This window comes from the organism of the source record quoted next, unplaced genomic scaffold (assembly GCF_019419815.1).
Source record: "Pyrus x bretschneideri cultivar Hongxiangsu unplaced genomic scaffold, Pyrus_bretschneideri_v1 Contig39, whole genome shotgun sequence".
NCBI classification, from domain to species: Eukaryota; Viridiplantae; Streptophyta; class Magnoliopsida; order Rosales; family Rosaceae; genus Pyrus; species Pyrus x bretschneideri.
In genome coordinates, this window is record NW_025999712.1 from 3,215,342 (window position 1) to 3,286,729 (window position 71,388).

At 37.5% G+C, this 71,388-nt stretch overlaps 9 protein-coding genes across 10 annotated transcripts; all 9 read right to left on the reverse strand.

Moving 5' to 3' along the window:
- Nucleotides 1–550: 550 nt before the first annotated feature.
- On the reverse strand, nucleotides 551–3,111 carry LOC103964678 (scarecrow-like protein 11). The gene has a single exon (XM_009377635.3). It carries the CDS (start codon nucleotides 2,896–2,898, stop codon nucleotides 868–870), a length of 2,031 nt encoding a protein of 676 aa, XP_009375910.2. The 5' UTR covers nucleotides 2,899–3,111; the 3' UTR covers nucleotides 551–867.
- A 6,491-nt stretch (nucleotides 3,112–9,602) lies between these two features.
- LOC103964677 (scarecrow-like protein 14) lies at nucleotides 9,603–12,177 on the reverse strand. The gene has a single exon (XM_018651750.2). The coding sequence runs from the start codon at nucleotides 11,796–11,798 to the stop codon at nucleotides 9,759–9,761; it is 2,040 nt and encodes a 679-aa protein (XP_018507266.2). The 5' UTR covers nucleotides 11,799–12,177; the 3' UTR covers nucleotides 9,603–9,758.
- A 449-nt stretch (nucleotides 12,178–12,626) lies between these two features.
- On the reverse strand, nucleotides 12,627–15,207 carry LOC103964674 (scarecrow-like protein 30). 2 transcript variants are annotated; one of them, XM_009377631.3, is made up of 2 exons: nucleotides 14,963–15,207; nucleotides 12,627–14,826 (listed from the first exon to the last, which is right to left on the reverse strand). In XM_009377631.3, the coding sequence occupies exon 2, from the start codon at nucleotides 14,715–14,717 to the stop codon at nucleotides 12,699–12,701; it is 2,019 nt and encodes a 672-aa protein (XP_009375906.1). In that variant the 5' UTR covers nucleotides 14,718–14,826; nucleotides 14,963–15,207; the 3' UTR covers nucleotides 12,627–12,698. The 2 variants fall into 2 exon arrangements, with proteins under 2 accessions (XP_009375906.1, XP_009375905.1); XM_009377630.3 differs by having other exon boundaries at nucleotides 12,627–14,832.
- A 704-nt stretch (nucleotides 15,208–15,911) lies between these two features.
- On the reverse strand, nucleotides 15,912–18,476 carry LOC103964676 (scarecrow-like protein 30). Its single transcript, XM_009377632.2, has one exon. The coding sequence runs from the start codon at nucleotides 18,206–18,208 to the stop codon at nucleotides 16,070–16,072; it is 2,139 nt and encodes a 712-aa protein (XP_009375907.1). The 5' UTR covers nucleotides 18,209–18,476; the 3' UTR covers nucleotides 15,912–16,069.
- Nucleotides 18,477–19,499: 1,023 nt separating this feature from the next.
- Nucleotides 19,500–22,240, reverse strand: LOC108868494 (scarecrow-like protein 14). Its single transcript, XM_018651749.2, has one exon. The coding sequence runs from the start codon at nucleotides 21,780–21,782 to the stop codon at nucleotides 19,704–19,706; it is 2,079 nt and encodes a 692-aa protein (XP_018507265.1). The 5' UTR covers nucleotides 21,783–22,240; the 3' UTR covers nucleotides 19,500–19,703.
- Nucleotides 22,241–32,811: 10,571 nt separating this feature from the next.
- Nucleotides 32,812–35,662, reverse strand: LOC125468524. The gene is made up of 3 exons (XM_048564351.1): nucleotides 33,639–35,662; nucleotides 33,156–33,516; nucleotides 32,812–33,051 (listed from the first exon to the last, which is right to left on the reverse strand). The coding sequence occupies exons 1-3, from the start codon at nucleotides 35,660–35,662 to the stop codon at nucleotides 32,812–32,814; spliced, it is 2,625 nt and encodes an 874-aa protein (XP_048420308.1).
- Nucleotides 35,663–40,824: 5,162 nt separating this feature from the next.
- On the reverse strand, nucleotides 40,825–44,478 carry LOC103964673 (scarecrow-like protein 33). The gene is made up of 2 exons (XM_009377629.3): nucleotides 41,529–44,478; nucleotides 40,825–41,371 (listed from the first exon to the last, which is right to left on the reverse strand). The coding sequence occupies exon 1, from the start codon at nucleotides 44,020–44,022 to the stop codon at nucleotides 41,605–41,607; it is 2,418 nt and encodes an 805-aa protein (XP_009375904.1). The 5' UTR covers nucleotides 44,023–44,478; the 3' UTR covers nucleotides 40,825–41,371; nucleotides 41,529–41,604.
- Nucleotides 44,479–53,207: 8,729 nt separating this feature from the next.
- On the reverse strand, nucleotides 53,208–56,419 carry LOC103964672 (scarecrow-like protein 33). Its single transcript, XM_048564762.1, has 2 exons — nucleotides 53,574–56,419; nucleotides 53,208–53,445 (listed from the first exon to the last, which is right to left on the reverse strand). Exon 1 carries the CDS (start codon nucleotides 56,082–56,084, stop codon nucleotides 53,649–53,651), a length of 2,436 nt encoding a protein of 811 aa, XP_048420719.1. The 5' UTR covers nucleotides 56,085–56,419; the 3' UTR covers nucleotides 53,208–53,445; nucleotides 53,574–53,648.
- Nucleotides 56,420–60,252: 3,833 nt separating this feature from the next.
- LOC103964671 (scarecrow-like protein 14) lies at nucleotides 60,253–63,161 on the reverse strand. The gene has a single exon (XM_009377627.3). The coding sequence runs from the start codon at nucleotides 62,724–62,726 to the stop codon at nucleotides 60,519–60,521; it is 2,208 nt and encodes a 735-aa protein (XP_009375902.1). The 5' UTR covers nucleotides 62,727–63,161; the 3' UTR covers nucleotides 60,253–60,518.
- Nucleotides 63,162–71,388: the final 8,227 nt, after the last annotated feature.

Sequence of the window (71,388 nt, forward strand, 5' to 3'; positions counted from 1 at the left end):
TTTGTAAATTTACGGATGAAAGTTTTCACCCTTTTTATTCTTCACTGTCCCGTGGCTTTGCAGTATATGTTTACATTTTCCTGAAGGCTATTTTTGTGGAGTTGTCATGTGTGGACAATTTTTTGGGTTGCTCGGTAGGAGAGAATGGTAGCATTTTCTTAGGGCAAATGTAGGAAGTGAATATTTTGCGGGTTAGGGTTGAATATTGGGCATCCGATTGGACTTCAGTCTTTAATTTTGTTAGAGACGTTTCGTTCTGTATTCGGCGCTGATTAAAGGGGTGCCATCTATTTCAATTTTTAATGATGATTCTGATCAGCTGGTTATTCGGTTCCAGTGCTGGTTACATGTTTAGTTTTCGAACAAAAACGTAGAGTTTATAGCTTTGCGTTTTTGTTACTTCTTGTTTGTGGTTCAACGATCAGGTTACCGGCGTTACGATAAGATGCAACGGAGAATTGTGGTGAAGATACTGTGGTTCCTAGGTTTATCAGCAGGTTTAGCACCCAGGAGAATACGTATGGTTCTCTGATGCATTTATCGATCGGTCTTCAAGACATAAAGATAGAACTTTCATTAAACTGGACTATTAGTACACCCAAATCAGATTGTAAGAGAGGGGATAGCTAACCTTAGCCACTCTACTAACTAGCACATAAGTTATAACTACATATCATGCTCATAAGTTCTAAGCAGCACTACCTAATCTAACCCCATAAAACTACTCTCCGGAAGTCCGAAAACCAGCAGAAATCGAGCTGACTGCTAGTGCGAAACACATTTCCGGCATTGCCTTCCATTTGATGCACAAGAAGCCAAACAGGTGCCCTTGTTACATCGAGGTTGCCGTAGCGCCTTTTGTAACTCTCAAACAGGTTTCCAGTACGAAATGGCATGGACTATCCTGCCCTTCCATCCCTGCAACACCCACATGCCATCTTCGTCGACGATGAAATCCTTATGGTAATCTCTCTTCACCATACTCCTGACTAACTTCAAGATCTCCTGGTCCGACGGTAACTGCCTGAACCCAGCTCTCTTGTTTCTAATCTGCCACTGCTTGTAAGTCTCCGGCCTTTCGACCCTCCTTGAACCCTCACATGCTATCACATTGATAGCATTTCTACCATACACTTCTCTCTCATAGAGCAGCCTATGTTGATCTTCTCGTGGCAAAGTCTCGTCAAACATGTCGAACAGGGAAGAGAAATGGAAGAGCGCCTCCTTGAAGCGTGTGTCGAAGAAGGGTGCATTGTAGGATCCATTGACTACCCCATGGATGAATATATCCGGGTTAATTTCCCGGATCAGCTTAAGAACTGTATCCCTCGGACAGTCTGTCACTGTTTCATCGGGTAGGTTCTTTAGCCGGTACAAGCAATTGACTACAGTTAACTCATCTCCGTTGATTTTGATATCCTCATACCGAATTGTTTCCCAATTCTTTGCTATGGCAGTGTACTCGAACTGGACATTGAACCTCTTGCAGTAATTCTCTAGGCGGCGCCCTGTCTGTTCAACCCTTTCTGAAGGCCGAAAACCTGGTTGGGGAAACTCAACTCCAGTAATACGAAGCATGGGAGGTCCGCCATGTCTCTTGGAGAGGCCCTTGATGAGGCAAGGCCATTGGTAGCCATAGAGGACACCGAAATCAATGATGTGAAGCCTCGTCGCTTTCTCCGCTAGTTTCAGAATCGTTTTGTTAGCATAAAAATTCGACATCTTGTGGAAAGGGCAAGCCCTGATGTAAGTCTGGTAAGCTTTTAAGAGATCCGCAGCTGACATCTGACTGTTGGGAAGGGAATTGTACGAGGGAACGCCAGAACCCAAGCGCAGTTCGAGGCCATCTGCCAAGTAATGAGCTAATCTCTGCGTGCCATCGCCGTAGGGAGAGGAGTTCAGCCTTATCTGCTGGAGTAGTTCATTTGCATTCCTTCTGTCATAGCTTGCAACAGCTTGTGCACATTGAGTCAGCATCGACCATAAATCAACCATCCCTGCATTGTCGTCTGGCTTTTTCTTGCGTGTTTTCTTGCCCTTCGATCCTCTCGACTTCCCGTTGAGCTGCAACTTCTCGCTTTCCTGGGGAGAACATGAGTTGGACTCTTGTTTGTCAATCTCACAGAGCAGTACCTTATCAAGCAGCTCCGGTAGTTCAATTTCATCAGCATAAACCGCTGAAAGCTTGTTGCTCCTCCCGTCATCTACAGAATCCTCGTCTTCCCTCTGGCGATTCTTCTTGCTCCTTGATCCGTTCTCCGAATTAAAACTCACATCCTTACCCAGCAGCTCCCTCGGCGCCATAACAAACGATGAGTTGTGTTCCAGATGCGCGATTTCACCGTCACCGCTCGAAACCAAAGGGTTTGGAATTTGGGCAGGAGAGGACTTGGAAACATCTTGAACCCAATCCCAATCCGATCCAACCCAGTTTCCAGCAGCAACAGAGCCAGAACTGCTGTGATTACTGCCCTGGTTCGGGCTCTCAACATATCGATACACGGAATCAACAAGTGGATCAGTTGAGAAGGGATTCTGCTCCTGAACAAGCACATCATGCAGTGATTTTTCAGCAGCTTGGAGGGCCAAACATTCGTGCAGCATGCACGGCTTGTTCTCCAAGTATTCCTCTTCCTCCATAAGCATCTGACTTATGTACCTGAGAATTTCATTGGATGTGTCACCGCTGTCCGGAGAATCCACCTCCGAGCTCACGCCCGGCGACGAAGATGAATCACTAACAGGGTCTGGATTGACAAGGAAGAAACTGGGATCGGTGAAATCATGGTTGGCTTCAAACTCATGAACAAGATTGGGATTCGAGTAGGCCGGAATGGGGGCTTGCTCGAACACGAATTTTTTCATGGGACTTGGAAGTTCATCCAGAAAGGTATCCATGACCTAACAGGATTCAGAAGCAAATGAGAAATCTGATTGAATGGAGACTAGGAAGAGTATGGACACATTGATATACATACATATATATACATACATATATATATTAAAATAGCCGCCAACTTGGAATATTTAAGGGCTTCAACGAACAATGATGGATGTTCTATGATATCTTTAAAATAATAAAATAGGAACGGTGATGATTCTTATGAACAAAATATCTTGACCTGCTGCCAAAAGTTTTATCTGATCATACCTTCCAGGAAATGAGAAAGCTCACTTTTTTAAGTTTGGCTCATATCACTTTGTACAATGGTCTAATAATATTAATTTTCATTTGTAAATAAATGATCTTAGATTCGATTCTCGTATAAAGGTGAATTTGAACCATATTATTGTTAGCCCATTGTAAGTCATAGCTCACTCCCTCATCCCATTAACGTAGATAATATTGTTTGTTCAAAAATAAAAAATCTAGCTTGGATTAATAGATTAATATGTCATCAAAATGGATTGATTTTGTTGGGAGAAAATTAGAAAATTTTATATGAACCCATTAACCTTTTCGTACACCAAATTTAAATGTTAAATGTGCATTGGTTTTTACCTAATTACATAATTACCATCAAGTACAAAATGAAATTAACAATAAAACTAAAATTTATCAATAAATCCAAATTCAATAATAAAACTCTACTATCACGCAAATTTTATGTTATGTTTACTCTAGCTAAAAACCTAAGATGCTCTGACCAAAAAAATAAAAATAAAAAAAAAACAAATAAGAAGCTCGTTTTGATCTATACATGGTGATTTTAAAATTTTGAATCCGCTAGCTAAGATATTAATTGATTTATGCAAGTTTTTTTTTTTTCATTTGGTTTCAATTTTTTAAGAATCCGGATGCCTGCAAAAATGACTTTAGCCAGGTAAAAGGAATACCAATCAAGTCGTTGTCTTTTTTTTTTTTTTTTTTCGTTTTCTTTCGAGTTTTTTTAGGGTCTAGGAGTGAAGGGTTTCAGCCATATGCGACTTTCCATGGACTGCGCATGCATGCTTTTCTGCAAGGTAGCCATGCGATTTTCCATAGTTGCAATAAGTGTCAGATCCAGAATTTTAGTATTGGATGGTCCCAATTTTATAGCAAAAAATAAAAAATAAACAGACCAAAATAACATTGAAAAAATAAACGACAAAGTCATTACCATCTATATGTCTACCAAAATGAGAATGAGTACAACTACATAATGTATAACTCTGATCGTGAATGCAAGACTATCAAAACTTCTACGATTAACATATAGATAAACATTGTGTTGAACACTTGAGTGACAAGTCCTTACAACATGCACTAATAAATACTGGTTGGAAGAGTTGAGGAATCCCAAAGTATCCTTGCCAGCGAATGAGGATCCTTGCTAGATCCTCTTTTTGAGAATTTTGATAATTTTTCAATCATATTCGTACATCCTATATCGTGCAGTCAATTTTTATCTAGTACTGTTTATATTCAATTTAAAAAAGAAATTAAAATAATTTTTAACCACACAATATATAATAAATGAATGTGATTAGAAAATCTTTAGAATCCACACAAAAAAAAAAATCCCACCAGAATCCTCCCTTCCTGCCAGCAACCAAATGGGAAAGGTGCATAGGAAAAGGCAAAAGGGTCAAAGGTAAAACGAAATGTTTACTTGAATGAGAGTGGGCCCACTTAATTTACTTTTGTCTTTTTATTAAAACCTCTAAATTATTTTTTACCTGGGAATGATTAAAGACCCAATCACGTGGAGTCTAGAAAATGTCCAATCACAATAAGAAGAGCAGTCGGCAGTGCTTTTAAAACTTCTGTTATTGGCTTGGCTTGAAACGGTGCGTTTGGCCAAGTCATTTTAAAACAGAGTCCTCCTCTTTCTCCTTCTGTAACAGAAGGATCAGTGCATCGGCAGCCATGGCTGCTGTTCTCCACCGTTACAGCCCAGACTTGGGTGGTGCTCGGTGGTTTCAATGGGCCTTTATCTGAGCTTGCGGATGGTCCTGGTCCCTTAATAGATCCGCCTCTGGTTGCAACCGTGCATTTTTGTATCTGCATAATTTGTTTTCCTGTGAATTATCTTAATATTTGTTGTTAAGACGATTTCTTTTGTTTTCCTGATAATAAGCAATTATGAATGCACCTGCACTATTTTTCTTTTTGTTAAATTTTGATTATTATTAAAGAAAATTAGAGAGTTCGAAACTATTACAATAACTTGGTAGATGAGAGAGTTTTAAACCTAAGATACGTGTGGAGAAACTCAACACTATATTCACTAAGATATTCGACCACATGCCAATGCACCTGCACTAATATCTGGTAATATGTTCATAATGTTAGCTCTGTAGGAGTATGATAGTTTAGCTTATAAGCCGTGAATCATTATGAATTTATACCAACACAAGGCGATTAATTAGTGCTTTTTTTTAGAAAAAAGTTTTGTTTTTGTCTTATGAAACTGTTCACTGTTGACATGGAATTTCGCGTAGTTTCTAGTTTTGTTCTTTAATTCATTGTGCAGATGAATTTTACATATTGTAAGCCCGATAAGTTTAAATGTTTAACGAATTTATGTGGTTTTTTTTCCATATTTTTGAATGAGTGTAAAGATAAATTTAAATATTGAATTGAGTTTGTGAGAGTAGCTTAGGTAGTAAATTTAAATTTAAAGAGATATCGATAGTTTAATTAAAAATAATATAAGTGTCGAGGATGTAAAGAGAGGTTATGGGTGCAAATCAAATTTCCCAAGAATTTATTGGGCATATTTGAAAGTTCTTTTAAAATAACTAAAAGCGTTTTTGGATCACCAAAAGTGCTTCCAATAGTGTTTGGCGGAAAAAGTTAAACATGCTTCTGGGTTGAAAAACGCACTTGAAGTGCTTTCTGAAATAAGCACTTGTTGTGCGCTTCCTTCATATTGGTGTTTTTCCATAAAACGCTTGCATTTTTCCTAATTTTTTTTTAATTTTTAAAAGAAGCACATAGAACCGAGTTACAAACATTTAATACAAACTAGAATTTGGAAGGTCATTAAACATGTAATAACCTATATTATATAAATCACCAATTCGTATTCTTCATTGTTTGTGCTTCGATTATGCTTGCGATAAACATGTGCCCCGTTTTGCTTGTGTCGATAATTATACAATAAGTTGTATACAACTCACGGTTTAGTGTGTCCGTTTTTTATTTTATGCGCTACGGTTCTCTATTTGATTAAAAATATATAATCGGTTCTGTTTGCAAGTGTAATACAATCTATTTAGTATATATAAACACAAAAGCATCATGCTTTCTTTACAAGGTTGAATAATTCTTTATTTATGAGTATAATACCAGTTCATGATCAGATTATGTGAATCTGCATCAGAACTCAGGTGACTTAATTAGTGCGGTGGCTAATGAGTGATAACCCTAAAATAAATGGATTAGGTTAATAACAAAATGATTTGCATGTATTTTATGGTAAGAGTGGAATATTATTACAGTTCCTTTTAGCTTTTGCTTTCACTAGGTTATTAATTTAAGCTTTGATTGGCATCAGCAGAGACAAAGGGTTAAACTTGATTGGACAAAGCTCTCATTGTTTAGTACTAATCAGATCAATAATGTTGTGTATTATGATGATTAATTAACAATAAAACATTAGTGATTATCTTTATACTTTTGTTGTTTGGGTTGGATAACCAGATACATCGGTATGTAAATGTGAGTAGGGTGGGGGGACCAAAGAATCCACGAGATGAATTGATTTTGTTTTGTTTTCTTCTTCTTTTTTAATATTCATTGGGAGAAACATCGTTGTAACATGATGAAAGTTTGTTGTCTAGTTATATGAAACGTGATACAAATCGTTTTCATCGGAAGAATTTTTAATTTCAAACAGGATATAGTCTTTAACGCTACAGTATGAGACCACCAGCACAATTTGGAATACCATTATTTAAAGTAATGCTCCCTTGTTGAGTTTGCGTTCTCAAACAAATGTTTATATTGTCGTATTATGAGCTTAAATATACTGTCTTGTTATGTATTTATGGCAAATGTGTTATAAGCAACTGTTTATGGCCAAAAGCTCTTTCAAACATGCCCTAAGTTCTCGTGAAGAGACGGACAAGGTATCAACTTTTGGATTTTTTGTGTGTGCATTTTGACATAGACACCTTGTTTTAGAATGTCATAGACTAAACATCTCTTCCTTTTAAAAATTTGATTAAATATTTTTCCTACAATTTTTGGGACAAAATTTTATTTTATTTGAAGTTTATTATTCTTCACGTTTCTTTTTGTCAACCGTTCTTTCTTTGTTAACCATTTTATACTCCTATTATTATTGCATTTATTATTCATCTCTTTATGGTGATATCAATTTTTTTATTGTTTATCATTATATTTGTTTTAATAAATTAATTATAATGTTCCAAAATTGGTTATCAGGTACATAAACATAATATAGGTACGTTCGATTGTATGGTTGTTTGATTATATAAGGACGTTTGGTTACCAATAACATGTATACATTTGGTTTATGGTACATTTGAAACATAAACGAACCAAAAGTCGATACGTTTGTTATCAACGAATCATATATTTTAATTGCTTTTTTTTTTACTATTAATGAGGAATTACTTTAATTAATTTTTATAGAAAAAGTAGGCAGTTTTAATAAAACACTTATTATATTGTTCACTTTTAACGTTAAAGACATTTTAAGCCTAAAAAGTCATTCATTGTACAATTCACTTTCACCTTTATTTTATCATTTTAATTAAAACTAAAGTTTTTGAGAAATTTTGGTTAGTTTTCCTATAATAGTAAGCATCGGAATTCAAGAGATTGGGGAAATAAGATACTTTTACACTAATTACATGTAATTTGAAAATAGGAAAATAGTGATGTGGGAAGTGGTGAAAGCTTCTTAATCAAATCTTAAATAGGAACTAATTCAATACTAAATATTGTGTGACTTAACTAAACTCCATTTTCCTCAAATGTAAAAATATCAATGTACTAAAAAAATGAAAGAAAATCTAATTTCTCCTATTTTTCGCACTAGAGTCTAGAGGCTATGGGACACATGACACGCTAGGAGATCCAATATATAAGGCCTCTTTCTAGACTTATAGTCAGACAAATATTTATATTATTATATACTGAATACAAATGACACATTCAAACAAAAATCAACCTAATCAATAGATCAAATTCACAGTCTAATAACATAAGTATTTTTTTTAATACCAAACAGTCTAGCAAGGCAATGTTTCTCCTACCATATGATCATGCATAAACTATGTGCTGTACTAAAGCCAAAGATGGCTTCTTCTAAACCATGTGCGTTATCCATGATATGGTGCAGTGGGCGGCTACCTTTAAGATAGGGTCTTGGCCTTTTTTATTGTTTTTATAGATCGCCTACTAAGAGAAATCGTTGGTAGCGGAATTCAAATTTAGACTTTAACTTAGTGAGGAAAGAAAAAAAAACATCTTTACCAACTCAACCATCCCTAGTTGGCAATTTATCTTTACATTTTACTAGAATGGGCCAGATTCATCCAATTTGATGTGTATCTATCTATACCTAAAGACAAAAGATATGGTTGGTTGTTTTCCAACCAGAACAGTCTCTTGAATTTTCAGAGAAGGGCCTTGACTTTTGATATATATGGTTTGACTCATATGCATGGAGATTAGAATATTTCTCATCGCTATTTTTATTTCTTTGTTTGCCCGACAAGGAAACAATACGAGGAACAAAATAGCAGAAGCAAACCCGGATAAGAATCTTGAAGTTTGACTCAGTCCTCTACACCTTGTTTCTCAAGCGTTTAGTCTAAACTCTCTCTCTCTCTCTCTCTCTCTCTCTCTCACTCTCACTCGAATGGTAAGCATTGTACATTAGGTTGAAAGACTGTCAATGATGCATAGCAGTTATCGCGACAGTCCTATTCGGCTAGCTTCTTGAAGGTTACAAGTTGAATGTGTGTATGTAGTAAAATCATGATTTTGACTGCATAATATTTAGTTTTGAGTTCATCACTTCTTGCTTTGATTCGTTGGTTCAAGTTCTTAAATATGTTGAGCTGTATTAAAAGTTTTCGTCATGTTTAATCTTTGATTCTTACGTAACTAGTGAGTTAGAAGTTACATGGTGCCCATTGTTGAATTATAAGCAGCGAGTTGATTAGTATTAGTGAATAAGCCATGTGTTTAATTGTGTATTCACTTGTGCTTAATATTGCCAAGTATAAAATTCAAATATGTAAGACCATGAGTGCCATGTGTAATGATCCTAGTTATTAACTAAATGAGTGGCTGAGATCTGTTTCTAGCGAGAGAGAGAGAGAGAGAGATCCAGCTTAAGTGTTTCTAACGGTATTATTCCCTTTTTACACAACTTGTGTGGGAGCGAGAGAAGCAATCACTGAGAATAATATTTCCTCAGTAATTTGCAGAGACAGAAGCAACCATTTCCTCTCCCTTGTGCATTCATCTCTCTTCGATTCCTTCTTCCAAAATATCAATCAACTGAGCTATATTTCAATCAACACTTACACCCATAATCTGCAATTAGGTTGCGCAGCCAAGTAGCCGCGCTTAGGGTTTTCCGACTAAATTCTTATAAGCAGCATTTTGATCAGAGTAGTTTGTCAAGAAGCTGAAATGAATAAAGGAAACTTAACAAATGAACTCATAAACCATGACTGCACGCAGTGCACATAATATAGACAACTCGAAAACTCGAGAACAAAAAGATTACAGATTTTATTACTCATCCACGACTGTAAAAAAATGTAGCCTAGATAACATGATCCAGCAACTAAGCAGGTTTCCAGAAAGCAAGACCGAAGATGATTCTGCCTTTCCATCCCTGAAGCATCCAATCGCCATCTTCATCTATTCGAAAATCATCATGATAATGCATTGCCTTGAGCATAATCTTCACTCTTTTCAAGAGCTCCTGGTCTAATGGCACCTGCTTGAACCCAGCCCGATGATATCTAACCTGCCACTGCTTGTACGTCTCGGGCCTTTCAACTCGTTCCAGTCCTTCACACGCGACGACATTCATTATGTCTTTGCCATATATTGCCTTTTCAAACATCATCCGCTGCTCATCTTCGCGAGGAATAGTGGCCTCAAACATATCAAACATAGCAGAGAAGTGGTAGAGTGCCTCTTTGAACCGTGTGACAAAGAAGGGTGAATTGTATGTCCCGTTGACAACTCCGTGAATGAAAAGGTCCGGATTAATTCTTCTGATCAACTTTAGGACAAGGTCCCTCGGACTGCTCACCACCACGGTTTCATCAGGTATGTGCTTTAACCGATGCATGCAGTTAACCACAGTTAGCTCATTTCTGTCAATTTTAAGATCCTCAAGTTGGATAGTCTCCCATTTCTGTGCAAAGACCTTGTACTCAAACTGGACATTAAATCTTGCAGCATATTTTTTCAAGCGACGCCCCGTCTCCTCAACTCTTTCTGTAGGTCTAAAACCTGGTTGGGGAAGCTCAATTGCTGTCAAACGTATACTAGGAGGTCCACCATTTCTCTCCGAGAGGCGTTGGATAAGGCAAGGCCATTGGAAACCATACGAAATACCGAAATCAACAATGTGAAGCCTTGTTGCTTTTTCAGCTAGTTTAATAATTGTCCTGTTGGAAAAGAAGTGTAACATATACTTGAAAGGGCAATAATTAACATACATCTGGTGGGCTTTTAGGATTTCAGCGGCTGGTGTCTGTATACTCAGAAGAGGTGAATATGATGGGGTTCTGGCTCCCACCAAGCGCGCCTCTAGGCCATCAGCAAAGTAATGAGCTAATCTCTCGGTTGCATCACCAGAGGGGGAAGAGTGCTTCCTTATCTGCTTCAGTACTTCACTCGCACTTCGTTGGTCATAGCTTGCTGTGGCCTGTGCACATTGAGTTAGCAGGGTGCTAATATCCACAACTTCCTGGTAGTTATTCTGTTTCTTCAAGCGTGTTGTTTTAGACCCTTTTGACTGTTTTTTAGGCTGCAACTTCTCACTTCCCTCACTGCTCAAAGGTTTGTCACGAATACAAGACGCATGCGTATGATTCACATGACAGAGTAATACCCTATCAAACATTTCTTGTGGCTCAGTGTCGTCGCCTAAAGCAGCTGACTGCTTGTTGCTTCTCCCTCCATCTGCATAATCACCATCCTCCCTTTGATGATTCTTCTTTCCCTTCAATCTGTTTGCTGAGATGTAGCCATCATTCTCTGGCTCTGGTGCGGAATTCCTCCCCAGTGTGTTATCGCCCGGGGGAACTAATTGGTACCTCTCCAAGTCAATGATTCCATGTTTCAGGTTTGGAACGAGATTTCCTGCCTCCCCAACTCCTCCAAAATTCCCAGAAGTTGAGTTTGAAACCAAAAGGGTTTCTGAAGAATCGAAAACCGAGTCTGCCTTAGCAGCCATAGAATCATTACTGCTATAACTCTGTGAGGAATCATCATCTGAGTGCTCAAAGCTTTGGTACACCGGATGAGGCGGTTGGTCAGGCGAAGGAGGATCCTTCGGATTAAGGACATCATAGAAAGATTTCTCAGCAGCTTGGAGGGCCAAACAGTTCTGCAACATGCAAGGCTTATCCTCCAAATCTTCTTCCAGAAGAATATCACTTATGTACTTGATCACAGAAGGATTATAGTCACTCATGTCAAAAGAATCTCCATCTGATCCCGGGTTCGAAAACCCGGAATCAGTTGGATGCTCTGGGGTTGTTGGAAGGAAAAGTGGATTGGTGGGTTCATGATTCACTTGGAATTGAGTAGAACCAAATTGGAAGTTTTTCATGGGACTTGAGAATCTTTCAAAAAGGGTATCCATAAAAACAACCAATTTAGCAGAAACTGGTCAGATTTATCAGGTTTTTCCAGAAAACCCAATTGAGATATTGGAATCTTGAAACCGATGGCCAAGAAAAGTTGGGGAAAACAAGAAAGTGATATAATTTCAATCTTATATTATGCAATTCACTCACAAAATAAGATATCAATCCAATTGGGTAAGTGAGAAATACTCAGAAATATATACAGATTTGTGGTTGTGGAACATCATCCAACAGGTTATGAACAGAATCAAGATTTGAACAAACAAAATTGACAATTCTCAGAGTACCTCTTGGTCTTTTGAGCTGCAGAATACTTCACACCTGAGAAAAAAGCAACAGGTCTAATTTGATTGCAGGTATGTACAAAAATTATATACATACATATATATATATATATAGATATACGTAGTGATTATCCTTTGTTTCAGTCTTTATTCTTTAACTCTTAAAGTCAGTCAAAGTCAACAGCCACCCACCCGCCTTTGTGTCTGTATGTGGAATTTATGGGATTTGCGTTGGATGCTTGCTCTATACATCAACACTTTCTTTCAAGCCAATTCGCATTTTTTGTTCTAACTGGTCGTATCGTTTGTCAAATAAACTACAATTCTTACCATAAGTGGTAAGTCATACTTATTATCAAACTTATTTGTCATATGTGTGCTACACCAATATTATGGCGTAACTAGTGCATCGAATATACACGTAGTAAATTATACGAAATTGGTATACAAATGATACGAAATTGATATACAAATTATAGGCAATTGATAAGAAATTTGATCAAGCTCCATAGGCAGAGATGGATAAGAGAAAATTAAGAGTGAACAAGAAGCTATAAGATATATTAATAATTCAAAGAGAATACAAATCTTGGGCACCACATTGTGAAACTCCTAAGCAGGTTTCAAAGCACAAAGAGCCATGACAATTCTTCCTTTCCATCCCTGCAGCATCCAGTGGCCATCTTCATATATTCGAAAATCGTCGTGATAACGCATCAACTTCAGCATAGCTTTCACTTTCCTCATGAGCTCCTGGTCTAGCGGCACCTGCTTGAACCCTGCCCGCTGATACCTAACCTGCCAATGCTTGTATGTCTCCGGCCTTTCAACTCGTTCGAGCCCCTCGCATGCTACAACATTCATTATGTCTCTACCATATATTGCTCCTTCAAACATCAGCCGGTGTTCATCTTCGCGAGGAATAGTGGCCTCAAACATATCAAACAGCGAAGAGTAATGGAAGAGTGCTTCTCTGAACCGCTTGACAAAGAAGGGCGAATTATATGTCCCATTGACAAGTCCGTGAAGGAAAAGGTCTGGATTTATTTTCTTGATCAAGTTAAGGACAGTGTCTCTCGGACTGCTCATCACGACTGTTTCATCAGGTATGTGCCTTAATCGGCGCATACAGTTAACAACAGTCAGCTCACTCCTGTCAACTTTAAGATCCTCAAATCGGATAGTTTCCCATTTCTGAGCAATGACATTATACTCAAATGGGACAACGAATCTCTTAGCATATTTTTCTAAGCGACGCATTGTCTCTTCAACCCTTTCAGTAGGTCGAAAACCTGGTTGGGGGAGCTCAATTGCTGTGATACGAAGATTAGGAGGTCCACCACATCTCTCGGAGAGGCGTTGGATCAGGCATGGCCATTGGAAACCATAAGAAATACCAAAATCAATAATGTGAAGCCTCGTAGCATTTTCCGCCAGTTTCATTATTGTTCTATTGGCGAAGAAGTACAACATCTTCGTGAAGGGGCATGAAGTAATATACACCTGGTGAGCTTTTAAGATTTCGGTAGCTGGTGTCTGCGGGCTTAAAAGAGGAGAATATGAGGGGGTTCTGGAGCCAGCCAACCGCGCCTCTAGGGCGTTAGCAAAGTAATAAGCTAATCTCTCGGTTGCCTCACCACAGGGAGAAGTGTGCTGCCTTATCTTCTTGATTAGTTCACTCGCAGTTCGCTGGTCATAGCTTGCCACAGCTTGTGCGCATTGAGTCAGCATTGTGCACAAATCTACTAATTCCCTGTTCTTATTCTTTGTCTTCGATCGTGCTGCTTTAGAAACTTTTGGTTGCTTGTTGCACTTCAACTTCCCACTTCCATCAGTTTTGACAGACTGATCATCAGAACAAGACTCAAACGCATGCCTCGCATCCTTATAGAGCAAAACCTCATCAAACATTTCTTGTGGCTCGGGGCCATCAGCAGAAGCAGCGGACTGTTTGTTGCTTCTCCCTTCTTCCGTATAATCGCCATCCTCCCTCAGGTGATTTTTCTTTGACTTCAATCTATATGTTGAGTTGTAGGCATCCGATGAAGACTCAACCGGACAAGATTGGACATGAGAGGTTTCTGAACCCGAAACCGAGTCTGTCCTAGCAGCAACACAGCCAATACTACTATGGCAACACTCTGTGAAATCATCATCTGAGTTCTCAAAGCTTCGGTCCACCGGAAGAGGGGATTGGCTGGACGAACGACCCTTCGGATTAAGAACATCATAGAAAGATTTCTCAGCAGCTTGGAGGGCCAAGCAGTCCTGCAACATGCAGGGCTTACCCTCCAAATCTTCTTCCAAAAGAATATCGCTTATGTACTTGAGCACAGGATGATTGCAAACGCTAATATCAAAAGTATCTCCATCCGAACCCGAGCTCGAAAACCCGGATTCACTTGGATGGTCTGGGTTGGGCGGAAGGAAAAGTGTATTGGTGGGTTCATGGTTCACTTGGAATCCATTTACAGGAATCTGGGAAGATCTCGAATCACTAGGATTGTGGTCCAAGTTTGTTGGAAGAAAAATTGGATTGGTGGATCCGTGATTTCCAAGATTTTGATTAGATCCATGACCAACAGTGAATCTTTCCATGGGAACATAAAATCTTTCAAAAAGGGTATCCATAAAAAGAATTAATTTAGCAGGAACTCGTCTGGTTTCTTAGATTTGAAGAACCTCAGCTGTGGTGTTGGAATTTTGGAACTGATGACTAGGAAGCTTTGGAAAGAAGGAACTGCAGCTAATTGAGAGAGAGAGAGAGAGAGAGAGAGAGAGAGAGAGAATATCAGCTAGTAGATTATGAACAGAAATAAGATTAATCAAGAAAAAAAAAAAAGAATATTGAATGAAAGCTGAAACTCTTTGCAAACCTGGACATCCTGAAGTTGGTTAAAGTAGTGTGCTCACTTCTCGCACTGAAGTTCGAATCCACTTCGTTGTAGTTGAGATTTGATTAGTTAGAATTTCGCTCGAATGAAAAATAAAACCTGAAATTCTTCACTATTTGTTGTCTAAAATCAAAATGAATCAGAGAGTCAGTGGAGGGAAGTATAAACCTGTTCACAGTAATGAAATTTCCATCTGGGGGAGGTCCTTCCTCCGAAAGTAGGACAAAATCAGCCGCCACCTTCTAAACAAAGTGGGAAAAAACTATATAGACATATACAGTGAAAAAGACCCTAAGCGTAAAGATGAACTGCACTTGGGCTAAAACAACAATATGTGTAAATCCGCGTGGGATTATTATTGTTAACTTTGAATATTCACTACGCTAATTTGTTTTTTAATAGACGGCAGCGGTTGATCGCATTTTCGATTATTTTATAGACGTTTAAAAATTAAGAAAGAGCGTCTAGATATGTCTATGCGCATCCATCTAAACCACAACTCTCATTTAGACAGAAAATAGTGAACTTTTATTTTGCATTTTATTTTTTCAATAAATTATTAGAGACTTGTTGAATACTTGGATAAATATTAATTATATGTTTGCTCTCCGTGTTTTCGATATGTTCTAATACTTTATAATCTATATGTCATTTATATCCCAATACAATTATATATTTTTTAAGTATAAATAATTATTTATTTACATGTTATATAATAAATTTAATTAATTAAAAAAACCACTAGACCCTACCTAAACGCCTAAGCGCTAGCCCCTACTTACCGCTTGAATAGCGCTTCGCGTATTTTAAAACAAACCTCTTGCAATCGTGTTAACGTTTACAGTAACCCAGAGAACCAAATGACTATATTCAAATACCAAAAAAGCAAACAGCAACAGCAGCCTCCCTGCTGATATTGACTAATAACAGGTAAAAGTAAAAACATTTCCTTGAATTTGGACAAGATTTGAAAGGTGACATCCGTTTCTTCATTCAATATGTTGATTGAATCTAGCGAGTAAACGAGACGTACAGGAAATATTGAAGATACAAGAAAATACAGATTTTAGGCATCACAAAGTGTGACTCCTATGCAGGCTTCAAAGCATTAAGTGCTAAGACGATTCTTCCTTTCCATCCCTGCAGCATCCACTGGCCATCATCTTCAATTAGGAAATCACTATGATACCCCATCACCTTCGACAAGGTCTTCACTTTCTGCAAGAGCGCTCGGTCTAACGGCAGCTGCTTGAACCCGATCCTCGCATACCTAGCCTGCCACTGCTTGTATGTCTCCGGCCTTTCAACTCTCTCCTGCCCCTCGCACGCTACGACATTCATTATGTCCCTCCCAAATACTGCTCTTTCAAACAGCATTCTTTGTTCATCTTCGCGTGGAACAGTGGCCTCGTAGATATCAAAGAATGCGTGGAAGTGGAAGAGTGCCTGTTTGAACCGTGTGACAAAGGCGGGCGCATTGTATGTTCCATTGACAACTCCGTGCATGAAAAGGTCTGGATTGATTCTCTTGATCAAATTTAAGATAGCATCTCTTGGATTGTTCGCCATCACTGTTTCATCAGGTATTTGCTTCAACCGGAACATACAGTTAACCACGGTCACCTCATTTCTGTCAATACGAATATCCTCCAATCGAATGGTTTCCCATTTCTTAGCAATGACATTGTACTCAAATGGGACATTGTACTTCTCACAGTATTTAGTTAAGCGACGCCCCGTCTCTTCAATTATCTCTGCAGGTCGAAAGCCTGGTTGGGGAACCTCAATTAATGTGATACAAAGTTTAGGAGGCCCGCCGGTTTTCTCTGAGAGACTCTGGATAAGGCAGGGCCATTGCAAACCAAAAGAAATACCGAAATCAATAATGTGAAGCCTTGTCGCCTTCTCTGCTGTTTTCATAATTGTTCTGTTGGCAAAGAAGTGCACCATCTTCTTGAAAGGGCATGCAGTAACATACACCTGGTAAGCCTTCAAGATTTCCGTTTCTGGTATGTGCATCATTAGAGGACGGCAATATGACGGGTTTCTGGCACCAGCCAACCGCGCCTCTAAGCCATCAGCGAAGTAATGAGCTAATCGCTGGGTTGAATCACCGTAGGGCGAAGAGTGCTGCCTTATCCGCTTGAGTAGTTCATTTGCAGCTTGTTGGTTATAGCTTGCCACAGCTTCTGCGCATTCAGTTAGCAGTTTGCAAAGGTCTACTACCTTCCCGTTGCTGTTTTGTTTCTTTGCACGTGATGTTTTTGATCCTTTTGACTGCTCCTTATGCTGCAACGTCCTATTTCCCTTGGTTTTCGAAGATTCATCATGAGAACAAGAGTCAGGTTCATGGTTCACACTCTGTAGAACCTTATCATATATTTCTTGCAGATCAGAACTGTCACAAGCAGCAGCTGACTGCTTGTTTCTTCTTCCTTCTTCTGTGTCATAGCCATCCTCCCGCCGATGATTCTTCTTTCCCTTTGATCCATTTGTTGAGTTGTAGCCATTCTTCGATGCCAAATCCCCAATCAGTGTGCAAGGACCTCGAGGCCACTGATCAGAACCTGAAGGCATTAACTGGTCCCTCTCAGGGTCAATGATTTCACAACTTTGTTTTGGAACGAACTTGATTCCTTCCTCTACAGAAAACGAATCCGAAACGAAAAGGGTATCCGATATAGGCTCAAAGAGTGAAGACTGGACATGACAGGGTTGTGAAACATCCCAAACACAGCCGCTATTAGCAGAAATAGAGCCATTACTGCTATAAAAACTGGCAACAGAGCCATCACTGCTATGAAAACCGACATCGGAATCCTCAAAGCTTTGGTACACAGAAAAAGAGGGTTGGTTGAGTAAAGGAGGGTTTTCCGAATTAAGGGCATCATGAAAAGAATTTTCAGCCATTTTGAGGGCCAAAGATTGCTGCAACATGCAGGCCTTACCCTCCAAATCTTCCTCCAGAAGAATATCGCTTATGTACTTGAGCACAGGTTGATTGCAATCACTGATGTCGATATTATCAGCATCCGAACCCGCGCTCAAAGAAGTACTTGAAACACTAGGATGATCGAAGTTGGATGGAAGGGAGTTTGGGTTGGTGGATTCATGATTCTCTTTGAACCCACCTGCAAGATTCTCATCACAACAGACTGAATTCGAGCCATCGCCCAATTCAAATCCTTCAATGGGGGCAGAAAATCTTTCAACATAAAGGGTATCCATGAAAACAACCTATCTAGCAGGATTAGCTCAAAATTCTTATTTTTCAAGGCTCAGAAGTGATGAAATTTGGAACTGATAACCAAAAAAGGAATGAAAGAATGAAACACTAAGAAATCTTGCAGAGTACCTGATAACTTGTGGAACAGTACACTGATCAGACAGATGCTGTTTTTTTCTTTTACAATAAAATCTGCAGAGACATCTTCATACTGCATATTTTAATGAAACTTCTGGGAAGGTCTGAATTCAAAAGTTTGACAAAGTCAGTAGCCAACTTTTAATAAAATTGCAGTCCATATACAGTAAGGCTGCTTTATCTCCTGTCGGACTCCTGTCATTGTAGATGGGTAGTCAAGAGTCCAAAGGTCCATAAACATAAAAATCAACTTTGCAGGGGCCAATCAACAAATTAGACAAGTCCTTGCCTGACAATCCATACCTTTCCTGTGTTCCCACCATAATTTTCTATTCAAAGTTTTTGCAGGAGTAAAATTTGACCATGTTAATTATAGAGAAAGCTAATGAAAATGATTTGAAAACTTTAAATTTTAATGATAAGGACAGAATAAAGAGTAAAGTGAATAGGACCAGGATTGACTTTTTAGTATAAAAATATGATTTTTCGTTAAAATGAACAGTACTGTGGGTTTTTCATTAAAAATTCTTTAATTATAAAGTACGAAAAGATTGAAATTTGTTTACAACCAATACAAAACAAATAAATAAAAATAAGGGTACTAAAATGAAAACTTAGAAAATTCTAATCAGTCATATTTTACTTCTGCTATGACAGATTGACCATATGAGTTCACCATCGTAGTATAACAATTTTTAGGTTTTTTCCTCTCTAAGTTGCAATTTTCTTCATTGCTGCCATAGATTTTGGCTTTTTTTAATCAATAATTATCAAGCCTTATTGAAGTTTGACACTTTAATTGACTGCAGAGTTCTTTTTCTTTCTGAAGTAATAGTTTGTATTTGATTCACTGTTTTTAGGCGTTCCCACATTTGGCACGATTAGATTGGATAACTCTGTAGACTCACGGGTCCAAGTTGAAGGCAAATGAGAGATTAGTTCTAAAAAGAGCATATCCCCAAATCCAATCCTACCAATTTGTGGGAATTGAAAGGGATGAATTTCCTTCGTGACTAATCTACCGAATTCCCTCAACTTACACAAAATGGCAACATACTTAGATGTTGTGAGTTATCTAGTCCAATCCAATCGTAAGCACCAAAAATGTCCTAAGAATCTCAAGTCATAAGAAGAGTTGAGCATTTAACAACCATATGTTGGCAAAAGAGTGCATTTATCAAGAACTGGTTCAAAATATTACATATCCAAGATCAAGCTCCCATAGGCAGCAATGAATAAATGAAAAATAAACAATAAACTCATAAAACCAAGAACAAAGCAGCATGCACACCTTTGTCCCTGGATGGAATATTACACAAAAAAATCAACAACAAAGAGAATAAAGATTGTACTAGTTGCCTAGGCCGGCACCCAGACTGACAGAGCCAAGATAGTTCTTCCTCTCCATGACTGCAACATCCAGTTCCCATCTTCATCAATCCTAAAATCATCATGATAAGACTTCAACATTCTCTTCACTCGCTTCAAAAGAGCTTGGTCTAGTGGGAGCTGCTTGAACCCAGCCCTCACGTTCCGAACCTGCCACTGCTTGTATGTCTCAGGCCTTTCAACTCTTTCCAGTCCCTCACAAGCTACGACATTCACTATGTCTCTACCGTAAATTGCTTTTTCAAACAACCGACGCATTTCATCTTCGCGGGGAACAGTGGCCTCTAAGATATCAAAGAATGCAGAGTAGTGGTAAAGTGCCTCTCTGAACCGTGTGGCAAAGAAGGGTGCATTGTATGTCCCATTGACAACCCCATGAATGAAAACGTCTGGATTAATTTTCTTGATCAACTTTAGCACAATATCTCTTGGACTGCTCGCCATCACCGTCTCATCAGGTATATGCTTTAAACGGCACATACAATTGACCACAGTCAGCTCACTTCTGTCAATTCTAAGATCCTCAAATTTGATTGTCTCCCATTTCTGAGCAATGACATTGCACTCAAATGGAACATTAAATCTCTCAGCATATTTTTTCAACCGACGCGCAGTCTCTTCAACTCTTTCGGTAGGTCGAAAACCTGGTTGGGGAAGCTCAATTGCTGTGATACGAAGCTTAGGAGGTCCACCAGTTCTCTCCGAGAGATGTTGGATAAAGCAGGGCCATTGGAAACCATACGAAATACCAAAATCAATAACGTGAAGCCTTGTTGCGTTTTCTGAGAGTTTCATAATCGTTCTGTTGGCCATGAAATTTGACATGAGTTTGAAAGGGGACGAAGAAATAAACACCTGATAAGCTTTTAATATGTCAGCAGTTGATGTTTGTGTACCAACAAGAAAAGAGTATGTTGGGGTTGTGGCGCCAGCCAAGCGTGCCTCTAGGCCATCAGCAAAGTAATGAGCTAATCTCTGGTTTGCATCACCACAGGGGGAAGAGTGGTGCCGTATCTTCTGGAGTAGTTCACTTGCAGTTCGTTGGTCATAGTTTGCCACAGCTTGTGCACATTGAGTTAGCAATGTTCTCAAATCAACCATTTCCGTGTTGTTATTCTGTTTCTTTGAACGCGTTGTTTTAGCCCCTTTCGCCTGCTTGTTACCCAGACGATGATGGCCATGACAGAGCAACACTTCATCAAACATTTCTTGCGGCGGCTCAGAGTCATCAGCAAAAGCAACTGGCAGTTTGCTGCTCCTCCCTTCTTCTGGATAATCAACATCCTCCCTTTGATGATTCTTTTTTCCCTTCAATATATTTGTTGAGTTGTACCCATAATTCTCCGGCCTCCTCACCAGTGTGCGAGTCCCCGGAGGGCGCAGATCAGGACCTGGATGCATCAAGTGGTTCCTCTCCTGGTCAAAAGTTCCAAAACTTCCATTTGGGAGGAACTTGCTTGCTTCCCCTACGCCTCCGAAATGCCCAGAACTTTGCAGCTCAGAAAGCAAATCCGAAACCAACAGGTTATCCGATTGAGACTCAACAAGAGAAGATTGGAAATGGGAGGTTTCTGAAGAATCAAAACCCCAGTCTGTCTTAGCAGCAATAGAGGAGCCATTACCGCTATGAAAACTCGGGGTGGAATCATCATCCGAATTCTCAAGGCTATGGGACAAAGGGGGTTGGTTTGGCGAAGGGGGACCCTTCGGATTAAGGACATCAAAGAAAGACTTCTCAGCAGCTTGGAGGGCCAAACAGCCCTGCATCATGCAGGGCTTACCCTCCAAATCTTCTTCCAGAAGAATATCGCTTATGTACTTGAGCATCGGGTGATTGAAATCATTAGGGTCAATAGAATCTCCATCTGAACCAGTGCTCGAATAAGTGCTTGAATCACTAGAATTATGATCCAAGTTTGTTGGAGGGAAAATTGAATTGGTGGATTCATGATTCACTTTGAACCCATTTACAAGATTTTGATGAGGATAGACTGACCCAAAATTTAATCTTTCCACGGAAACATCGTATCTTTCAAGAAGGGTATCCATAAAGTTTCAACTTTTCAACAATCCCAAGTCAGACTTTTCAAATTTTCAAGAAACCCAACTGGGATGCGAGATTTTGGAACTGATTTTATGGAGAACGAAAGTGAAATGAAAATGGAATCTGGGTTATGAAGAACTCGACCCAATTGGGCAATTGAGAAAATACCCAGAAACAGATAGCAAGATTCAGACTTTGCACAAACCAGCAAACAGGTTATGAACAGGAAAAGAAATTGAATTGAACCGACAATAATCGAATAAATAAAAGCTGCTGAAACTTCTGGAATAACTAAGAAAGATTGCAGAGTACACCCGAGAAAACTCGTAAGGAGATCAGATGCTTTGACTGGACTCTGGAATTGTGTGTGTATACAAATATATATATATATATATATATATACAGAAAAAAATATGCGTGCTTTATTTAAGAAAAAATAGGAGCTGGAGACCGACGAACCTTCTGGGAAGGGGGTTAAAAAGCAGGACAAGTCAGCCACCACTTTTAAAAATGATACAGAGCATACATAAAGATGATAACATGCAGCCAATCAGATTTGGACACTAGGGTTTTAGTAGCTAGACAGAGATAGAAAACGTGAAAACAAGGATGTGGATCACAACTGCAAACCGAAAAAGTTCCTCAAATCCTTATCTGATTTTAAGTTCAATTTCTGACGCTGATAAATAACATGATAGTGATCAAGACATGCTAAAATATGAGTCTTTCTAATTTTTAAAATTATAGATTGTCGTGGCAAAATTACTCGATAATTTTTTTTTATAAAAAAGAAAAAAAAAGTCCATTCGTGATGAACAAGTTACAATTTTCTTGGGTTCCCATTGTAGTTGTTTATTCAAACTTAAAAAATTAACATAGTCAATCTCGGTGTCACTAACAATGTGAAGGTAATAATGTACTCATTATGTTGTCACTAATCCTACCGTGTAGTCATACTTTTCATTTTTTTGGGGTGATATTCACACACATCTTATTTGTAACACATCATTATTATTTTTTAGTAATTAATCTTCTTCAATTCATTTGATCTAAATAAGTAAAAAATTGAAATAGGCATGTGAGAAGTAAAAATAGGTACGTAAATAACATTATCCTTTTTTCTAGTGTATGATGAGTTTGATGATTAATTATCATTAATATGTTGTGTGGTATAGCGCAAACCTACCAGAGTATAAATGTATCGTTGCATAAAACAAAAGATTGATTACCTTGATGCACAAGACATCCTAAGCTATTCAAGTCAATGTCCTCTAATCACGCCATGGGTAGCTTGGGTGATGCACTCCAATAGCCATTTGTTTAAAGGATCAAAATTGAATAGGGGGAAATTGAGGTTTTAATTAGGAGGGCCTGTTAGGGTTCATGTCACTGGAGATTAAGAGGTGGGGAATGTATAGGGCAAAGGCAGTGGGGGTGGGGAAGTGGTACGCGGGATGACGGTGGCGCGTCCGAGAGTATGAACTTTGTGATTTTTTGGTTTTTCTCTATTTTAGTTCTAAAATAATGTTTCGAAAAAGAAAAATTCATGCACATATGGAGCTTCATGATTGGTTGATGCAACTAAGGAAAATGATACTTGTACACTTAACGTTTGACCAAAAAAATGGGAGAAAATTTTATTTGGACTATGATTGTTAACTGACTTCACCACATGATTACAATTTGTTATACAATCAGAAATTAGAATGGTAGTTTTATTGTTGACGTTATATGTGCTTGAAATTGTAAAGACTATTATATTGATGATTATTCACGCGTGCTATTTGGGCTAACAATGTATATTCAACTTCAGTTGGTAAACGAGAAATAGTGGATTATAATATGTGAAAAACAATAATAAATAGTCACTAACAATGTAGTACATAATACGTGTATCAGTATTAATGAGACACAAGTCACACAACGGTTGAAATCTAAGAAGCTATGATAACTTAATCCTTACTGATGCTTATCTCCTAAATTAAACTATATATTAGGTATTAAAAGTAAAACATCACATGTAATTTGCATCTTTTGACTTTCTTTTGTTTTTATAAGACACACCGACGAATATTCTTCTACTCATGCATGCGACAATGACAATTCCATTTGACTAATACTACGTACGTAAGTATTTTGGCCTTAAATTATTGATTGGTTTGGTTAATTATGACTGGGTTTTTGTTAACTATTATTGTCAAAGTGAAAGATCACCATCATATATGTATCTGAATGTACACGTGGGTAAGTGGGTTGTATTTGAAAACCGATAGCGGTGGAAATACCGATGACTGGATTTGGTTATAACACCGATAGCGATAGAAATATCGATATGCAAACTTGTGCAAATATCGATGGATATATCGATATTGTTTGTCTTCAATGGAAATGAAGAAATTTGCTCAAAACGTAAAATTTAAACTGAAACTTTAGGGAATGTCAAATATTGGTTTAGACGAAATATAAAAGTTTCTTCGATATTTAACTGATATGTCGAAAATATCGACGAAATCTATCAATTTTAGCTGAAATTTAAGAGTTTCTCCGATATGGGGTGAAGTATAAACTCCACCCCTCCGCCCCTTCTTTCTATATCTTTTTATGATTTTTCTGATATGAAATTCCAAATGAATATGTTGTTGACTAAATAATCAACATTACTGTAATTAGACTTGTCACTAATTTTTCAAAAGCAAACCATGATTTTCACAGAAAAAGAAGTCTTTCCTTATCCCGAGAATACATCTCTTTTTATTTTCTCACACATCACGGGCTCCGTCATCATGCGTTGTGAGTGAGAAGAGAATGAGATACATCCCGAGATATTTTAGGACAGTACCCAAATTTCTTGTACTGTGCAAGAGGATGACCATTACAATTCTCAAAGGGCAATATCACCAATTTCTTAACTTCTACAGAGAAGTATGACCTTAGAATTCCCTAATCATAATTAAGATAGGATAGTGCTATCCAAACACTTGTTTTACCTTCTATATATCTTTTTTAATTTTGGATTGTGGGATCAAATAAATTAAAGAAGATTAAATGATTGGAGGAAAAAATATGAGTGTGTGGATAGCACCATTCATATCAAAATCAAAGTTTTTTAAAAATTTCTCAATTAAGTATAGGAGTAATCTAATGTATAATTATAAACAAAAACAAAAAACTGTATATATGATGGTGTTTGGACAGTGACTGGCGGCTTCAAGTAGTCAAAAGTGACCAACATAAAATAGAACTATAAACTAATTAATTAAAACATTTTGTTACTTCAACTCCAACAACAACAACAAAAATATTCGATACGTTGAAGAATTGTCTTATGATGGACTACATTCATCCAAATTTAGGTTGGCCCAAACTTTACAATATTAATTTTATACAACGAAATTGTTTGCCCACCATCCACAACATCGACAGTGCTTTGTGAAAAACTTATATGAAAAAGAATGAAGGGTCCCCTCCAGTTTCAAAAGTGTTTCTTTCTCAGCAAGGAAATAGAATACCAAAGAATGAGTGTTCCTTTCTCAGCTAGTTTCAAATTGTTTGAGCAATACTATATGAAAAAGAATGAAGGGTCCCCTCCAGTTTCAAAAGTGTTTCTTTCTCAGCAAGGAAATAGAATACCAAAGAATAAGTGTTCCTTTCTCAGCTAGTTTCAAATTGTTTGAGCAATACTATAGTTCATTTACACTTCTAGGATTATTTGTAGAGGTGGGATTCCCACTTCAACATGGTCTCTCGCGTGTGGAGTGTATAAGTCTATCCAATGGGGACAAAACTTAATGAGTGACGTAGCAATACGTGGATTGTTGATGGATAGCCCAACCTCTGTAATAAAATGTCATCATCCAACCTAAAATTAATTAACAATAAATTAAAATTCATTTAAACTATTACGCAAGCGTTTAATTCCAAGGTATAGATTCACACTCTCTCAACAATAAGGCTTAGACTCACATTTCTCTCCATACTAGCCAATTACCACTATCATGGTATCATTTCTCACCATCAGCTTGCTAGTCTTAAATCAGAAACTTATAACAAAAGCAAATGAAAAACAAAACCAAAACTCGAACAAATTTCAACTTGAAGACCTAAAGTACCGACTGCATGTACATAACTATACATCATACCAGTGGGAGAGGCGTTCAACCATCATCTATCATGACCAATACGCCTTCAGCCATCATATGCGTTGATCAAAAGCCAAAAAGATAGTTTAGTAAATATCTAATGAGAAACACCGCTCTTTCGTTAAGGTTCTTCGAGAAGGTATTACCACAAATGACCTGAAAAAACATGAAAAATGTAAATAAGCTTTTTTCTTTTAACTTGTTGAGTGAGTCGAATAACTCAAACTTAACCCTCACAAGGATAAACTTCATATTATAAAAAAGAGAGACTCTAATTACAAAGATGGCGTATTCAGGAAGTTCAGCCACAAAACCGACTACTATATGCATGCATGTATATTAGTGTACAACATGGATAAACGTAATACTTAAATGTGAAATGAAATAGTACCTCTGCCTGTTGAAGGTATATGGCTATTGCCACATCATCAGTTGACTACCACATCATTTGACACATCATCACAGATTACTACATCAGTTATTGGAGTTAGTTAGTTTGTTATCAAGTAGTTAGAGTAAGAGCGTAGCTGATAAGGCATATCTGCAGGCTATATAAACATGTACTCTGTGTGTGTCAGATTCGTATTGAATCTGTTGAGAAATAACAAAAGCTTTCATTCTTCTTACTCTTTCTGTCGCTCTCATCTCTCTATTTCTTTAGGCTTTGCTATTGAATGTTCTGCATACATACATTCATCTCTACATATCTGGATGAATGTTATCATGGTATCTTCGCCATTCGATCTTGATATGTTCACTTCCGCTGTGCTGATACAAGATTTCTGGTGATTGAAAAGCTTCTTGGTCACACTCCGACGACGAGTGATCAACTGCGACATCTATACACTTATTCAAGCATAAAAATATAACATTAGAAACTAATCCTACAACATTTTTCTTAAATGCAACAGATAATGTTGTGGGTTTCATGACAAGGTAAATGCAACAGAAAAACTCACATCAAGCTTTCAAGAAGGATTAGAACCCTGGAGTATCAATATTTCTCTTACAGTTTTCAACCTTATCGTCTTTCTCAAATGCAATTGTGATCCTAGAAAAGGAAAATACAATTGTAACTATACAACGTATTAACTAAGCACAATGTAGGAAACCAGGAAACGATGGGGTACATATTCAAATAACCTATAGATATATGAGAGTCCAATCTAACTTAAACATCAAAACTAACATTTCAAATTCATCACCATTTCCATCACAAGCATCAGCTTTCAAATCTGACCTTACGGAGAGTCAATGCGTCAATACATGCACCACCCACTTGGTCCACTAGAGAAAAATGATAGGCAAAAAGAAATGGGATGGGCCAAAATCATGAGAAACCTATTCATATCCATTTCAAAACTGTTTTCCCATGACAGAAAGAGGACGACATAATTCTCAAATGCAAACTACTTAACAATAAACTCATCATGGTGTCAATGCTGTAAGTGGGTGTATATGCTGGTGGTGCATTTGCCAAGCATGTAAATGGACAACAATAATCCAACTCAATCAAAGATGTTGAGGCATTTCAATATGACAAGAGTGTTAAGGTATTTCAATGTGACAGAGTGTTGCACATCAGCATGTAAATAAAAAATACAACATCAACTCATGACGTGAGTGTTGAACATCATCTATGTGAGAAATACATTCAATATGACAGAGTGTTGCCTTGACGATGCAAACCCCATGACACAGTTTTTCAAGATTTGAGGCATTGACAAATAAATAGTTTGACAACTCTGTATCTTTCACAGTTGTTCTTAAAGTCTTTAATTCAGGAGCAAATATGTTGAAATTCATTGCATCTTTTCCGAAAAATGGATGTATATCCAAATCTTCAAGAACAAGGGAGTTACAGAAAAGCTTTTCCAATGAGGTATCACCTAATACAAGATCTGTAATAACATGAAGCAACTTGAGACTTGGGAAACAACAATGCAATGTTGCAGGAAACCCAAAAATTTCACTAAAAAGCCCAATTATATTTGGAAGCTTAGTCATTATATATTCGTAGCAAACCAAGCTCAAATTCATGAGTAGAGTGCAAAATGAGGAGTATGAAAATTCACATTCATACCACGCCAAAAGGAATGATAATTCATAATTCGGATATTCGAAAAAATTCACACTAAGCCCATGCAAAACCATGTGTATTGATCATGCCAAGCCAAATTGAAATAAGTTCATAATGTTAATACATTAATAGTTTAATTTGAAACACACCAAACTGCTCTTCACACAACACACTTAAGTGGGCCAAGCCAGATAACGAAGATTACCAAGCGGGTTGTGGCGTGAACGGTTACGAAAAGTTCATTGGGCCTACGTGCTTGTGGAGATTTTGGGCTACTTGGGAGAACCAAAATCAAGGCCCACAACTCTAATTTCACACGGGAGGTTATGAGAGATATCCCAACCCCTTTCCTTACAAACCAACCAAAATGCTTCAAACACAACCAATTTGCCTAGATTTATGGGTTGACAAAGTCTGACCTTGGGGCGCACACCTCATTTTAACTTGGTGGACGAACTTTACCATTTGAAGCTCGCGCAAGAAATCAAGGAAGAAAATGGAGAAGGTAGCCAAAGATGGAGCGGGATTTGGTGCAAGCAAAGGGAAATTTTGGGCAAAATGATAAACTTAGCCTTCACAAAGCTACTAACTCTCTACAGTACTATCCCAAAGAGGCATGATGCGGCTTCAACAATGGAAAAGAGAAAGGAAATAAAAATCCATGGAGGAATAATCCAACTCAATCAAAGTTGTTGAGGCATTTCGTCAAACAGGTTAGGGACAACAATTTAGCACAAACAAGTCCCTGGAGGAATATACAATATACTCTATCTTCCAAGTGCTAAATTTCACAAACCATAAATTAATTCCAAAATTTACCTGATTTGGGGGAGAACCGATGAACAGTGAGGTCGAAAAAGAAATCAGCGATGTGGGAGGAAGTGAAGGATGAGAGGTGAGTCACTTGTCTGATGTGGGAGGAGGAGAGAAATCGGCTCACTTCTGTTCGAGGAACAGAACTAACAGCTCCTTGGAGAACAGAACTAACATCAGAAGTGGAGGAGCTGCGATGTTGCTCCTTAGAGAACAGAAGTGAGTTAAAAAATTCTTGGAGGGTGAGGTTGAGAGAGTGAGTGAGTTCGAGGAGGGTGAGGAGGGTCTGAGATTTGAGGGATGAGAGGTGAGCGTCCAAACTTGGACAAAGTGAGGGATGAGAGATGAGCATCCAAACTTAGAAAGGAAATAAAATTTGAAATTTGAAAAAAAAAAAAAAAAAAGCGCCTATTTTTTACTATTGCACCTAGGCCTGGCAAACGGGTCGTGTCTGTCGTGTTCGTGTCGTTTTCGTGTAACACCTATTATCTTAACGGGTCATGTCGTGTCACACCCGTTATCTTAACGGGTCCTTAACAGGTCGGGTCACTTTACCCAACGGGTAAAGTGACCCAACCCGTTATGACCCGCTATGACCCGTTAAGAAAAATGTTTTTTTTTTCTTAAATTTGCATATACCACACATTGCCACATAAATATTACTTCAAAATATTAAAACACATTTGTAGTTTAAGTACTACATCTACACTTGAAAATAAAAGCCTAATAAACAAACATTCATACATTGCTAATCTATTACAAAATATTAAATGTGCAATGATATGCAAAATGAAAGAGTTTTTGTTTTAAAGGTTGTGAAGCCTTTCTCAAAAGTTTAAACCTTGCCAATGGAACTCAAAGCTTGCATGTTATTCCTTTTACAAAATCCTCAATTTTCTTCGATCATCATGACATAAGATTTTGTGGTATCCACTAGTGTAAATATTTTAAGTTGAATATCAAATTCATCTTTGAATCTTTGTTTTTTGCGATTTTTGGCGTATGCGATCTTGAAGCATATACAAACAAGTTTGACGGTTGGATCATTAAAATTCTTTTCGTAGAATGCGTATCCCATCAAAACGATAAGCATCAATAAATGTAGCAAATTTTTTGTCATACGTATCAATTGGTATTTTCAAATATGAATCCAGGGAAGATTGATAATGTAGCGTGCAACTTCTACAAACCTCAAATCCACATCCTCGACTTTGACACATACAACCACAATATAACAAGAAGCATATGAATATATATCAACCACCCCAACTATCTATATGTAAAGGAAATTGACATACTCGTCCCCTTGCGAAGACCATCATGAGACTTCTCAAAGACAGCTTTTGTCATCAGCCTCAAGCCGGAGGTTAAAGCGCCTGATGCAGCCAAACCAGCAAAGAATGACTGCAAAAGCAGAACATTAAATTACAAACAGAAGTTGTCATAATCATTAACGAACTTTGGAAAAAAAAATTTGATAAAGAAGATTACAAACATAACCAGGAGATTTATAAGTTCCTTTTTCAGTTCATAATTTCTTATCACAAAAGTATGGCCATGTTTTATTTTTCACTTCCAATTGTCGGTATTCAAAATGTGATGTGCATAGTTAGCATCGAATGTGTAGAGTGATGGATAACGGGGGAAGCAATTGCATTGGTCCAATATGTCCAAGCAACAAGGAGATACATAGGAAATTGATCGGTGAAACTTTGGTTGCACAAAAGAAACTGTAAATTGTATCATGATATTACCTCATCGACTAAACAACTTTCAACCAGAACCAAAAATCAATCTGAGTTTTTAGAGATCACCTGCAATTTCAGAACCTCTGAAATCAGATTCATAGCCATCTATAGTATAATACAAGGAAATCAAGACACCACAGGTAGATGATAAAGAAAAATGTGAGGGTACGTAGTTGATAAGTAAGACTGATGAAAATGCATATTATAAGCTTACCTCTAGTATTAATGCTTTGGCATGCTCTTCCCACTCAGTAGCCCACCTCCCAGACGAAGCCATTTCCAATGCACCATTCCTGAGAACCTTCAAGGAATCACATACATTTGGAAAACCCTTGAACAACATCTGTACAGGTTATAAGAGATATTATCACGAAGACGGTGCACCAAACAGTCATCCAAAGTTTTGAGTCGTTGAAGTTAAGCAAATTACGTTAATATTGCAGTGGTTAGTCTACCATGCATATTAGTTTCATCTATTAACCACCATGAAATTCACAAAGAGGACATTCAAGGCATAGGTGATTATGATTTTCTTAGGCTGATTGAATGTTGTTCTTGAATGGCAATACAAAATTCCACAAGTAGAATGAAAGGATTTTGAAATTGTAGTTTATAACACAAACATATGCAATGAAAGTCAACAGGAAGGCCCCGAAGATAGAGCCTTGAATTTTCCCCTAAAATCGTATCAATGTAAGGGATGTTAGTACTTTAGTGCCAAATCTGCAATTTTGAACGATGTGAGCTATTTTGAATCCTACAATTCTATACAATTTATTTTCTGGATTTTCAAAATTGTTACATTAGTGACATACCAAGACATTGAGAGCAGCCAGTGTTGCCATTCCTTCACGAGTTCACTACAAAAATCAAAAAGCTCCTCGTTTGATAAGGTAACAAATCTTTATGTTCTTAAAATTAGAAAGCTCTTTCCCTAATGTGTTTGAACTAATATGGACGGTAATTACCTTGGAAGCGGAAGCAATGTGACGTACCACAACAACATTTTTCAAGTCGGCAAGCCCAGGCTTCATGTAAGGCTCATCCTAATGCAACTTCATTCACAAACCACTCAAATATCAGAGATAGCGTTCGAAAAAGGTTGAATACAATAAGGAATTAGGTGTGGTTTTTTACCTCGAAGACATCCAAGCCAACTCGAAACATGCGTGTATCTCTCACATTCATTTATACAAATATACAAGATGATAAGTGGTCTTATCCAGAATTAGGTGAAGGCTTATCTAGAATAAGAATTGGAAACCACACAATTAGAAGCGGTTTAAGTAAAACAAAAAAATAGGGGTAAGGAGAGCGAGAGCCATACCACATCTGCTTCTCGGAGCATCTCCTCCATGTTTGATGCTGTTTTCCAAGCCATCCATCATATAAGCCGGCCCTCATAAACTCATCCACTTCAACTATTCTTCTGGCGGCCGATACTGCTGTAGTTTCTACTGTTGATAAGTCAAGACAATGTTTTTCTAAAGTATTGTGCTTGAAATGCTTCTCTCTAAATTTAACAGTACAAAAGACTTATATGTGAAAAAAGCCAAAAAATATAAAGAAAGTGAAAAACTTACAGGTGTGTTCCCAACAGCAACTCTATACTTGTTCCCTGTTATGACTTTAAACATGAATTTCAAAGAATGGGAAAAAAGGTAGAAGGTGAGTTTCATACGATTACATCACCAACAATAATTCTCGTTATCCTCTCGCTATCCTTTACAAGTTTATATTAATCCTCATCCGAACTATAATAATAACTCTCGCTATCCTCGCTATTATCATTTTCGGATTCCCATTCGTCTTCATCTTCGTTTGCCTCTTCCAGTGCATTGTATTGAGGCAGATCACCAAGGTCAATTGATATTTCGAATTCGGGAACTCCAGGTACGTCAAACGGTTCTTGGACAATATTAGTATCCCGGAGTGTTTCTTCACCAATTTCTATCGAAGATGATAACTGTTGGTCAGCGACGTTGTCGTCATTGTCATCATGATCTACTTCTGGAATATCATATAGCCCTCTTCGATCAATCTTCTGAACAACTTTCCAACCATTGTCGGCTTTAGGGTCGTCTAGATAGAATATTTGTTTCGCCATTGTTGCCAAAATGTATAGGTCTTCATCGTACCAATGTCTCGTAGTGTTTACTGATAGTAGACCATGGTCTCGCTTAACACTTGTTCGGTTATGTGGGTTTGTATCAAACCAAAGACACTTAAATAGTATCACTTGACACTTGTCTTTTTAAAGCAATTGTACTACACTAGTTAGTTTGCCATAAAAATCAATGTCTTCATTGTCGCCCGCACCCGGGACATGAACACCACTATTTTGAGTAGACAACTTGTCATCACGTGTTGCCCCCAAGAACTTGATCCCGTTGACATGACAACCTGAGAACAATTCAACGTGAAGCGGTCCTCTCGCCAAGTTATATAATTCTTCATCGTAAGAGGGTGAATTCAAGGCCTTCAATTTGTTCATCTAATATAACATATACAAAAAGTTAACCTGTTAGTGTAACCAAATTTAAAGACGGGCATGAACAAGTTGGAAAATATGCTCAATTCAAACCACATACAACTTACATGTGTGTGAAACCATGAAGGAAACAAGTCACGGTGCTTCTTGGCATATAAATGTGAAGGATGTTCCCGCTTCATCAATTGTTCATGCTCTTCAAGGTATGGCAAAGCATCATCACAATTGTTGAGTATGAACCAATGTGCTATCTCCATGTCCTTTTTGGTAAATGATTCACCTTTTAGAAGATCGCCGAATGGTCGCGCAGTTTGGGCAAAAACAGACAGTTTCTCTTTTCTGACACCACTGTCATTATTGCGTTGAGGACGATTGAAAGTTATCTCAACATCTTCAAGATACATTGCACAAAAAGTAAGTGACTCATATGCAACCCATGCCTCCACAAGTGATCCTTCGGGCTTTGCCCTGTTTCAAACACACTTTTTCAACTCACCAAGATATCTGCACAAATAAAAGGTATGCTACAAATTATTCAAAGTGTTTGTTGATCATGAATCTGTTATATATATAGACGCTTAATTAAGTACCTTTCTATTGGATACATCCATCGATAGTTCACTGGTCCGGCAAGCAATGCCTCATCTGGCAAGTGAATCATACTTGTAAAGAAAGCTGGGGGAAATATCTGTTCGAACTTGCATAAAACATTCACAATGTCGTCCTGCAATTGTTTAACATCCGACTTCCGCAAACACCTTACAGTCAATTGTGAAAAAAATCTCGACAACAACACGATTGGTTTCACCACATCAAGAGGCAATAAGTGTCGAATACCAACCGGAAGAAGGCGTTGAAGTATCACATGACAGTCATGACTCTTCATGTTTGAAAATTTACACCCCCTCATGTTCACGCAACGCGAGATATTAGAAGCATACCCATCTGGAAACTTTACAGAAGAAATAAAGTTGAAAAACTCTTTTTTCCCATTCGGCTTAACTGTAAAAAAAGGATGGCCTTTCTTCAATGTACCACCAACTCTCTTCATCCACAAGGATGACCTAATGCCCATTCGTTCCAAATCGAGGCGAGCTTCGATCGTGTCCTTCGTTTTTCCTTCAATGTCTAGAATTGTCCCGACCAAAGTATCAAACACATTTTTCTCAATATGCATAACATCGAGGTTGTGTCTCATTTTTAACTTTGACCAGTACGGGAGCTCAAATAACATACTCTTGTGCGTCCAGTTCAGATGTATAGTTGGTCTGGGCTTACTGACCCCTTTGCCGAAATGACCAAATTCCAAACAGTTTAATTGATCCAAAATCTCATCTCCGAACCATTCTCTTGGTCTTGGCCGAGTCTCTTTCGTGCCATGGAAAGCTTTATCGTTCTGACGCCACTCGTTGTCCCAAGGAAGCCATCTACGATGACCAAGATAACAAACTTTTCTTGCATGCCAAGAAGATGTTACGTTCTCCTTGCATATTGGACATGCCAAATAACCTTTAGTCATCCACCCAGAAACCATTGCATATGCGGGAAAATCGTTTACTGTCCACATCACTGCCGCTCGCATGGTAAACATCTGCCCAGTATACTTATCGTACGTACAAACACTGTTTTCCCATAAATCTTTTAGCTCATCAACCAACGGCCGCAAATAAACATCAATGGACTTTCCTGGATCTTCAGTAATTAATAGAGTCAACATCATGTATTCTTTTTTCGTGCACTTCCAAGGCGGCAGATTATAAGGAAATACGACAACCGGCCAAGTGCTATGGATTTGATTTAAAACTCCGAACGGATTAAATCCGTTGGTGGCAAGTCCCAATCTGACGTTGCACGGGTCAGCTGCAAAATCAGGGTACATCCGATCGAATTCTTTCCATGCCTCTCCATCATCAGGATGCCTCATAACATCATCATTTACTCGTCCTTCTTTATGCCATCTCATGTCGGTTGCGGTATGCATCGACATGTACAATCGCTGCAACCTAGGCTTCAATGGAAGATAACACATTACTTTTTGTGGAATCTTGGTCTTTCTATTCTGTGATGTCATTTTAAACCTCGGCTCATTGCAGACAGGGCATTTATCCAACTGTTTGTTCTCTTTGTAAAACAATATACAATTATTTACACATGCGTGAATTTTTTCATACCCCAATCCGAGACCCTTCAACATTTTTTGGGCACTTTTATGATCTTCAGGTAAACAATTCTCCTTTGGAAGCATCCTCTTGATAACTCCAAAAAAATAATCAAAACACTTGTTTGACAAACGAAACTTGATCTTGCCATGCATCAACTCCACAATTGCTGTGAGCACCGAAAAGTTCTCGCAACCCGGATATAATTCTTGCTTTGCATTTTTCAATAGTTTTTCATAGTTTTTGAATGCCTCACTATCCATGGTTGGACAACCGTCATCTCCCCCTTCCTGATTGGTGTTACTCGAGGCATATGGATAAACGTCATTTAGAATATTCATAACTTGTTCATTATGATCCACATTAGATTCAACAGTCTCCACTCGTGTCACGTATGAAGATGAAGCTTGATCTAATCGTTCTCCATGATAATACAAAGTAGTATACATCTCCATCATCCCATTTCTTACTAAATGAAATCGAACATTCGAGAATGTCTCCCACATTGAGTTGTTACACCTCCTACACAGACATCGAATATGAGTTGAACCTATGTTATGTCTAGTTGCGAATTCAATGAACTTTTCTATTCCATCCAAGGACTCAACAACACATCTATTATGATTATGTATCCACTGTCTGTCCATTTTGTCTGCAATCCCAATAAAAGTACAAGAATTATAACAAATTCAACTATTGTCTTGTCACCTTATTCCTCCGGTAAGGGCCCTATCCCATTCAGGAATGCACAGTTATGTGCCGTAATTTACGATTCCAATGGATTAAATTTTGACATGGGCTAATTTTGGCAGCATCTCCTTATAGTTCTTCAAGTGCACGCCGTAGATACATAATATCCACCGTGTACTAGAAGAACATCAGGAAATGTTACCAAAATTTCCATTATCGAAACCTAATCCATGAACCGCAAACTACAACACATAACTATGCATTCCCAAACTGTCCAAAAAATGGGACAATTCAAGAATTAATTGGACCACAGTCATGCTTTCGCATCCATGCACGAAATCCAACTAATTCTCAAACGGGAAACTAAGCTTTTCTTGAAAAAAAAAATTGTACGAAGTTAAGTAATATTAACTTCGTACAACACAAAACAATTTTGCAGGTGATGTACAAAAATATGTGCATACAAATAAACTAAATCACAATAATTACTAAAACTAAATAAAATAAAATAAATTAATAAAAATTAATATAGCGAAGAAAATAAAGTGATTTACGTACACTGTGACATCTCAAATCTGAATTGCGGCCAAACCTACAACTCCTCCACCACCCACAACTAACAGCCGTTGGCTGTAAAGATAAGATGCAATAACAAAAGGATGCAAAATTGTTAATGACAGCTTCCACCGAGATAAGATACAATAATCAAATCCCTACACCAAAATAATATAAAGCTTCAGCTGCCTCTCAATCCATGTTTCTCAAAGACACAGCATCAAAAATAATTTTCATACTTTCTTTTATACCTTTTACCTAAAAAATGCTGGGAAGATGGTAAAAGTTTGGACACAAAAGTTCAACATCTCTAGTATAGTGAAACAAATTTCATTACTGAAAGAAACATTACCCCCATGTGAAAACGACAACAGCTTTTGCAATCGAAAAAAAGAAAGAAAATGACAATGGCTTCCTGATGACAACAACTTTAACAGAAGAATCATGATACATCAAAGGAAGGAAGTTAATATCCGAGATAACATACCCCTTAGCTTTCCTAACAGTACTTACGAGAGCTCGCCAAGCAGTCAGAGAAGCAAAAGGAATGGCACTTGCTTCCTAGAATCACAGAGTAAGATAAAGCCAAATTGAGTTGTCACACAGCAATAACAGGAATGAGAAGTTAAAAACTCTCATCTACGTAACATCTCACCATGAATTCCTAACATCTCACCATTGTTGCCAATTCTTTCATGAATTCCTAATAACAGAAATCATGAAAGAATTGATAATAATGGGTGTAGAAACAGAAAAAAAAAAATCAACAAAGGATTCGATATTTCCTCTTATTGCTATCTGTCCATTTCCACAAAGCAACGTGCTGCTTAATAATTGTAGCTTGATTAACTCTGAGTTCCATTTCATATCAAGTAGTTTCTACTCCAGTTCATCCAACCAATCTAAGCTAAAAAAAAACAGTTTTTTCTTCTTTTTCAGCTGAGCAAGGTGGAAAATTCAAATTAAAAATGAATTAATAAAAAATTTAAGCTCCAAATGTACATTATTCAAACAAATGAACACAATCATACCACTAACACACTCAGAAGCATCATTACATTATAAAAGCAGCTAAATAACTAGAAAAGTATGCGTGTGTGTGTGTGTGTGTATTGCTACAAATTTTCAAGTTATATTGCTACAAATGAACACAAACATTACATTATATTGCTATAAATTTTTAAGTTTTGTTGGAATTGGAGGAACGAAACAGAGAGAGGAGCAAAAAATAAAATGATCATTTCCCTCATTTTCTCCGCAAACAAACAGAACTTAGAAATGGGATCAATCTAAAAACAAGGTGAAATTTGACTCACTTTGATATCAACGGGATTGATTGGAAAAGGTTTTGAAGAGAGATGGGGGAGGGAGGTAGCTGCTGCAACTGGGTTTGCAGTTTCTGCCTCCCAAACTGATTAAGTGGAGTAGGAAAAGTCGTTGACTTTGCGCGACGCCAGTCTTGTCGCGCAAAGTCAACTTTGCGCGACGCATGTGTACGTACGTCGCGCAAAACAACTTTGTGCGACGCATGTGCACATGCGTCGCGTAAAGTTGGCAAAAAAGCGGTAAAACATTCTTTGTTTGGCGCCAAGATATTGCGCGACGCACAAAACGTCGCGCAAACGGCATTTGCGCGACGAAGGCTGGCGTCATGCAAAGTGTTTTGCATGACGCACAAGTTCCTGCGTCGCGCAAAGAAGTTTTGCGCGACGCTAGAATTTCGTTGCGCAAAGTACCGTCGCGCAAAGGTTGTTTGCGCGACGCTTTGTCTTTTTAGGTCGCGCAAACATGTTTTTCTACTAGTGAATAGACATCCGTTACTCACTTGAATGGGTAATTATGCGTGCAAGTATCCAAGTGCACACGCAATAAACGTGTCCATTAATATGATTGGTCTCTCAAAAAAAATTGTTGCTCTCTTTAGTAAGATGGAGATGAGTGCAGGCAACAGCTTAATTAATTTTCTGTTAAGCTTTAATTTTCAATCAGATTAGATAATATGCTATATTTCTTTTACCAACTTCACAGGGTAGCTCAATCTGTTACTCCTAGTGAAAGGTGGGTCCAATCCATTCCAATTTGTACAGAATTTTAACAACTCGAAAGGGTTTAAGCATCGCTCGAAAGGGACTCGAATTGTTCTAAATCATGAGAAAAAATGGTCAAATCTATTTGGGTCTATGCGTGGCTAAGGGGTTTGTGTGTGAAATACAATATTTTAAAAGGCAAAGGCACCAAATGGGTAGAAAATTTATCAAACTCATGAACCGGAAAAATGAAAAAAAAAAAAATTGCAAAAACCTAATTAATCATCCTACATATATGAACAATAATAAAGAAAATAGAATTGTGTTTTGCTTACGTAATGGTGATTTTTCCGTAGATATTAGGGAGACTTTTGCCAACAATCTCATCCAAGCATTACATACCCCATCGGCAAACTAAGAAGATATTTCATTGTTTTTGTTATTGGCTTAAAGTCTGCAGGTAGCTTGTTTTACAACTAGGGTTTTTTTTTTTTTTTTTTTTTTTTGGTCAAACGATAGATTTGTTAGATTGGGGAGCCGATGAAGTTTAAACTCATGTCGTGATGCAAGGGCAACACTCCTCTCCACAAATAGTTAGGGTTTCTTTCATTTTTAAAATTTATTTTTAATTTTCCATATTTTATGTTTTTTCAGTCTTATTTTTTGTCATTAATCTCTACTAATTAATAAAACACTCATTGTCAACCAAAATTATCAGTTTAACCCTCTAATTAAAACAGAACATGAATAAGAAATATGAGGTAGAAATGTAATTTCACACAACCAAATTTTGCTATTTTTTTTTTCAAAGTGTCACCTACATGTGATGTTAAAATACCTTCAATATTTTTTTAAAAAAATTAATTTAAAAAAAAAGACCAAAAACAAAAACCTCCCACTCCCCCCACATTCTCTCTCCCTCTCTCTCTCTCTTTCTCTCTCTCTCTCATTTTCTAAAAAAATGCGTTCATACACACAAAGTGTGTAGGTAAATGCTAGTATTAGTTAAAATCCCCATAAGCATCCATGTCATTTCATGAATAAATAAGAACCCTTTGATGTTATGAAATCTAAAGGCTACAAGGAAGTGTAAAAATATTTGTAAGATATGTAGAGTCTTAAAAGGAAAAAAGGAAGATAACATAACGTCTTTTTAATAAAAGAATATATTGCCACTTAGTACTATAGTCTAGCGATATTCCTCTTTACTTGTAAGTGAGAGGTCTTAGATTCGATTCTTGCCAAAGGTGAATTTGAACTATGCTAGCCCATTGTGAGGCTTAGCACCGTAGCCCACTCCCTCACCCTCTTAGGGCTAGTTTAGTAGTATTGTGCTTTAAAAATAAATAAATTGTTATGTTGTGTTGTGAGATTAAATAGCTTAAAAATATGTAAAAACGGTTTTAACAAAAATAAAAATAGCGTCCGAGTATTTGGTAACTTTTAGACAAACTGCTGAGAATATGTTAAAAGACTAAAAAATAATAATATTTAATGTGAAATATTAAATTGTCAAAGAAAATAATGTAAGGGCAATAATTATAATTTTATAGAATATGTGGGGGTATACTTGTCATTTAAAAATTTATTAAATGGACTGATTAGTATGAATCTAAAATATATGGTACATATGTCAAATTATGGAGAAACTCTAAGGTCCGCGAGTCGGACCAACTCACCTACAGACCCAGACACAAAAATCTTCCCTTTACCTCATCCCCTATTTTGTCATGTTAACCTGGACCACTTTTGATCCATCACTCTCTCACACCACCCCCAATCCAGGTGCCGTACACAAGAACATCTCTTAATTGTGACTTGTTTGCAAAGGAGGAATGACCTAGTATTTCTCGTTAGAAGAAGGTTTTAGTTTTCCAAATATCCCCTTTCTTAAATTTCCCAAAAAAGACACTTTGATAATTTGTTGAATAATAGAAAGGGGTGTGATATCCACACACCCATTTTTATTTCTTCCACACATTTTTAGTTTTCGACTGTCGGATCAGATGAACTGAAAAAGATCAACAGACAGAAATTAACAAGGGTGTGTGAGAAGTAACCCCTAATAGAAAATAACAGCGAAGCAGGCTCCTATGGTGAAGAAATTCTTAGGTCCGGACAATCGGACCACACAAGGCATGTGGCACTTCTCACAAGTCACAAATACAACGGGATCCCCAGATGCCAGATTACGGTCCCTGCGAAGTTGGTTCCACTCGGTTGTCTGATGCCATATGCAGCCTCCGCACAGAATGATGGCTCTGACAGAACAAATTGAATACTATGTCCTATCAAAACCTACAAACATATATGCAAGACACCCTACCATACACGCAACATGATCATAACGAAGCAATGCACTTGCAAGTTGCATCTCTCTGTAATTTTTCATTACCAAAATGAAGAACGGAAGACGAGAACTTGTGAGCAACACAGCTAATTGATCAATAAACCCCACAAAAAAAAAAAAAAAAGAAAAAAAAAGCGCATTCTACTTGTTGATACATCTGATAGAACAAACACAAAAGTCTAAGATCCAAAAAAGATTGTACAAAGATTAAGAACAGAAAATCCCCGACATTGCAACTACTGATGGAAAAAAGTTCCGACCGACATGTGTAACAACAGCTTTTCGTCACAACAGAAGTTCATATAGCTTGTTCCATCTCTTTATTCTGTCTGACTAATGTCCATAGTTCTGCAACCGACTGCATGTACATAACTATATATCATAACAGCAGGAAAGGCGTTCAACCATCATCTACCATGACCAATACGCCTTCAGCCATCATATGCATCGATCAAAAGCCAAAAAGATAATTTAGTAAATATCTAATGAGACACCACTCTATCGTTACGGTTCTTCTTCGAGAAGGTATTACCACAAATGACCTGAAAAAACATGAAAAATATGAATAAGCTTTTTTCTAACTTGCTGGGTGGGTCGAATAACTCAACCTTCACAAGGATGAACTCCGACTAGTATATGCATGTATATTAGAGTACAACATGGATAACCAGAATACTCAAATATGAAATGAAATAGTACCTCTGCTTTAGTTTGTTGATCATCCTTTCTATGGCAATTCTCAAAGAAGTTCAAACAAGCATGTTCTACAAGATTCCTACGCTGGCACCCAACAAGAAGAAGCATACACAATTCGGCCCTTCCATCCTTGAAGCATCCAATCGCTATCTTGATCAACTACAAAATCTTTGTGGTACCATGCCTTCACCTTATCCTTAAGGATCTTCACTAAATCTTGGTCCAATTGCAACGGCTGTAAACCAGCCCTCATGCATCGAACCTGCCACTGCTTATATGTCTCAGGCCTCTCAACCCTCTCTACGCCCTCACATGCTATTACATTCATAGCTTCCCTGCCATAGAACTCACTCTCAAACCCCAACCTCTCTTCATTGTCACGGGGTATATTAATATCAAATGCATCATACAAGGAAGAGTAGTGGAAGAGAGCCTCCCGGAATCGAGTGACAAAGAAAGGCGCATTGTAGGAACCATTGATAATAGAGTGGACAAAAATATCAGGTTTCATCTTTCTGATTAGATTTAGAACAGCATCCCTCGGACAGTTCTCTTCAACGGTCTCATCAAGTAGGTTCTTGAACCGTAACATACAGTTCACAGCAAGCACCTCGTTCCTTTCAGTCTTGAGGTCCGCCAGTTGGATGGATTCCCAATTTTGTGAAGCTACGGCATTGTACTCAAAAGGTACACCAAAACGCTCACAATATCTTCCCAAGCGACGTCCAGTCTCTTCAATACACTCTGCTGGACGAAACCCGGGTTGGGGAACCTCTATTCCAGTAATGCGTAGCTTTGGAGGTCCACCATGTCTCTTTGAAAGATGCTGGATGAGGATTGGCCACTGGAAACCATACAGGATACCAAAATCGACAATATGAAGGGTTGTTGCTTTCTCGGCCATCTTCAAAATCATCTTGTTTTTGAAGAGCATACACATTCTCTTGAAAGGGCAAGCTGAAAGATGGACTTGGTAAGATTTCAAAACATCAACAGCTGATGACCTTTTGGCAAGGGACGTATAAAACTTTTGGGTTCCGGTGCCAGTACCAGCCATACGAGCCTCAAGACCATTCGCAAAGAAGTGAGCCAACCTTTGAGATCCATCACCGTTAGGAGAAGCATGCTGCCTAACCTGCTTTAACAGTTCACTAGTGGTCCTAAAATCATTGGTAGACACAGCTTGTGCACATAAAATCAGGAGGTTCCGCAAATCCACAGTTTCCTTCTTCTTCCCTTGTTTCTTACCACGAGCCTTCCCTCCATTACCATTAGATCCTTGTGGCTGTCCACTTGGCTGCAAGGTCTTGCTTGCTTCATTCTTAAAAGCAACACTATCACACTGAGATTCATTATTTCCGCCAGTAGACAGCAACACCTTGTCAAACATCTCAGACAATTCACTCTCTTCAGTCTTTTCTATATAAACTGCAGACTGCTTGCTACTCCTCCCTTCTTCAAGATCAACATCTTCCCGCTCGCGATTCTTTCTTCCCTTTGACCCATTAGGTGAGTTCTTCCTCTCACTCTTTTCTTTCTTGACAGTAACTATCGGCACATTTGCTTTCACTTCTGGAGACACTGTGTTGCTTTCCAGATCAACAAGCAGCTGAGTGCTTTTCGGAAGGAATTTACTAGCTTCCTCTAACCCTCTCTGGAATTGCAAGATAGAATCACTGTCTGTAAATATATTCTGAGCCACAAACTCTTCTGCAGAGGAGCCCTGCAGCATATCACCAACATGCTGCCCATCACCGACACTAGTCATGCGATTTTCCAGAGGAACAGACAACTGTGAACTGGAATGTGAATTAAACTGGAAGGGGCTGTCATTGGGAAGGGAAGTTTGTGGAAAAGAAGGTTTTTGCTCTCCCGAATCACCAACCCATTGAGGATCAATGGAATTGCTAGTACCAGGACTAGAACTCCTATTACTACCACTACAATCACTACAATTCCCAGAAATATTACCATCAGGACTCTCAACATTCGGATTGATATGAAGGGGTTGCTGATTGGGTGAAAAGGGGTACTGTTGACCAAGAACATCATAGAACGATTTCTCAGTCACACGAAGACCCAACGGATCAAAGAACATGCATGGCTTTTTCTCTATGTTCTCTTCCAAAAGAATCTGGTTTGCGTATTTGAAAATAGCTTCAGAGAAATCACTGTCATCGGAGGAACTGTCTGCTCCTCCGACGCTCACAGTCGTAGGCAGAGACAATGAGCCTCCATCAGGTGGACTCAAACTCTTGGATGGAACAAATGACTCTCCACTTGTGGTCAAACTAACTTCAGGAACAATATTACCCTGTTCGAAATCGGGTGGAAGGGAAAATTGATTGTCCATAAAGTTAAGATCTGGAGAGAACTGGTTAAATTGGTATTCATTTGTGAGATTTGAGAATTGAGTTAAATCGGGTGAGAAGGCTAGATCATCAATACTGAAACCATTCAAGTAATCAGGACTTCCATTGACAGTTGGATGATCCATAACGATCACAGAAAAACACAATACCTGGGTACAATTCTAAACTCTAAAACCCTCTAAAACTTAAGATTCTACACACAAAAGAGATGAAATTTAAAGATTTAATCTCACAGACAAATTCAGAAGGAACAAAGCATGCCAGCAAGAACAAATCAGAAGCAAAACTGAAAAACCTCAAAAACCCATCAGAGTTTTTGCAGATTTATTGCACAGGAAGCAAAGGTTTTGAAGTGGAAGGCTCTAAGAACAAGCAAAGATCGAACCTTTACTGAATAGGATGACAAGAACAACATGAACAGAAAAGTACTGGCGTACCTTGAAGAAAAACGTTGAGACTTGAAAACAAAAGGCGGCGATCTCAGGTTCGGGGAACCAAACTAACAGCGCCGGTGAGGTTTTCTGATATTTATAAGCGTGTGGGGGCGAGCGGCGTCACGTACTTTCTTGGAGGAGCATCGCATGTGTCAGTCAGAGAGAGCCCTGAACTATTTTTGCAACCGGATGGATCGGTATGTGAATTAGTCATGCACGTGTTTGACTTTGCAACCATAGACATGGTCCCACTCTGGCCATTGTTTTTCTGTCGGTAATCTTTGTCCTTTTCTTTTGTTCCATCAGGTATTGTTTGGTATGCAGACGGGATGGGACGGAACGGAATAGGACAGGACAAGACGGGACAGGACGGAACGGAACGGAGCGGGAGTAAAGATGCCCTCGGATGGAAATAAGGAGGAAGAAGAAGGAGACGAAGAGGTTATAATTTTGTGTTCCACAAATGTGGAACGAGTCGTTCCAGGGGGGTGAGGTGGAACGAAAATTTACTCAAAACTCGTCCCGTGAAACAGCTCGTTCCACCCATTTTAGGCGCACCAATTACGTAGGACGGAACGCCTTGTCCCACTCTGTTCCGTCCCGTCCCACGTACCAAACGGTACCTCAGTGTTACAGAAGATGGTAATGGGACATGAAGAGTGGAAGATTCTTGAAATAATGTTCTTGACAGTTTACACTGAATAACTTTGCTTACTTTTGAGTGATTGGATCAGTTTTAAAATTATTATCTAACTAATTATAATAAATTGATTTGGTTTAGTTTGTTTGAACTAAATTTCTGACAAAGTTAAATTAATGTGAATGATTTGGATATATGTACATGGTCTTTTTTTTGTAGGAACCAATTCCAACATAAGACGAATTTGAACTCAAAGTTGACTTTAACTGAAGAAAATACACACAATCAATAAAAAATTAAATTCGCACTTCAATATCAACATAACAATTGCTACTTGTACATATCGTCAAAAAATCCACATAACATGATTGATCTAGAAAGCTACAAAGTATGTTGAAACAAATCCATCAAAACAAAAGCCCTAAACATAAGACCAAGAATACCACTTGCTTTCATGAGGAGCAAATATTGTTGTTAATAACCGGATAGACATTGACACTAAGGTAGAAATCAACACCAAAATCAAAAGTAGCATCCTAGATACCGCAATACCAACCATATCAAATGATAATTCAAAAAATACATTTAGAAAGAAAACAGAGAAGGAAGATGAGGATTGCTCGACTCATAAGCTATAAACTCATTCAAATGATAAAAACTTGCATACAATATGCCATGTTTGACTTTGGAAACATAGATTTGGCCCAACTCTGTCCTTTGTTTCTTTCAATAATATATGTCTTTTTCTTTTGTATTTCAGTGTTAACAGAATTTCAAAATGAGGCATAGAGAGTGGAAGATTATTAAAATAATGTACTTGACAGTTCATACTATACAACTTTGCATACTCGAATTGGATCGATTTTAAAATTATTATCGATCTAATCATAATTTGTTGCCAAAACCAAAATATTTTTTAATGATTTGGATATGTACGCAGTCTTTTTTTTTTTTTTTTTTTTTTTTTTTAAGAACCAATTCCACTAAAAGGCTAATTTGAACTCAAAATTGACTTGAACTAGAAAAAGTACACATAACTAATAAAATATAAAATTCGTGATTCAATACCAACATAACAATTGTTACTTATGCAGATCGTCAACAAGTCCACATAACATGATAGATCTATTGAAAGCAACAAGCTATGGTTGAAACAAATCCATCGCAACAAAAGCCCTAAACATAAGACCAAGAACACCACTTGCTTTCATGAGGAGCAACCCTCATTGTTAATAGCGGAATAGACATTGCCATTGAGGTAGAAATCACCACCAAAATCAAAAGTAGCGTCCCAGATACCGCAATACCAACCGAGTCGAATGAAAACTTGAAAAACAGATTTGGAAAGAGAATAGGAAAGGGAAGTGAGGCTTGCCCGACTCATAAGCTTATTCAAACAATAATATGTCTTGCATATCCATAATTATGTGAGTAGCACACAACCACGATATATAATACATTTAAATATGGGAATTGTTATTGGCACTGCAAAAATCTCATTCTACACTCCAAACTTTTTATATTTGTAAAGAAAAATACACTTGTGAGTAGTGTAGAATGAGATTTTTGAAGTGTCAATAACACTTCCCTTAAATATTACATATAAGTTTTTTCTCCATCGAAGTACATTGCTCTCTATTCTCTAAGCCAATATTGATGCCCATATTTCAGTCTACTCACAGTTTCACACCCATGCATACGTACAATTCTTTCACACTTTTAGTTTATTTAGATGTGAATTGTAATAGATCTTGGGTATTTTACAGGTTAGAGTTTGACATTCCAACCCTTGGAAAATTTTGAAAAATCCAATATTGTATGAGTCACATTTGTTTGCTTGGTTGAAACATTGACATGGTCAAACTAGCTCAAGGGTATCGGTGATCGAAAAGCCACCGGTTGCTCATAAGATATCTTGACTTGTGAAACAAGCCTCTGTCTTGAAGAGCACGAATGAACATTCCATTTCATCTTTTTATAATTAATTAACTAATAATTTCTTTAATCCCGTTCACATTATCATGATAATAACATTAAAAATTGATATGTCTTCTGACTGTGAGCTAATCGGGTAGAAAATAGAGGCTGATGATAACAGAAAAGGTAATGCTTTCCTTATTCTTTTATCAGAAGTAAACACAGAGTTTGCTTCTTAATCCCTCATGGTAAAGGTCAAAACATAATTGGGAATTTTAACGAAACACTTTCGGTATTGTTCACTTTTAACGAAAAACCATATTTTTACCTTTTCTTGATACTATTCACTATACATTTATTTGTCATTTTTCATTAAAACTGTAGTTTTTTTTGGATTTTTCATTAGTTTTCCTAGCATCTCACACGTTGCTTTGGCCTCAAGAATATGAAAAGATTTTTCAATGTACTCGAAACATGGGATGGTACACTACGTGTCATTATACAAGTGGTGAGACATTTGTGTTAAAAAATTATTAACAGCTTAAAAAATAAAACTTCCTCCACTAATATAATAATGTATCACTCATGTTTAGGACACAATAAACAATTTCTCCAAAAATATGAGAGATTATCAAAATTCGGTTCAAATAAACAAGAAAAATGGTCAACCAAAAGATAGAATAAATGACTAAATTAAGAAAAATGCTGGCTACTTTTGCACCAACATTTGTATTTGGACATTTTCACTTCTTCAAATCATACATGTTTAACCAAAAAAAAAAAAAAAAAAAAACCTTTAATGCCTTTTCAAATTTTATTTTTTATTCTTCATCATTAATTCCTCGCCATTTTTTTGTGTGTGTAATAAAATAACACGTGCCATTTAAAGAAGTGTAAATATCCAAATACAAAAATTAGTGCAAATATTGCTAGCACTCCTTGTCTGCTAATTAATAATTCGTTAGTAAATAATCAAACAAATACATAGCATGGTCGACAGAAAACCTGGAAATTATGTGAACGTCTTGATGTGACATCACATTAGGAACTTAATATTAGTCAAAGGTCAATTTGTATTAGGTTTTGTCTTTAAGAGCAGCTCCACCGGAGCAAATATTGCCCAGCACCCAGTCCAAATAACAGCCCGGCCTGCTCCAAATGTGCTCCAGCCCGCAACCTTGCCTGGCACCCAGCCCGTGCCAGTCAAGAGCCCAGCCCAAAATGGACAGACCCATTCCCCGGTCTGTTTCGGGCGCGTGCACAACACGCGGGGGGGGGGGGGCGGCGAGTAGCCGACAGGTTTGCAGGCGCGGGGGCCCGCGTGCAGGCCCAGTTGCAGCGTCCGGGTGAAGGAAACGTGGCCTCCTCAGAGCCGTTGGATTTCCAACGGCTAGTTTTTTAGGCCGTTGGATTTCCAACGGTAAAAAAAATTTAAATTTCAATTTTAAATTGGACCGTCCGATCACAGATCAACGGTCCACGTTTATTTCACCAAAAATATATAAAAAAAAAAAAAAAAATCCCCAACGGTCAGAAATTTGACCGTTGGCCACGTGGCGTAATGAGTGCTGTTGGATTTGATTATTTTTCAAATCCAACGGTCCCGATTAATTACAACATTAAAATTTATTAAAAATTAATTAAAAAATGTCAAAAATTTTTAAAAAAATACAGAAAAATTTTAAAAAATTAATTTTTTTTTTCTATAAATACCTAACACTCATCTTCCACCTTACACCACATTTCAATATTTTCTACACTTTCTACACTTTCTACATTTGAATATTTTGTACACTTTGAGAGAAAAAAATGACTTCGTGGAAGCTCAGTGAAGATGTTACGTTGTGTGAATGTTGGGTTCGCACTACTCATGACCCGATTACGGGTAATGAGATGGATAAGCGAGAAATGTGGAGTAAAATTACGAAATCGTTCAACGATGTACATGGAAAAGATGTACATGGAAAAGATGCCAGATCTAGTCAAGGTCTTCAAGGTCGTTGGAAAAAACTCAACGCATCCTTTACTTGTTGGAAAAACGCCATCTCTCATGCTTCTGGTAATTTGCGTAGTGGGACAAGTTTAGCGGATGAGGTAACAATATTTTTATTTATTTATATGCATTCCACCCACATCAATATTTTAATTTATTTAATTTCTTATATGTAATTTTTTATGTAATATGCATTCCAAATACTTATGTAATTTTTATGTAATTTTTATATAATTTTTATGCATTTGACAATTCTTATTTAATTTCTTATGTAATTTTTATGTAATATGCATTCCAAATACTTATGTAATTTTTATGTAATTTTTATATAATTTTTATGCATTCCACAATTCTTATGTAATTTTTATGTAATTTTTATAGACACTACAAGCACAAGCATTCTACAATGCAAAGAACCATAACAAATCATTCAACAAATGGGAATGTTGGCAAATTGTCAAAGATTGCCCTAGATACAAAATTGTGGCAACCGGTCCAGAAGTTGTCATGCACGGTATGGGTCTACACAGTTCGCCAGAAGCAGACACAGCCGAACAAGAAGCCAACACATTTGAAGACACGGAAGGGATGCCTGAACAAGTGCCAGAGACCCAACCGACTCGTCAGTCCCTCAGGCCTCAAGGTAAAAAGGCATCAAAGAAAAAAGGTAGTTCTTCCAAAAATGACTACACTAAATATATGGATGAACTTACTCGTCAAGGTGAAATGAACATGGCATGGGAAAAGGCTAGAGATGAGGAAAAAGCTGCTGCTGTGGCAGCAATTATTGCAGCTACTGAGGCTCGTGATGCGGCGTCTGAGAGACAAAGAGAAATAGTTAATCGAGAGAACGAGATGATTAGAGAAGCACTTCATCGAGAGAATGAGATGCTTAGAGAAGAAAGGATGGCTCAAACAGATCGTGACACTATGAACAAGTCTCTAGTAGGACTGTCTCCGAATTCAAAATATTTTTGGACATCAGAAAAAAGAGATGTCGTGCGAAGGAGGCGTGCAAGAGATGCCGAAACAAGTCAAGGGGGTTCCAGCTACAGAAATCCTAGCAACCAAGATCCTAGCACCACATATCCTAACTCCACAGACTTTATTTAATTTCTTATGTAATTTCTTATTTATTTTTAGAACTTTATTTAGTTTCTTATGTAATTTCTTATTTATTTTAGAACTTTATTTAGTTTCTTATGTAATTTCTTATTTATTTTTAGAACTTTATTTAATTTCTTATGTAATTTCTTATTTATTTTTAGAACTTTATTTAATTTAAATAAGTAATTTCTTATTTATTTTTAGAACTTTATTTAATTTCTTATGTAATTTCTTATTTACTTTTAGAACTTTATTTAATTTAAAATTAAAATTACATAACCTCACCATTTAAACTTAAAAAAAAAACCATTTAAACTTAAAACACCAAATAAAATTACATAAAACACCATTTAAACTTAAAACACCATTTAAACTTACAATTACATAACCTCACCATTTAAACTTAAAAAAAAAAAAAGCAAACACACTAAATAAGATTACTTAAAAAACAATACACTTTATTCTTCAACCACAAGCCTTATTTTAATTATCTTCGCCTTCGTGCAAGCTCCACTGATGCTCAATCAAGTCATTCTGGCGGGCTATGTGCCAGTATGGCTCTTGCAATGAAGTGTATCGTTGAACGATCAATTCATTGTAACGTCCATCCCGTTCCAACGGCTCGTGTTGCACGGGATCTTCGGTCCGGTCATGAGCATAGTAGATTTGTGTTCTTGAGTTGTTCATCGGATCCGGCTCGTATTCATCGACGGCATCATAATCATACTCGTCTTCAACAATCATGTTGTGGAGAATAATACACGTCATCATGATGGATCGAAGAGCCTCGACATCAAACATTCTAGCGGCAGCCCTGACAATGGCCCAACGAGCTTGCAGGATACCAAAACAACGCTCGACATCCTTCCTACACCCTTCTTGACACTTTGCGAAGTGTTTCTCTTTTTCACTCTGCGGGTGTGGCACTGTTTTGACAAATGTTGACCACCTTGGGTAAATACCATCTGCAAGGTAGTATGATCCCTCGTATTTAGTACCATTAACCCAATATGTACATCTCGGCCCACGCCCTTGTAGCAGTTCATCAAACACTGGAGATTGGGCAAGGACATTTAGGTCATTCTGAGCTCCTGGAACACCAAAAAAAGCATGCCAAATCCATGTATCAAAAGAAGCCACCGCTTCCAGAATGATGCTTTTGGCTCCTTTTCTGTCGCCATAAGCTCCTTGCCACGCACTTGGACAGTTTTTCCATATCCAGTGCATGCAGTCGATGCTTCCAATCATGCCAGGGAAGCCTCGCATCTCAGCCTTCCTAAGAAGCCTTCGCATGTCCCTTGGCGTGGGTTGCCGAAGGGACTCATTGGTGTAGAGGGCTTCAATTGCAGAGCAAAACCGCATCAGGGACTCCAGAACTGTTGTTTTTCCCATCCTTGCGATCTCATCCACTTGATCTGCGGATGCTCCATATGCAAGCATTCGCAAGGCAGCCGTAATTTTTTGCTCAGGAAGAAGACCTAGAACATGAAAAGCATCCTCTTTTTGCACAAAATATGGATCATGGTTGCAAACATCACTCATGATTTTAGCGAACAAACTTCGTTGCATTCTAAAACGACGTCTAAAAACATGATCAGGGTAAACGCTGTTGGGAATAAAATAATCTTCCAAGAGATCTTTACCTCGTCTTTCCCTTCTTCTATCGATGTTTGCCGCACGTCCGGGTTTGGCTATCTGACCCATAGCTTGCATGATACGGCGGGAATGTGAGGCCCTCCGCCTTCTATGGTGATCATCGTCATCCTCCTCCATTGCGAAGGCCTCATCTCCACCTCCACCTTGGTCAAGATTGACCAATTCTTCCTGTTGTGCCAACAACCTTTTCTGCTGCTCTTGCAACTGTTTATACGCTCTCCTTGAAGAAGACATTGTAAGAACTCAAGATTTGAAAATGATAAAGAAGAATTCTGAGCTAAAAAAAAGGATTGAGTTTAGTGTGAGGATGGATGTAGGGATGTAGGGTTTATATGGACAAAAAAAAAGAAGATGAGGTTCTGGACAATGCCACGTGGCACTACGTGATTGGTTGAAAATCTTAGCGGAAATCTATTCAAAAAATAGTACGTTCGGATAATGACACGTGGCGTGACGAGATTGGTTAAAAATCTTATCGAAATCTTGCCTAAATTATTGTAAACAGGAAGCGACACGTGGGTTGTCGGGATTGGTTGAAAATCTTAGCGGAAATCTATTCAAAAAATAGTACGTTCGGATAATGACACGTGGCGTGACGAGATTGGTTAAAAATCCTATCCGAAATTAAAACTATTTTTTTTTTATTATTTTATAAAAAAATTATTTAATATTTTAAATGGACTGGGCGCCAGCGCATTTTGTAGGGGTGGAGATCGTTTGTGCCAGCGCATTTTTAGACTAGGTGCCAGCACATTTTTTTTTGGGGTGGAGATGCTTTGGCCTATTACTGTTCATTGAGTCTGTTACTGTTCAATTAAGTGGATAAATGGGCTGGGTGCTGGCGCAAAGTGGATAGGGGTGGAGTTGCTCTAAGCCAAGTAAAAGTTCAACAATGTCAGTGGAGCCACCGAGCACATGGAAAACGGCTCCAAATACAATGAGGAATTGTCAAACTCGGTTGGTCTAACTTCTAAATTTATAATACAAATCAATCAGACACACATCCCACATGTACTGGTTTGATACAGAGGTATTTTTATAAAAAAATAGGAATAAATAAATAAAAATAAAAAATTGAATTCAAAAAGGTGTTTGGTAAACACTTAAAAACAGTTTCTTTTCATAATTTTGGATGAAAAAAACTGAAAACTTGAAGCAGCAAAAATTAACTTATTCTCACAACATGTTTTTTTTTCAAAGCACTGCAATACCAAACCAGTCCTGTAAACACATATGGAACTTGGATACGCGCACGGGTCGAAAGATGACCAAAGTAGGCGTTCATCAAGCAAAGTTTTACCTTTACTCACATGATGCTACGAACAATGTGATCAACTTATCTCACATTAATGAGAAGTGATAGAGAAAACTCATTAAGCATAGATCCACCTCAGTTGCTCTAAATGAGGAGTCGAAGAGATGCCCAAAACAAATAGAGAAAATATAATCCTCTATTTGTCAATACAAAACTCATTAAGCATAGATCCAACTCAGTTGCTCTAAATGAGTCAAAGAGATGCCCAAAACAGTCTGAGCCAAGTCGGTTGAGCGGGCTTTTGTGCATCAACAAATTTAATTATCATCTTTATTAATAAAATAAAAAAAACATTGATCGAACTAGAGACATATTTCAATATTGTGAAGAAAATTATCTTTAAATTAAATCTAGTTTAACAAACTATGTGATTGCATAAGTCCTCTTCTCTCCATTGCGGGTGGAGGACTTCAATATTCAAACTCCAATTCATGATCATTGTGTGGATGCAAATTTCTGTCATCTTTTCCTTCGACAAAAATGTACCTGCAAAATAATAATATCTTCGATTAAGGTCAAAAGCCTCAAAGCCGACTAGTGTATTAGAGTACAACATGGTATATTAGAGTACAACATGGATAACCAGAATACTCAAATACGAAATGAAATAGTACCTCTGCCAAGTTTGTTGATCATCCCTTCTATCGCGATTCTCAAAGAAGTTCAAACAAGCATGTTCTACAAGACTTCTACACTGGCACCCAACAAGAAGAAGCATACACAATTCGGCCCTTCCATCCTTGAATCATCCAATCACCATCTTGATCAACTACAAAATCTTTGTGGTACCATGCCTTCACCTTATCCTTAAGAATCTTCACTAAATCTTGGTCCAATTGCAACGGCTGTAAACCAGCCCTCATGCATCGAACCTGCCACTGCTTATATGTCTCAGGCCTCTCAACCCTCTCTACGCCCTCACATGCTATTACATTCATAGCTTCCCTGCCATAGAACTCACTCTCAAACCTCAACCTCTCTTCGTTGTCACGGGGTATGTTAATATCAAATGCATCAAACAAGGAAGAGTAGTGGAAGAGAGCCTCCCGAAATCGAGTGACAAAGAAAGGGGCATTGTAGGAACCATTGATAATAGAGTGGACAAAAATATCTGGTTTCATCCTTCTGATTAGTTGTAGAACAGCATCCCTTGGACAGTTCACTTCAACGGTCTCATCAAGTAGGTTCTTGAACCGAAACATACAGTTCACAGCAAGCACCTCGTTCCTTTCAGTCTTGAGGTCCTCCAGTTGGATGGATTCCCAATCTTGTGAAGCTATAGCATTGTACTCAAAAGGTACATTAAAACGCTCACAATATCTTCCCAAGCGACGTCCAGTCTCTTCAATCCACTCTGCTGGACGAAACCCAGGCTGGGGAACCTCTATCCCAGTAATGCGTAGCTTCGGAGGTCCACCACGTCTCTTTGAAAGATGCTGGATGAGGATTGGCCACTGGAAACCATACAGGATACCAAAATCGACAATATGAAGGGTTGTTGCTTTCTCGGCCATCTTCAAAATCATCTTGTTTTTGAAGAGCATACACATTCTCTTGGAAGGGCAAGCTGAAATATAAACTTGGTAAGATTTCAACATATCAACGGCTGATGACCTTTTGACAAGGGACGTATAAAACTTTTGGGTTCCTGTGCCAGTACCAGCCATACGAGCCTCAAGACCATTCGCAAAGAAGTGAGCCAACCTTTGAGATCCATCACCGTTAGGAGAAGCGTGCTGCCTAACCTGCTTTAACAGTTCACTAGTGGTCCTAAAATCATTGGTAGACACGGCTTGTGCACATAAAATCAGGAGATTCCGCAAATCCACAGTTTCCTTCTTCTTTCCTTGTTTCTTACCACGAGCCTTCCTGCCATTACCATTAGATCCTTGTGGCTGTCCACTTGGCTGCAAGGTCTTGCTTGCTTCATTCTTAAAAGCAACATTGTCACACTGAAATTCATTATTTCCACCAGTAGACAGTAACACCTTGTCAAACATCTCAGACAATTCACTCTCTTCAGTCTTTTCTATATAAACTGCAGACTGCTTGCTACTCCTCCCTTCTTCAAGATCAACATCTTCCCACTCGCGATTCTTTCTTCCCTTTGACCCATTAGGTGAGTTCTTCCTCTCACTCTTTTCTTTCTGGACAGTAACCATCGGCACACTTGCTTTCACTTCTGGAGACACTGTGTTGATTTCCAGATCAACGAGCAGCTGAGTGCTTTTCGGAAGGAATTTACTAGCTTCCTCTAACCCTCTCTGGAATTGCAAGATAGAATCACTATCTGTATATATATTCTGAGCCACAAACTCTTCTACGGAGGAGCCCTGTAGCATATCATCAAGGCGCTGCCCACCACCAACATGCTGCCCATCACCAACGCTAGTCATGCGATTTTCCAGAGGAACAGATAACTGTGAACTCGAATGTGAAGTGAACTGGAAAGGGTTGTCATTGGGAAGGGTAGTTTCTGGAAAAGAAGATTTTTGATCTCCCGAATCGCCAACCCGTTGAGGATCAATGGAATTGCTAGTACCAGGACTAGGACTATTATTACTACCACTACAATCACCACAACTCCCAGAATTATTACCATCGGGACTCTCAACATTCGGATTGATATGAAGTGGTTGCTGATTGGGTGAAAAGGGGTACTGTTGACCAAGAACATCATAGAACGATTTCTCGGTCACACGAAGACCCAACGGATCAAAGAACATGCCAGGCTTTTTCTCTATGTTCTCTTCCAAAAGAATCTGGTTTACGTATTTGAAAACAGCTTCAGAGAAATCATTGTCATCGGAGGAACTGTCTACTCCTCCGACGCTCACAGCCGTAGGCAGAGACAAAGAGCCTCCATCAGGTGGACTCAAACTATTAGATGGAACAGATGACTCTCCACTTGTGGTCAAACTAACTTTAGGAACAATATTACCCTGTTCGAAATCGGGTGGAAGGGAAAAATGATTGTCCATAAAGTTAAGATCCGGAGAGAACTGGTTAAATTGGTATTCATTTGTGAGATTTGAGAATTGGGTTGAATTGGGTGAGAAGGCTAGATCATCAATACTGAAACCATTCATGTAATCAGGACTTCCGTTGAAAGTTGGATGATCCATAACGATCACAGAAAAACACAGTACCTGGGTACAATTCTAAACTCTAAAACCTTCTAAAACTAAAGATTCTACCCACAAAAGTGATGAAATTTAAAGATTTAATCTCACAGAGAAATTCAGAAGGAACCCCATAAGGAACAAAGCATGCTAGCAAGAACAAATAAGAAGCAAAACCGAAAAACCTCAAAAACCCATCAGAGTTTTTGCAGATTTATTGCACAGGAAGCAAAGGTTTTGAAGTGGAAGGCTCTAAGAACAAGCAAAGATCGAACCTTTACTGAATAGGATGACAGAGAACAACATGAACAGAAAAGTACTGGCGTACCTTGAAGAAAAACGTTGAGACGTGAAAACAAAAGGCGGCCGTCTTTAGGTTCGGGGAACCAAATTAAGAGGTTTTCTGATATGCATAAACTGGTGGGGGTGAGTGGCGTCAAGAACTTTCTTGGAGAAGCATAGCATGTGTCAGTCAGGGAGAGCCCTGAACACTCTTTGCAACCGGGTGGATCGGGCCGTGAATTAGTCATGCACATGTTTTGACTTTGCAGCCATGGACTTGGTCCCACTCTGTCCTTTGCTTTTCTTTCGATAATCTCTGTACTTCTCTATTGTTCTTCAGTGTTGCAGAATATGGTAATGGGACATGGAGAGTGGAAGATTCTTAAAATAACAGTTCACTCTATAGAACTTTGCTTACTTTTGAGTTTTGACATACCCGGATTGGATCGGTTTTAAAATTACGGGTACATTGTAGCTATGGTCTTTTAACTTTAACTCAATTGAAGCAATGATCCATCAACTAAAAATTCATTACCATTGATCTCTCAACTCATTAAAACGTACAGTTATAGTCCTTCAACTTAATTCATACTATTGGTCCCTCAACTTTAATTCAACTGGAGAAATTGTCTCTTAACTTTAACCTAATTATAGCAATGGTCCTTCTAACATAACTCATTTTGACAAAAAAATTGACGTAGTTGACGAAAATAACCATAATTACACCCTTTGATGAGTTGAGGGACCCTTATTATATAAATGGTTATTCCAACATAACTTATTTTGACAAAATTGTGACAAAATTGATGAAAATTACTATAACTACACATTTTGATAAGTTGAGGGACCAATGGTAATGGATTTTTAGTTGAGGGACCATTGCTACAATTTACTTTAAAATTGTTATCAAACTAATTATTATAAATCGATTCGATTTAATCTGTTTGAAATTAAATTACTAACACCAAATTAATGTGAATGATTTGGATATGTACACAGCTGGTTTTTTTTTTTTTTTTATTTATTTAAAGGAACCAATTCCAACATAAGATAAATTTTTGAACTCAAAACTGACTTCAACAGGAGAAAATACACACAATCAACAAAAAAGGAAATTCGCGCTTCAATATCAACATAACAATTTACTTCTACAGATCGTCAAAAAATCCCCATAACATGATTGATCTATTGAAAGCTACAAAGTATGTTGAAACAGTTCCATCGAAACAAAAGCCCAAAACATAAGACCAAGAACACCACTTGTTTTCATGAGGAGCAACTATCGTTGTTAACAATGGGATAGACATTGCCACTGAGGTAGAAATTACACAAAATCAAAAGTAGTATCCCAAGTACCGCGATACCAACAGTGTTGAATGATAACTCGAATACATTTGGAAAGAGAACATGGAAGGAAGGTGAGAGTTACCCAACTCATAAGCTATAAGCTCAGTCAAACGATAAAAATTTACATACAATATGCCTTGCGTATCCAAAATTATGTGAATATTACACAACCACACGATACATTTAACGGTTACACATAAGATAACTCCATCGAAATACGTTGCGCTCTATTCTCTTAAGCCAATGTTGATGCCCATATTTCAGTCTGCTCACACTTTCACACACTTACAATACCTTCACACATTTTAGATGTAAATTTGCAATATATCTTGGGTATTTTATGAGAGTTAGAGGTTGACTTTCCAACCCTTAGAAAAAAAATTGAAAAATCCAATATTTTGTGAGGTGTATCTGTTTGCTTGTTTGCAACTTTGACATGGTCAAACCAGCTCAAGACTACCGTGATCGAAAAGCCACCGGTTACTCATAAGAAACTTGACTTGAGAAGCAAGCCTCTGTCTTGAAGAGCACGAATGCTTATTCCTTTCATCTTTTTTAATTAATTTACTAATCATTTCCTTAACCCCGTTCACATTATCATGATACTGTGAATAACATTAAAAATTGATGTCTTCTGATTGTGATCTAATCGGGTGGAAAATAGAGGTTGATGATAACAGAAAAGGTGCTGCTTTCCTTATTATTTTATCAGAAGAAAACACTGATTTTGCTTCTTAATCCCTCTTATCATGGTAAAGGTCAAAACACAATATGCATCTCTCACGTGTTGCTTTGGCCTCAAGAAAACGGACTGATGTTTCAAAAATATGAGAGATTATCAAAATTCGGGGCCTTAGAAATTTTATTCAAATAAACAGGGAAAATGATCAACAAAAAGATAAAATAAATTATTAAATTGAGAAAAATGCTAGCAATCTTGGCACCAATATTTGTATTTGGACATTTTCACTTCTTTAAATGACACTTGTTTACACACACAAAAAAATAATAATAAAAGGACCTTTAATGTCTTTTGAAATTAAATTTTTTATTTTTCATTATTAATTCCTAGTCAATATCTTGTTTTTTTTTGTGTAATAAAATGACACGTGGTATTTAAAGAAGTGTAAATATCCAAATCCAAAGGTTAGTAAAAATGTCGGTAGCACCCCTCAAAGGGAGCATTTTTTCTCACCACCATAACTGTGGTGTATACTCATCATACACCTCATCATTTGACAAGTGTCCTTTCAACTAACTCTGATTAACTTTAATATTAAATGTTCCTTTCCCAATTTAAAAATAAAAAAAATAAAAAAATTAACCACAGTTACAGATGATGAAATATATAGTGAACATACATCATAATTTAAAGTGGTAAGCAAAAATCCGCCCCTTCCCAAAATATGTTGTCTGTTAATTGATAATTCGTTAGTAAATAAACAAACAAATACATAGCATGGTCGACAGAAAGCCTCGGAAATTATGTGCATGTCTTGATGTGGCATCACATTGAGAACTTAATATTGGTCAAAGGTTAATTTGTATTAGGTTTTTTCTTTGAGCCAAGTAAAAGTTCAACAACGTCAATGTAGCCACCGAGCACATAGGAAACGGCTCCAAATACAATCAGGAACTGTCAAACTCGGTTGTTCTAACTTCTAAATTTCTAATACAAATTAATGTCCGTGTAAACACATAGAACTTAGATACGCACACAAGTAGAAAGATGATCTAAGTAGGCGTTCATAACGAACAACATGATCAACTTACCCTGCATTAATGAGAAGCAATAGAGAATAGATAATCTCTTATCTGTCAATACAAAGCTCATTAAATATAGACCTAACTCAATCACTCTACATGAAAGATCAAAAAGAGGCTCAAATCCGTACTTGAGCTTTGTTTGACTTTGACCCAACTTGGTTGAGCGGCTTTTTTTGCATCAACAAATTTAATGTTCATTTTTTTATTAAAAAATAATTGATCCAACTAGAGATTAGTTCATTTGTTTTGGGACCTTATGAGATGTGCAAGTGATTTGGACCTCGACAGAGATTAGAGAGAGCCGACTTGCAATTTGCAAGGCCATGGGACCGCATGCAGTCAGCAGCGTTCTAGTTTCTTCTCGGCGTTCGCACTCTCATGTCGCTTTCGTTCTCTCGTGTGAACGTGTTGGTGCACGCACACATAAGAACATAAGGATATGAGTACGATAGAAGGGACATCGTGGACTAAGCACCCTTTTGCCACCGTAATCTCCTTGCCTTTTGTTCTCAAATCAAAACCACAATGGCGATTACAATGAACACCATTCAAAGCTGACGCAATTTTTTTTTTTTTAATTTTTATTTATGGTTGACGATGTTGTCAATGTTCTAAATATCGCTAGATATTTAAAACGCATAATGTATGACTATATAACTTGTATTGAAAAAAATAAAATGCAACGCATTTTCTACTTAAATTTATTTATTATATGACATAGAAAAAGTTTGGATGAACGGGAAAAGGGTAACCAAATCCTCCGGGGCATATTCCATAGAAGTAAAAAATTGCGTTTATTTGACGATTAGATTCAAGTGAGATATATACAAAACGAAAACTACAATGTTTAACATTACAATAGTTCATCATTAATCAGATTTCTAATACGAAATTATGCAGTGCTAGAAGTTACCGATTAGCAACCAGTACATTGTCACCTAGACAGCACGGTGATTGCAAAATACAGCACTATCTATACATCTGTATAGAACTACAGAAGCCTATTTGTGCAAGTCAATTCAGTTCTAAACAGCATGCATTTCAAGACCTAGACCTAGACGGTACCCAACAGGAGGAACTGTAGATAATCCTGCCCTTCCATCCTTGCAGCATCCAGTTCCCATCTTCATCAACCATGAAATCACGGTGGTACCCCCGTTTCACCTTGGCCCTTATTTTGTTCATGAGATCACGGTCCAATGGCAACTGTTTGAACCCAGCCCTCATGTTCCGAACCTGCCACTGCTTATATGTCTCAGGCCTCACAACTCTCTCAGAGCCCTCGCAGGCTACTGTGTTTACAACCTCTCGTCCAAGGAACTCTTCCTCAAACATCAATCTCATCTGATCCTCGCGAGATATATTGGTATCAAACATATCAAACAATGCAGAGAAGTGGAATAGAGCCTCCCTGAAGCGTGTGACGAAGAATGGGGCACTGTAAGATCCATTAATGACGCTATGGATAAAGATATCAGGATTCATGCTCCTAATTAAATTTAGAACAGCATCCCTTGGGCTGTTTACCACAACTGTCTCATCAAGTAGGTTTTTAAACCGGAACAGACAATTCACAGCAAGCACTTCATCTCTCTTGACTTTGAGTTCCTCATATTGGATAGCTTCCCATTTCTTTGCTATGCCATTGTACTCGAAAGGAACATTATACCGCTCACAATACTTTGCCAAACGATGCCCTGTCTCTTGGACTCTTTCTTCAGGTCGAAAACCACTTTGGGGAAGCTCTATCCCTGTAATGCGTAGTAGTTTTGGAGGCCCACCATCTCTTCTTGAGAGGCAATGGATGAGAGCAGGCCATTGAAAACCGTAGAGGATTCCAAAATCTATAATATGCAGTGTTTCTGCTTTCTCAGCTAATTTTGAAATCATTTGGTTTGCGAAGATTATCGCGACCCTCATGAATGGGCAGGCTTCAAAATAAGTTTGGTAAGCCTTCAGCATATCAGCAGCTGACGTTCTTTTAGAAGATAGAGCAGTATATATCTGAGTTCCAGTGCCAGCCAACCGTGCTTCAAGGCCATTTGCAAAGCAATGAGCCAACCTCTGCGAGCTATCGCCAAATGCGGAAGAGTGCTGCCTAATCTGCTTTAGTAGCTCATTAGCAGTCCTACGATCATCAGAAGAAACAGCTTGTGCACATGAAATCAGTAGGGTCCTCAAATCTATCACTTCCTTCTTGTCGCCCTTTTTCTTGGCACGAGTCTTTCCGTTACTAGTTCCAACAGATTGCCCATTCTGCTGCAGAGCTTTGTTTGCTTCATCCAGACAGACTTCTTCACCTTCACTCACAATAGGCTTGGATTCCCCCCCACCACAGAGCAGCACCTTATCAAAAATCTCCGATAGATCAGCCTCCGTATCCTCATAAACAGCTGATTGCTTGGTACTCCTCCCAACCTCCAAATCTGCATCTTCCCTCTCATGACTCTTCTTTCCTCTCGAACTAGTAGGAAAATACTCGCCTTCATCCTTCTCCGTCTTAACCACCACATTTTCAGCCTTTCCATTCGCCACTGTGTACGGCTTGTTATTCTCAACGTCAACAATCAATTGACCTCTAGGAAGAAACTTCCTAGCCTCCTCTACCCCTCTGTTAAACTGCAACACCAATTCATTCTCACCAAACAAATTAGAAACCATAGGGTCACTCACATAAGAACCCACCAATCCATTCCCATTCGACAAAAACTGAGACTTGGCCTTTGACTGGAAAACAAAGTTTTCCGGAATTGGGTTTTGCAAAATAGAGGGCTTATGCTCAATAACATCAACGCTACTCCGAGAATCATCCCAATAGCTAGTACTAGAACTAAGAACAGAGCTATTATTTCCACTATGATCACTAAAAGTTGCAGAAGAACGACCATAAGGGCTCTCAAAATTATGCGGATGCTGATTCGGAGAAGGCGGAAACTTCCCACCAAGAACCTCAAAGAGAGATTTCTCAGCGGCTTGGACAGCCAAGGGGTCATGAAACATACAGGGCTTTGTCTCCATATCCTCCTCCATTAACACCTGGTTTATGTACCTGAGCACACTGTCAGAGTAGTCACCGTCATCTCCCTCGGGGCTCAAGCTCGGAGACAGAGCAGAGTTGCTGGGATTTTGGCACAGAAAGCTAAGATCCACAAAGGGATCGCTGCTTGGGTACTCATTGAAATTGGGGGAAAGTGTCTGGTCGATGAAATTGGAATTGGAATCGGGCAGTTGATAAGAACTTGGATCCATAGCAATCAAATTTTGAGAATATTGACGATAACCCAGATCGAGTTTGGTGAAAATTGAGGAAATTAAGAGCGAAAGATTGAAACTTTGGGATTTGAGGTGAAGAATCTGCCTACCTGAGAGAGAACAGAGAAACCCCAATCCACTACTTGGTTGAGGTATCGCCGGAGAAACGAGTGGTGGAGGAGAGACGAAGGCCAAAGTGGGGAGAACGGGCGGAGGGTGTGGAAGTCAAGAAGCGGGAGGCGCCACACAGCGTGGTTTCATGGCATTTTTGTTGCAGCTCAGGCAATTGGTAAAGCTGTGGAAGCGTTAAGTTGACCAATGGTTTTTAACCTTGTGGCACCTTTTTCTCATGTTTTTTCAAAAGGAAAACGATGATGCCAAGTGGAATTTTTTTTTTCTGGTTATGAATGGAACCCGAAGGGGTTGATGGAGTACCGAGCAACCAAAAGTTTTGAACTCTCAACTCAAGTTTGAATTATTTGGCTAACCACTTTGAAGACTACTTGGTTGCTGAAAATTTAGCAACCAGTCCTGCTTACATCTAATCATGGATAGATACGTATTCAAATTTTAATTTTTTGTGATTGGATGTAAGTAGGATTGGTTGCTGAACTTGTTGAATTTTTCAGCAGCCAAGTTTTTTCCACCACTTTTACTTTGACATATTATTAAATCTCTGATTTAAAAATACGTTACCGCTTTATATGGTAATGGGATTGCATATAAAAAGTTGTCAGACTATCACCGATTTATATTAAATAAAATAGTACTTTAAAAAAATATTAAACAAAAACGAAGCAATTTTTAGTTGTTTTTTTATATAAGATTTCAATTCATGATCTCCTAATAAATGAGGGATTAAAAATTCATGTTCTTCGTAGACAGAAAATGATAGTTGTTCCTGCCAAGAAGGCCCTTGTCAACCTATTATCAAATGGAAACCTCCGATTGAAGGTTTTAACAAGCTAAACTTTGATGGCTCCATCATTCAACCAACAGTATATTAGTAGATCCACTGATGTTCTTTTAATAGAAAGATTAGCTCTTTTAGTCTATCCATTTTAAACCAACAGTATATTAGTAGATCTAGAAAACTGCAGGCCAACGTTTAATGGTGCCAAAGGTTTCTATAGTGTATATTAAATGTGATTGTAAAGGTTTGATTTTGATTTGACTACCCATGTGTAGAGACCACATCCTCTAGAAAATGAAAATGTAGATTCGGAACATCTTGCACATTGTTATACCATTTTCAATCATTGGCCTAAAATCTAAAATTTTTAGCACAGAAATAATTTTTCTACTCCAATTCTTCTAGCCTCAGATTATTAAAGAATGAATTTAGACTAATTTTTTTTCTTAAATTAACTTTAAAAAAAAATTATGTAGACTATTGTAAATTAATTTTATGAACATTTTAATCTAAAAATATTTAAATTCCGATAAATATTGAAAAATCACGAAATCAATACGTGAAACACTATGGAAGAATATGAAAGTCATGATAGAGATGTATAAGCACAAAATACATGAAACACATGTGAATGACGCACAGAACACCTGTGAAGGACATACACATGTGAAGGACATACAAAACACATGATAGAGATGAAGCACACACAGAACACATGTGAAACACATGACACACACGAAACACATACCAAATACATGAAACGTATGAAACACAAACCTACACACATGAAACTCAAGCCTTCAATCATCCTCTATATAAGCATACGTTGAATATCTAACCATCACACAACATATTCACCAATCTTCCAACTTTCAAAGTGTTTTTGTTTCTTAAAAATCATCAATATCTCATCAATGGGTGATAGAAGGCGTAGCTTGGCAATGCAAATGACACAATACCAAGCAAGCCATGCAACTGGGGATGCAGAAATGAACAACGAAGAAGCTGAATTTGTAAACTCGCTTATGGAATATGAGCACCATGCCGAATCTAGCTATCGTGGTTCTGTCACGGGGCGTTCATTTGTACAACGTGATACAGAAGAATGTCATGACCAGATGATGAAATATTATTTCATCGAACATCCGAGATATTCTTCTCATGATTTTCGAAGGCGGTTTCAGATGAGGACTACTTTGCAAGGAAGATAGATGCAGTCGGCTGACAAAGTCTATCACCTCATCAGAAGCTCACATCTGCATTTCGGATACTAGCTAATGGGTGCTCTACTGCTATTTAAGTTTTAGCCCAGGATTGGAGAAGGCCTTAGAAGTTTATTAGTCCATCCATTTTAAACATATCCACCATGAAGCCAACTTCATAGTAGACACTTCATGTGTTCGTAAATTAAGTGTCTTCGTGTGCATCTAACATTCTTGTCTTTAATCAACTTACATAAGAAGAATTTTACATACTTATGTAAAGTAGTAACATCACGTCAACACGTCATGTAATAGTACGACATACACAATACTTTTTCCAGATACCATAATCTCTAGTGGAGACCTCTTGCCCCTGTTGTGATCATATCACATGATCAGTTTTTTAATTTTTTTTTTTTTTTTTTTTCCTCTAAATCTCCTAGATTTTGCTTGGCATGCATGTGCTAATATATGTCTAAAATTGAGCGAATCGCATCAGATATTCTTAATCCGATCATCCAACAAAACGATGGATTGTATATTACAAAGGTTCATTTAAATAGTAACTTTTAACCTAAAATTAATTGTGGGTCGGTCGAAGGCAATGGGATTTAAAAAGAAACAATGAGGACAAGGATAAATTTGATAGTTGTGTGGTCTGAGGTTTGATTGCATGAGCGTTGATCATCTGTCAAACAAACAATATATATAATTAAATATGAACTGTCTGAGTGTCAACTGTAACTTTTTCCAAGTAGTAAACTACCACGAAATAACCCTATAATGTGTGTGTATAATTGGTGATCAAGAATTAGTTTAGCTTATCTTAATGGATCGAGTACCATAATTTTCTGTTTAATATTTGACTTGGGATTTACTAATATAACTCGTACAAAAGTTTTATCGTTTCAATGAATAAATATTAGAAATGTTCTTGTAATCACCTGGTAATTAATCATGGAATGTCAAAGGTTAAGAATGATAGGTGGCAGTTTTAGTGTTTATCTCCACTCATGATACCAAATTTGATGGTGAAAGATCATAAATATTTGATTACTACCAAATTTGACAGTGAAAGATCATAAAATTTTAATCACTAGATGACATAAAACCCCAAGACTCAAATAAATATATAGATATTACTTAACTTACCAGTTAAGCGTTCTTGTTTAGTATTTGTATATTCAAGGTTCAAACTTTGAAGCCTGCTTGGATACAAACTTAGAGCGTACAAGTACACTGATTGAGATGGAGATAGTCAATCAGTGGAGAATCTTGAAGATAACTTCGTCCCATGCGTAGTGTGCACCAGAAACAGAAGGATATTGTAAATAAAAAAGAAAAGATCTCAAAAGCTGTCGTATGATTTTACTAGGGAGGCTTGGTTGGCAACTCATGTATATATAAGATTAACGTGCATGCATCATCAATATCATCTCATGGTTGGGTTAGGTTTGCATGTGTGAGAGTCGATCACAAGCCCCTTATTTCCCTTTTCTCAAAATTGAAATGAGAAAAAATGATATGCATGCATGCATGCTAGTTTAGAGAGGTAACAATTTCCGGCATGCACGATGCTTCACGAATTAGAAAAAGGGCATTTTTATATAAATTCATTCCCAAAACGTTGGAAATAGTTTGAGTCAATTTCTCTTTGGGGTTTAGGGTTCAAGGTCCATTTGCTTTTGATTTACGTCCTAATGTTGTATTCCCAATTATAAGCATTGAGTTTTTTTTTCAATTAGGTTTTTATTTATCTGTAATGTTTTCTGAGGGCTATGTGTTTGGTTTGTGTTGGGCTAAATAGTCAAAATGGTTTATGAGATTTGCATAACACATCACTTTGGTCCCTGAGATTGAAAATTAATAGAAATGGTCCCTGACATTGTCCACCATCCATCATTTTGGTCATTCCACTAAAAACTCTTTGGGCAATTTTCAAAACTTTGTAACTCATTTGTTTTTTAACCAAATTTGACTCATAATATATCAAAATGAACATAGGAAAGTGTAGAACAAGATTATACCTATTTGGAAGCCCAATGGTTGCCGGAGATGGCTGGAAATCGAGTGATTTAAAAATGAAAATCATACTTCTCGACGAGGCAAAGAGAATGGTACCTTTCTTGATGGCTAATTCACCGTAGTTTGGCAGGAAAATGGCTCGAAATGGCTAACTATTCTTGAATTAGCCACTTTTGAACCATTTTCCGGCCAAACCACGACGACTTAGCTGTCGGAAAAGGTACCATTATCTTCATCTCATTGAGAAGTATGATTTTAGCTTGTGAATCACTCGATTTCGTTGAGTATTGAAGAAGTTATGAACGCTTAAAATTCACCCAGTTTTCGGCGAGTGTTCTAGTTTTCCCGCGGACCAATCAACTTTGAGCCTATTTTCCGGCCATCTCCAACAACCATTGGGCTTCCAAATATGTATAATCTTGTTATACACTTTCCTATATTTATTTTGATATATTATCGGTCGAATTTGGTTAAAAAATGATTGAGTTACGAAGCTTTGAAAATTGCCCAAACAGTTTTTAGCGGAATGACCAAAATAATGAATGGTGGACAATGTCAGGGACCATTTCTATTAATTTTCAATCTCATGGACCATTTTGGCTATTTAGCCATTTGTGTTGACACAAACAAAATTAGAGTCCATCCAAATACAACATGATTATTATTTGGCTTTTTTAGTCAAAATGGTCCTTGAGATTAGCATAATTCTTCATTTTGGTTCATAAGATTTGAAATCAATAGAAGTGATCCATGAATTTGTTCACCATCAATCATTTTTCCTTGCATTAAAAATTATGATAAATAAGGATCAAAATGACAAAAATACCCCTCATTAATAAACAAAGGGTCAAAATGATTGACAAAAGTTCAAGGTAATCACGGAATGACCAAAATAATTGACGGTGAACAAACTCAGGAGCTACTTCTATTAATTTCAAATATCGGGATCAAAATAAAGAGATGTCAATCTCAAAAATCATTTTAATTAAAAAGCTTTATTATTTAGGTCATTTTGTCCAAGCTCAAGCAAACCGTGATAATTAAATGTGGGTCCACATAATGACACGATTTTTTTTTTTTAATGTTCATAACTAAAAATAAAGCGTGAAATATAATCTTTACATCAAACAAAAAGGTTAAACTTGTTATTTCATTTTCAATTTAAAGGGATTACCTCATGTGATACAGCTTATGAGGTTCATGAGAAAATACGAGTGTTTAAGTGTGTTATTTTCCAGTTTGGCGTGTTAAGACCTAAAACACGAACTAATTATTAACTGTGTTAAATGAGTTGGCATAATTAAGGCCAACTAGATCAACCCTATTTACTTTGCGTCGCCTCGCTCCTGTCTAAATTCATTATCGTGAAATTCACATACTTTGTCACTATAAATATATGAATATTACTTTGTTCAATTTCATTTAATTTATATTCTCAATACAAATTCAAATTATACCACACAACACAACACACGACCCGGCATCTTACTCAATTGCCCTTTATTTTGAAGGACAATGCAAACAAAAATGTAAATATAAAATGGGATTGATCCAATCTTTTTAGGACCCTATTTTGTATGTATCTTCCCAATTCTTCTGGTCATTTTCATTTCCCAAAAGCAGGCCTACTATTTTTATTCAAACATATACTTTACACATACCCCAGTGGCCACTAGTAGTTATATTATGATTATCCATTGAATGTAAGCCCTTGGTGCTGTTGTCACTATTAGCAGCTTTGTCATTTTGGACATGGATCCTCTCCGGATCCATTGATCCTAATCCATCAAGTTTCATCATCTGGATTATTGAAATTTAATCCAACGATTACAAACAGGAGTTCACTTTAAAAATTATAATAACTTTAGCCGTTTAATCAAATTTTAACAGCCCGAATGATAAGATTTGTTGGATTAGAACCAATAGATTCAAAGATGATCCATGTCCTGTCTTTGTTCAGTAAGGGACCTCACCATTTCTGGTCCATTTCTTTTTTCGTGTGATTTTGCACTTTTTTCCTTTTCCTTCTCTTGAAGGTTTCTCTCTGCGTTCATACTACCAACTAGTCAAAAAGATTAGTAGTGCTCCTCAAGAAATCAAACAAATTCAACAAGTCCAATGTATCTTTGTATTTAATTGTGTGTATTTGAGAAAAACTTTTACAACCCCATGTTCTTTCTCAGATTTGCACGACTATCTCTACCATGTGTATTATCGCTTTCGCTTAAAATTAGGCACGAGACGGCTTTATTTTCCACCTCTTAGAAAAGTGGTCTCAATTATATATAATGAGGTCAAACAACTAAAGTTTTTTCTATAGTCAAATTGTTCTATCAAATTGTCCTGTCCAAACAAAATGTTAATTTTGACTCTCTTTTTTGAAAAATTCAAAAAATTTGGAAAATCGATGTCTTTTTTTAAATCCTAAACCCTAAACTCTGAATAAAATAAAAAAAGAAGAGGAAATTGAGCACTAATTGAATGGACCCTTGGGCTTGACACTTTTTTTACATGGTCAAACAAGCCTTAACCCTTGAGTTGAAGTCCCTTGTTGGTTTGTATCCAGCCGACCGATTCTATCATACACAAAGCAAGCCCAGGCCACTTGGGTATCCTGAGGCCTAATATTTATAAGCTCTTTACAGAAATGTGCACAAATTGGCAGCTCAAATTATGGTTTGGTTTTGCAAATGCAAGTTATGACAGTTGGTCAAGCAGCGTGCCTACCACTTTGTTGATTTGAGGTAACTTTTTGACAATTTTTTGAATGAAAATGCCGATTGGGTTCAGTAGATGTTCGACGCTAGAATCAACCATAGCGAACCTAGTAAGAACCATCATGCCTTTCATGACCTACATCACTCCACAATTGACCTTTGCAACTTAGTTCGTTTTGTGAACAACCTACCTCCCTTTCTACATTGTGGAGCTAGCCTCCATGGTGATGGCTAACCCATAAGGGTTGGTATGAACGTGCTATGACCCGTATCAGACAAACAATCATGTCTCGCCGCATGTTTTCCCCAAACTTTTTTGTTCGTTTTATTTTTAAGTTTTAAGAAAACCAAAAAACCTAAAGTCATTATTCGCCTTTTATAGCAAAGGATAGTCATATTCCCATACATCTTTTGTGGTTCTTGTAAATGAGAATTGTGGCACAAAGAGACAACCCCATTAATATTAACCACATATCCACTCCTATCCATACAATCCATTTAGAATTAGTACACTTTACACGAAAGAGACAGATATATAGATATAGAGAGGTATGGACGTAATGAATAGTGGCAATTTGGCAAAATTGTGGGAAGGTGGGAACATCACAATTTTTCCAACATTTTTTTATTTTGAATGACATATGATGTGAAGTAACAGTCTTCAACAACTTGGAGGAGGATCAAGTATATACCAACTCAATTATTCACATGCCCTTGGCATATTCTCGTATTCTTCTTCCCTACTTTGCCTCAAATCGGCCAAGTTCGTTATTCTTTCTTTAGCAAGGTTTTAAAATGTGCTAGGCACTAGTCAGATAACAGATAAGATTTTAGGTGATTTTTTATTTTATATTAAAGTATTAGAACATATTGAAAATATAGAGAACAAACATATAATGAGTGGTCATCCAAATATTCAACAAGTCTCTACAATTTATTGAAAAAATAAAATGCAAAATGAAAGTTATTTATTTTTTGTTTAGATAAGAGTCGTAACCTATGCAAGTGCCTAGGTGGGTATAGGCGGCGCCTAGGCAGGTCTAGACGCTCTTTCTTAATTTTCAAATACCTAAGAATTAATTTGAGTGGTGGCCAACCACTTAGATCGTGACCAAGACGGAACTTAAGCGGAAATTTTTAGAGCAGTGGTCTTTAGGTTTCTACTTTCTACTAGGAAAACTAGACACCGCCCATTGTTTGTTTATAGGCTTAATTTTATGTCACTGTCTCCTATATATATATTTGTATCTTGTAGTGACTTCGATGGTAAATTGTGACTACTTGTAAGTTAATTAATCATCGAAAATTTATAGTGTTGTTTGTCCCAAAAGCAAATTTAATAAACAAAGCTTATGCTGTATAATGTCATCTGAAAGTCGCTTTGACGCACTTTGTGTCAAAAATCAGTTAAAAGTCATCGACTCAATTTTGCCAAAATTCAATTGGGGACTAAAATTACTAAAAACATCAACTAATTACTAGTACCATAATCAAGTATTATTCTTCTTCACATGTAAATGCAAGATCTTATGTTCGACTTGCACGGCTAGGATGTATAATATTGTGTTGAGTTCAATGTCTGGTTATGCCTAGCTCTAAGCTATTTTTTTTTTTTAAATAGAGTATTATTGTATAAAATAGAAAAACTTCACAAAAATGATTAATATTGATGGAAGGGTGTGGGATTCTCATTTTATTTTGGTACCCTAAAGGCTAAAGGGGTCCATATTTTCGTCACAATTCACTTGCACAACCCCACACGGCCCCAAAGAAACAAAAAAATTAAATAAATTAGTTCCACC

Bases quoted from the DNA above. Each gene is read 5' to 3' on its own strand.
- LOC103964678 (XM_009377635.3), bottom strand. From the start codon at position 2,898: ATGGATACCTTTCTGGATGAACTTCCAAGTCCCATGAAAAAATTCGTG.
- LOC103964677 (XM_018651750.2), bottom strand. From the start codon at position 11,798: ATGGATACCCTTTTTGAAAGATTCTCAAGTCCCATGAAAAACTTCCAA.
- LOC103964674 (XM_009377631.3), bottom strand. From the start codon at position 14,717: ATGGATACCCTTTTTGAAAGATTTTATGTTCCCATGGAAAGATTCACT.
- LOC103964676 (XM_009377632.2), bottom strand. From the start codon at position 18,208: ATGGATACCCTTTATGTTGAAAGATTTTCTGCCCCCATTGAAGGATTT.
- LOC108868494 (XM_018651749.2), bottom strand. From the start codon at position 21,782: ATGGATACCCTTCTTGAAAGATACGATGTTTCCGTGGAAAGATTAAAT.
- LOC125468524 (XM_048564351.1), bottom strand. From the start codon at position 35,662: ATGGAGATGTATACTACTTTGTATTATCATGGAGAACGATTAGATCAA. The intron at 33,517-33,638 runs GTACTTAATTAA...TGTTTGAAACAG, and splicing joins TGGATGTATCCAATAGAAAG to GGCAAAGCCCGAAGGATCAC. The intron at 33,052-33,155 runs GTAAGTTGTATG...ATGTTATATTAG, and splicing joins CTTCATGGTTTCACACACAT to ATGAACAAATTGAAGGCCTT.
- LOC103964673 (XM_009377629.3), bottom strand. From the start codon at position 44,022: ATGGATCATCCAACTGTCAATGGAAGTCCTGATTACTTGAATGGTTTC.
- LOC103964672 (XM_048564762.1), bottom strand. From the start codon at position 56,084: ATGGATCATCCAACTTTCAACGGAAGTCCTGATTACATGAATGGTTTC.
- LOC103964671 (XM_009377627.3), bottom strand. From the start codon at position 62,726: ATGGATCCAAGTTCTTATCAACTGCCCGATTCCAATTCCAATTTCATC.